General features: G+C 35.9%; 3 protein-coding genes and 1 pseudogene across 5 annotated transcripts; 2 read left to right on the top strand and 2 right to left on the bottom strand.

The window, feature by feature from the left end:
* Positions 1 to 1165: 1165 nt before the first annotated feature.
* Positions 1166 to 11369, bottom strand: LOC113083914 (ralA-binding protein 1-like). 2 transcript variants are annotated; one of them, XM_026254737.1, is made up of 10 exons: positions 11287 to 11369; positions 9678 to 10012; positions 7472 to 7906; positions 6468 to 6817; positions 5490 to 5651; positions 4181 to 4312; positions 3403 to 3513; positions 2957 to 3078; positions 2661 to 2781; positions 1166 to 1939 (listed from the first exon to the last, which is right to left on the bottom strand). In XM_026254737.1, the coding sequence occupies exons 2-10, from the start codon at positions 9922 to 9924 to the stop codon at positions 1634 to 1636; spliced, it is 1986 nt and encodes a 661-aa protein (XP_026110522.1). In that variant the 5' UTR covers positions 9925 to 10012; positions 11287 to 11369; the 3' UTR covers positions 1166 to 1633. The 2 variants fall into 2 exon arrangements, with proteins under 2 accessions (XP_026110522.1, XP_026110523.1); XM_026254738.1 differs by lacking the exons at positions 9678 to 10012; positions 11287 to 11369 and adding an exon at positions 8125 to 8247.
* Positions 11370 to 15056: 3687 nt separating this feature from the next.
* LOC113083916 (cyclic AMP-responsive element-binding protein 3-like protein 3-A) lies at positions 15057 to 39056 on the top strand. Of its 2 annotated transcripts, none has more exons than XM_026254741.1 (10): positions 15057 to 15235; positions 20248 to 20358; positions 21958 to 22240; positions 27957 to 28087; positions 29230 to 29340; positions 30485 to 30591; positions 32033 to 32101; positions 33434 to 33518; positions 35114 to 35210; positions 36789 to 39056. In XM_026254741.1, exons 1-10 carry the CDS (start codon positions 15215 to 15217, stop codon positions 37016 to 37018), a joined length of 1245 nt encoding a protein of 414 aa, XP_026110526.1. In that variant the 5' UTR covers positions 15057 to 15214; the 3' UTR covers positions 37019 to 39056. The 2 variants fall into 2 exon arrangements, with proteins under 2 accessions (XP_026110526.1, XP_026110525.1); XM_026254740.1 differs by having other exon boundaries at positions 15058 to 15235; positions 27954 to 28087.
* A 1846-nt stretch (positions 39057 to 40902) lies between these two features.
* LOC113083917 (relaxin-3 receptor 1-like) lies at positions 40903 to 42822 on the top strand. Its single transcript, XM_026254742.1, has one exon. The coding sequence runs from the start codon at positions 41383 to 41385 to the stop codon at positions 42580 to 42582; it is 1200 nt and encodes a 399-aa protein (XP_026110527.1). The 5' UTR covers positions 40903 to 41382; the 3' UTR covers positions 42583 to 42822.
* Positions 42823 to 61962: 19140 nt separating this feature from the next.
* On the bottom strand, positions 61963 to 70572 carry LOC113083915 (NAD-dependent protein deacetylase sirtuin-6-like; annotated as a pseudogene).
* Positions 70573 to 71415: the final 843 nt, after the last annotated feature.

Genomic DNA, 71415 nt, shown 5'->3' with positions numbered 1-71415 from the left:
TTATTAAATATTGAAATTTATAATAACATTCAAAACCATCTCCTTTGAATATCTTAATAGCTCCAAATACAATCTAGTTGTATGACAATGTCCCAGAGCATCTTCAAAGTAATTCTTCCGTGCGGCTGCACACAGTCACCTATGGCACTTCATTTCACTGATTTTCACTCAGTTTGATCTCGGTTCTAGACCTGGACCCACAACTGGAGAGCTGGCAGCCCGTTAAGAATTCTCTTCTCCTTATTTCTGTATTGGCAACAGACATCCAGGATATTTCTCAATGTATTTACTCCTTCGGGATTTAATTATGAGCAGAACTGCATAAATAAAATGCATTTGTAAACCAAATAAAAGTATAACTGCTTGCCTGAAATGAAATTTTGCACTAAATGTAATGTGAACACAGAAGTTATGGATGTTCGTCACCTGTGGTTTGGTGAATCATAACATCTTATTAGTATTTCATGAAATGCTTGAAGTATTTATTTTAAGAAAAAAATTTCACATTTATATAAAAGCCTGTTCATGCTGTAAATAAATAAAAAGGTAATAGCAACTTTTTATCTTGAAACGTTCTCTGTTGAAATCATCTATCAAAATTAGGAATCTTTCCATCAGAATTATGAGTTAAACTAGCAACTGCAGGAAACAAAGAATTTTGAATTTTGAGTCACAACTAGCTCTTCTTCTTTCTTTTTTTTATGTAGTGGAAAAACTGAATTGTGAAATGTAAACTCAAAATCCTGAAGAAAACAAGTAAAATGCAAGAGAAGACCTTTTTTTGTCAAAATTGGGAGATGCAATTACACTTTATTTTTATTCCATGGAAACAGGCTTTCATATATTTTAACCCAAAAATAGAAAATAAAATATGTTTGCATAAAGAAAATTAAACTTTTTGTTTCTTATGCATTGTGACATTAATTTAATGACTATTAAGAACAATTTGCACTTAAAATAATAAGTTTTCTATTTAAATCTGCATTTAAAGCAGTACAACATAATAGATACAATATGATATATATTTCATAATGTAAATAATATATCAATATTTTTTCTATTTCCGTCATGAGAATGACATTTTATTTAAATTAAGATAATGTCAATTATGCAGAAAAGTGCTTAATAGTAATGTAAATAATGTTAGAATGCCAAAAAAAAAAGCAATATAATATAATATAATATAATACCTATTTTTTTCTCTTGATTTTGGAGTAAAAATCAACCTGGACGTTTTAACAAACTTGGGATTTTTAAACACAAACCCCTAATACTCTTAACTATTTAGAAAAAAGAGAAGTAGCCTATCTTTTTAGATGGGGGTCAAAGGGCAGATCAAATCTGAGCACTCACAAAAGAGCTGATTGTGCTGCTGCAATTTCACATACAAGCTTAAACGTGTCAAAAGAATCCAATTTCACTCCATTGTGACGATGACCAATCAGAAATGTTTCCCCTACTCGCCTCTCTTTAGACCTATTGACCTACACATCACATCTCGCCATCGTCCTCTGCTGTCCAGTTTTCTCCCAGTGTAACGACCGTCTCACTTCACCTTGCTGACCCTTGACCCAAGATGTCACAGTTATGTGATGAGCTAACACAAGCGCAGGTGTAGTGATGGTCAGATGGTTTACTGGTTGGCCTCCCTCTTGTCTTTGCTGGGCGATGGCTTCATGGCATCTTTTCCAGGCTTCCCATTGGCTGGGGCGGCAGCAGCAGTGGGTTCTATGGCGACCGCTGCGGCACGTTTGATTGGCTCGTCCGCTCTAGATCGCTCCTCTGGGCTGGGCTGGGAGGGTGGGGCCTGTTCGGAAGTGGGCGGGGATGTGAGCTCTTGCTGTAGCTTGTGAGTCTGAAGGAGGCGGAGCTGAACACGCAGTTCCAATATGGCCTCCTGTTCCTCGTGAATGGCCTGATTCAGATGAGTGTTTTTATTCTGCAGTGACACAAAACAAAGACAAAGATGAGACTAATGCACAGAATTCAACGAGTAGTTTAGGCCAAATGCTAAGAAGCAAATAATATAATTAAGTAATTAGCCATTTACAGAAGCCAAGCGGCTCAATATATTTCTATAAAACAATATATTTCTTGAGTATAAAAAAAAAAGTAGGATGGCACTTGAATTTGTCCATCGGAAGCTTCTTGAATTCAACATTTCAAATTTTAACTTAGTTGAACTTTATGTATTAGAATACTTATTTTTTGTACAATATTCAACAAAACAATGTTTAATAAAAATGACAAAAACACACAAAAATTTTTTTAAATATATTTTTTAACTAAATTTTATATATAAACATTAAAATTCAAAATATTAATAAAAACGATACTATCTGAATTATATTAAAATAACTGTTATGTTGACTATTTTTCAGCAGTTTTTAAAATGGTTTATCCAGTTAGATTTGAGAGACGATTCTTTTTTTTTGTTTTTTTTTTAAGATTCTAAAACTTCAAGTTTTTTTTTTTAAGGACTCGTTTAATAATAAGAATAATAACAATAATGATTATTATCATTTTTATTATTAACTAATGTAATTCAGACAATGCAACAAAACAAGCACAAATAGGAAAGCTTGAAAAAGTTAACAACATTAACTAAAAAGGTTAGGACTCGGCAATGCTCAAATAAAACATATGAACAAAGCTCTCACCTCTAGCTCTTCGTTCTGTTTCTGCAGGTCTTCTAGAATCATCTGCAGTTCCTCTTCATCTTCACTCTCGCTCTCGCTGTCTGATGAATACTCCTCTGTTTCACTGCGGCCCTGCTGACGGCTGTGTGTGTGTGCGTGTGTGTCATTTCAAGCAGAAAATGAAGCACAAAATGAGCCTTGAAGGGCAGAAGAGACTTTTCAAAAATGTTGCTTGATTATGAAATCCCATGATTATGAACATGTATTATTATAATTAGCAACAAATTTGATCATTTTACCTGTGTGTCAACTCTCACCTCTGTATATCTGCGATCTCCGCACGCAGTCGCTCAATTTCTTCTTTCTCTGTGGCTATCTGGCGACGCAGCACCTGCTCCAGTGATATCAGCTCCTCTTGCTCTGTTAGGATCTCATTCTCCTGCAGGGGGCAGTAGAGAAAACATCACCACTGAAAGAATCATCGGCTGCATCTCAATTCACAAGTGCACAAGTGCAAGTATGCAGCAAAACTGCAGAGCAGAACTGCAAAATGACAGAAAAAAGAGCCCTGTTTCACATGCTGCTTAGGTGTGCATGCATGTATCCGCACATTATGTGTTTCTGTAGGTTAAAGTGTTAAAAAACGGCTCTGGCGAATACTATGCAAAGTACCGTGATGCTTACAATTGACCAGCTGATTTGTTTATCTGTGTAGGCGTTTCAGAGTCGAGCCAGCACCTGAAACACGAGCAGGTGGCCTCACCTGTGCCAGGAGAAGATTAATGACTTCCTCCTCGTTCTCAGACATCTCCTCCTTTGAGACGTCCTCTTTAGACAGGCTGGCGATCTCCTGTGCGATTTTAGTCTCACACTCCTGCAGATTCAGAGGGACAGAAATCAAACAACACGTGAGGAGCTTTCTAGAAGAGAGGCATGATGAACAATGGGAACAATTGTTTTTAGTGGCCAGTTTCTTCCTAACTCTGCTTGTTTATGATTTATAATTATGCTAAATGACATAGCTACTGTGAATAATAAATAAATAAACAACTAATTAAAACAACATCTTTCAAGTTTTTCTTTGATTAAATTTTTTTTTTTTTTAAATCTGATCTCTTTTAATAAAAAAGTTGTGGTTTTTGTTCACTCATTTCTCACTCTTCTTTCTGTTCTTTATTTTTAATATAAAATTTCATCTATTTTTACATAGAAATGCAGGGTAAAAATAAAATAAAAAAAAACAATACAACAAGTGGTTTACATGCTACTTTTGAGGTAAGTATAGGTGTAGATATAGGACATTACAATACTCCATCTATTTCTCGCAATATTTAAGAAACAGAATCAAATGTAAATTCTTCCACATTGTGTATTTCCCATTAATTCTAGCCAGTACCGCTCTCTTTGTATTTGTATTTTGAGTTGATAACATTTCCAACTTCAAATGTCACCATTGTTCTTCCTGTAAGGAAAAGCCCCTTTGTGTATTTGATGGTTCTTTCGCAGACAGACTCATTAGGAGACGTTTGCTGATCTCTTGCCTGTCTCTTGGCCTCGCGGAGCTTGCGTTTGAGTGCGGTGACGATCCTCTGCACCTCCCAGAGTCTCTCCTCCTTGGACAGATCCTTCACACCGGCCTGCAGATCTCGGTGCAGACGGTTCAAGAGGAACTCCTGCAGAAAAACACGTGCAAATCACTAGTGATGCACTGAAATCAACTTTTACTGAAACTGAAATAGAAGAAGTTTCCATTTACATAAAGCTAATATAATGTTTATTTAACAATGAAATAATCTACCAATGCATAATAAACATTTAAAATAAAAACTGGGTGTACAAACATTTAAATTGCATGTAAAACTAGAATACGCTTTCTGTTCCAATACGTCATTGAAATATAAATATTAACAAAATCACGTTTTCAACAGATTTATTTAAACACATATTAAATAAAACATCACTAACAGGTTAAGTTAAACGTATAATAATAGATAAGTATGATATGTGCCATTGGAGAACCGCTATTTAAACGTTACTGTTTTTGGTCAATGATTTCAGTTCTCCAAAACCATTTCGGCTGAAACCAAAAATGCGCTTTTTTTTGCTCTTTCGGTGACAGTTTTTGGTGTCCGAAATTTCACTGACTCACAAACAAGACTTAGCTGTCCTAGAGCAAATGATGCAGTTTTTTTATTGTTGCTTTGACTTTTTTCCTGAGAAAAGGACCCCAGTCTTTACTAAATTAAATCTCAAACGGTGTTCAGCAATCTGCAATCAAAGTCAGAGATTTTCATATGAATGTGTCTTATTCCTTCAACAGGTTTTTATGAGAAACATCTGAGACAAAGCCGATACCTCTAATTAACGAAATTGAGAACGTTTCTCACAAAGAGCCACCTCTGAGTCATTAAATGTAGTGTTACGGTTATCTTGCTGAAGTCATGTGACAGCAGCTACAGATTCGCACACATCAGGACTCTTTTTATTTCCTCTGCTCCAGATCTGTTTTTGTTTCCAGCCTCTCCTCACTCACAAAGTTTGGCTTCATCTCCTGTTTTGAATATCCCACGCATTTCCTTGTTCTAGGGTCACATTTGCCTTTGACACAATAAAACTAATCATATGTAAAACATAAAACTAAACTTTGTCTATCATACAGCTTCCTCTTCCAGGTAAATCATGCGATCTGGATCTCAAAATGACATAAATGGCATGAAGAGATGCATTACTCATTACACAAAAATATAATTCCATCATCTTTTAATCAAGTTTTGGGTTGAACGGTGAACCATTAGCCAGGTTTGTGAGATTGATCGACTTCTTTTATTTTATAGCTGTATTGAGTCCCACCTGTCTGCGGATCTCCTCTTTAATGCTCTCCTGGGTCTCAGGTAGGGTTGGCATGGTGGCCATATTGGACCAACGCAGAGGATGGACGACCGGCTTCAGAACCACATCACCGAACAGCTCACGGACGTGAGTGAAAAACACGTACAGCACACGATTCCCGATCTACAAACCAGAGAGCAAAGATCGGACTCGGTCTCATACAGGAATGGTGAACCACTGTTTATGGGAGGTAAATATATAGTTATTGCCCAATCATATTCTCTGCATTATTTGTGGTCCTCTCTCAAATGAGGGCATGAGGGTACCTCTATCCTCCATGGGTCCTGAGAGACTATAAAGTAGGACAACCTTCAGTCTGAGAGCAGAAATGCATCCAAAACCATACACTGAAACACCATCAGTGATGATTAGACAAGGCTTCATTTCACTCACTTCTTTACCCTCTACTATCTACCATCCAGGGTACAAAATTCACTTTTTGCAAATACTTGAATATTTACAAAATATTGCACATGGAAAAAGGGCCAGTGTTGTTAATGATATTTAAGAAAGATTATGAATACAAGAAACAAATTAGTGATAATAGTATAAAACAATTCTTGCTAATAGTTGGAAAACTAAAAAAAATAATGCTTTGATTTAATTCAAACCCTTTTGATTTTATAAGAGTAAAAATGTAATCAAATCAATCTACATTTATAAAAAAGGGGAATATTTACAAAATATTGTAAATAAGGATTTTTTTTTCTGATTGGAACTATGATGATAAAAAAATATATATTCTTCTATAGAACTAAAACATTTTATAAAAATATTACATCATTTTTTATACAAATTTATTTAAATCCTAAATTATTTCAGCATGATGAAAAAGAAGATTTGATTAATATACATTTTCAGATGGACATGCCACAACGAGTGCTGAACAACCCATATCCCATCAAGCCATGGGTCATCACCTGTAGATCACAGACTCACCTGTACGGTGGGATTGAGCACAATTGAGATGTTCTGGATGTTCATCTTGGTGTCCGTCTCGCGGGCGATGACGTGGTCCATGTGAGTGATGAGCCAGGCCAGGAGGAGTCTGCTCCCCGCAGGAACCTCCCCCAGGAGCCTCTGAAACTCCTGCAGTTTCTCTGCCTCGCTGGGCCGCCCGCAGGCCTCCTCGAAACGCTGCACCAGCTCTTTACCCACCAGGTTATCAGGCAGCTCTCGCAGGAACTGCTTCAACAGGCTGGCCACCGTGTGAGGATCATACTCCTCCAGACACGGACACTCCTCACGGTCGTACGCTGCTTTCAGCTCGTCAACCTTTGACTTCATACCTGCAGGAGCAACATGGGGGCAAGATGATTAACATGGGGGCAATGATTAGGACTTTTCCATGCAGACAAAACTAAATCTGGCAAGCGGCATGTGTTTATTGTCTGTTTAGATATAAGTGAGGTCAGAGCACAAGTGAAGGGAGGTATTAAATGGTTATTGAATTAAACATCATGAATAGAAAGAGGAATAAAATGTTATCAAAAGTGGAACAAAAAGTGATCCAAGCCCACTTTTAAGGTAGGAACAATTAAAAAAAAATTTTTTTTTGAGAATTGAGAAAATAAAAATGGTTGGTAAAAAAAGAAAAGAAAAGGAAATTCATCAGTCACTTTGTCTAATGGTAACAATGCCATCCCTTAAAATAAGATTAAAGGAATATTATCTGTGATTTTTAGCTTAATGTTGAATCACTCATTTGTTATAAAGTATATTATATGTACATTAACAGTCTGTTTTTAATCATTTTGATTAAAATGTATATTAACGTGTCAATAGATTATATATATTGGTCAGCATTTTAATAATTATAAAAATAAATTACATTTTGTGCAAGTTACAATTATTGTGTGCAATAACTGAAAACATCCCAGAATATTCTTTAAATAAACATAAACATGAGATTTGAGTTCACAGGAAGCAGAAGAGGGCCGTACCAGAGACACGATAGATGCCTTCACATTTCATGCCGTAGCTCTCGATGTAGTCCACACACTCTCTGAAGACGGCCGGGAGCTGTATCCCGTCATACAGCGCCGTTCTCCTCACCGCTTCCGCTAAAGGCGCTCCGAAGATGGGCCGGAATGTCACAACTGTCTCTGCGACGACGGGTTCGGGCTCGGTGCTGGGCTTTTTCTTCTTCTTCTTCTCTTTCCACTGTTTCACCACGTCCGCTGCCGTCAGGTCTTTGGACTTCTTGTCTTTAGCCTTCTCTTCTTTAGGCCCCTTCTCCTTCACTTTGAATTCTTTTTCTTTCTTCTTGGAGAAACTGGGCTTCTTGAAGACGTGGATTCCCTTGGAGCGCTTCATCTTAGACGGGCTCTCGGCCTCATCGGCAGAACTGTCCTCCTGGAACGCAGCGTATCCCTCGGCTAAAGGGAGAGGAGATAAAAAAGAAGAAATAAGGTGAAGAGAAGAGAAGAGAGATCTTCCAATACTTGATGCTAAAAAGAAACAGCCCTATTAAAGTCTGTGCAATTTTTACTGTCCCATCGTCTGTGTCTCTCAAGGTTAGGTGAGACTGAAACTAGCAGAATGAAACGAGGGCAAGAGAAAGACACTAAAAACTGCTCTAAAGAGGTCACCTTACATTTTAGCGATATCCCCCTGTGCCAGCTGTTTTTTTTAGTGATCCATTTCCTTGTCCTGACACTGACTCACTAACGCGGCTCTGACCCCAACAGCCAGCGCTCATGACCGGCCCCTCCTATAACACACCTACAGGGATGGACAGGGTGTGTCTTTAAAAGATCCAGCACTTCCTGCTTGTGTGCAATAGGCTGCTGCTGGGAGGCTAAATATAGCGGCAGGAAAATAACAAATTCACTCTGAAGCTGCACAGAAACTGGAACATGTGCACATTGAGGGCAGAAGTCCATACGATCAACTAGAGCAGGGTTTTACAGTTAAAAACAATATCTCACTAGCCCTTTGGTGATATTTCATATTCAAAATACCATTCTAAATTTGGGGGTTGGTAATCATTTTTTTATGTTTTTGGAAGTCTCTTTTAAGTCTCTTCAAGGGTTGCATTTGTTTGATCAAATAGACAGTATAACAATGTTAATATATTTTACAAATAAAAAATGACTTTATTTTAAAATGTAATTTATTTATGTGATACAATGCTGAATTTTCAGCATCATTCCTCCAGTCTTCAGTGTCACACATGATCCTTCAGAAATCATTCTGATATGCTGATTTGCTGTTCAAAAATGCTTGTTAACAATGCTGAAAAAGGCTTCAAATTTCAGTTGAAATCGTGATATATTTTTCAGGATTCTTTAATGAATAGAGAGTTCAAACAGCATTTGTTTGACACATAAAACTTTTGTAACATTATAAATGTCTTTACTGAAATTTTTGTTCAATTTATTGCATCCTTGTTGAATAAAAGTATTAATTTCTTTCAATAAAAGACATACTGACACCAATGTTTGAATGGTAGTTTGGGTCACTCATATTAATATATTGTGAATACTGGCTCTGCCCCATTACAAACTTGCGTCATACAGATTTCTCTACACAAAAGATTCAGGGATATCTTGTGCAAACATCTACAGTGGCTCTAAAAGGAATTTAGACACTCAATGTTTGAATATGATGGCATGAAATAATAAATATTGAAATCAAGAGCAGCTCAAATGCTACACGGGATTCAAACTTTCTTTGTTTAATGTTTTGCATGAAACAGGATTATTATAGTTAAAACTAAAAACAGAAAAAGAAATGGAACAAACTTTATCTGAAATGTAAACCCATTTTATTTCAGCTAATTGCAATATTTCTCATTATCATTTAGCTACTAAATGAACTGTATATTTAAAACGAATATATTGTTACACAGTTATTTATATATAGACATACATACATATACATTATATATATATATATATATATATATATATATATATATATATATATATATATATATATATATATATAGTTAACATATTTCAAAAAAGCAATAAAAAGGACCAAAAAACTATAATAGTATCTCAATGATACCAAAATTACACTAGCATGAAAAGTGTTCCAGTTATTTCTTTATTTACAATAAATGCCACTTGCATCTTTATATAAGTGTCAATATAAGGGCATTGTTGAGTGTAAATACACAGTATGTGAGTGTGTTTATCTTACTGCGTTTCTCCTTCTTCTTAAACTTGTTCTTCTTCTTGTTGTGCTCCTTTTCGTCATCGGACACCGCGTCGGGCGGCTCATGGTGGTGCCCGTCATGAGGGGGTGAAGGGTCACCTGTACGGTACAGACCTGGGAACTTAGTGGGGCTGATCTCTTCAGAGCTCGGGGTACGAGCCACGCCCCCTGGATGCTCCGCCCTCCTCTGCTCCGCAGGGCTGCTACTGGGTGGGAGGAAGCACTCTGTCATCTCTGCGCTGCCCTGCTATTGGCTCCTCGCAGCACGATGACCTGGGATTGGATGTTGGCTCTGATGACACGTCACCTCTCCATATCACCTGAGAGAGAAAAACAGACTTTTTTTCTAATTTTCACACTTTAAATCCCATTTCAGAATGGCAGTTTGTTATGTCGCTTTTGCTGAAGATCATTTTGCAGACATTGTGCCCTCATGGCAGCAGTGTTTTGTAAACAACAGTGTTCTTAACAGATTGTTGTCCGATTAGATCTTACAATAGTTAACCTTTAAATAAATGATCAGGATGTCTCTCAAAACCCATTATGTAAACTCTGTTTGAATTCATGAGTGATGTTTATATCAGATAATATACAGCCTAATCACTGTCCTCTAGTGACCATGAGGATTTTTGCATCTCAAAACCTCGTGAATTTTCTGTCACTGCAGTAAAAATGGTTTTATTGGTGGAGAAGTACAAACTGGAACAAACCAGACAAAGCTTTAAATAAACTTTATTTTATATTTAGACAGTAAATATGGTAATTTATGAGTTCATGATGACTTTAAGCTTAGTTTAATTCCCTAAAAACTTACATCAATAATATTCACGTTGGTACTAGGTGTCAAATAACATGGACATTAGTTTTTTTTTTTTTTTTTCTCACAGTTTTAATAATCTTTGTTATTTTATTCGTTTTATTTTTTTTTCCTATTCTAAACAAATGTAAAATATTAAGATAATTAAAAAGTACATCTAAAAGAATCCTACTTTACAATATACAATAATTTTAGATTTATGTCCCACAACTGACGTTTAATGTCACCTTCACATTTATGTATTATACAAAATGTGGGCCCTCCCCTGCCACAACCAAAAAAAATAAATAAATAAAAATAAAAACCCCTAAAGAAATCAGATTTCATAGAGAACAGAGTTGCACGGTTTTAACTCTCACACTCGAAGCCATTTAACTGTATTTTGACAGACCATGAAGAAACTATGTTCTCGATTTAGGAGCAGAATAAATCTCTCCTGACAGTAGCGGTTTCATTCAATGAAAACACAATCCAGACCATATATGACAGAATACCTTCAAAACGTGTTAAAACAATACATGAACCGCACTTAAAAGATGCTTTAGCAATGAGGAAAAAAAAAACATATGATACCATCAGCGCTAATAACATAACATTTAAATGTAACGCATTCTTAACCTAGCATGCTTGCTAACGAACCTCGGATTTAATGGACAAATACTTCCTTACAAACTATTAAAAGACAAAAACACTACATTAGCGAGAAAATACACCATATTTCCGACCAAATCTTAGAGAACAAGTAGAAATATATTAAAAAAGAATCTGTTCACAAACCCGCTATGATCAATGTAACAGCTGCACTTCCTGTAGCTTGTTTACGTCCCGTCTGACACACGCGCATGCGCAGATGAAACCGCCATGAATTATGGGAGCTCTAGTTTGAGAATTCTGCACTTGCCACCTGTTTACATAGGTTTCATCTTATCAATTTGAGGAATTTCTGAGGATATTAATTTACATGACAAATTAAAATATCCACGAAAGTATTATGTTTTGCATATTCATTTTCTACATTATTTTCAATAGGTTCTATGAGCCAATAAGGCCAGCAGATGAAGCTGTTGAGCCAAAGATCAATAGTGCAGTGTTACAGTTGAAGGAACGTCAGAAGAGTTTATTCATTTTTATGATAGGGGAAAAACGTTGCCTATTAACAAAAGCAGCCCTTCCTGGATGATCTTCATCTGGTTAGGTCATTTCAGGAGATTGCTGTGATATCACTTTCATGAGTCAGCATTATCATTTTGTTTAAGGTTGTGCAATTTATTATCTGATATGCCAGATAAGAATTTGGTCATATTTTATGGCATCCATCATAAAACTGAAGCAGAACATGCTTCAGAACACTCAACTGAGTCAGTGGTTTCTGTTTGTGAACTGATAATTTAATTTAATTGAGATACTATATATATATATATTTATATGTGTGTGTGTGTGTGTGTGTGTGAAGAGTTCATTTGTGATAACAGATAACCCCATTAGTAAAAAAAATTCAAAAATCATGTTTTTTTTTTTTTAATCCTGCATAATATCAATCAAACTGTAGTTGGGTTGTCTGATTAACTACTACTACTACTACTACTACATGTATATATATATATATCATATTTTAATAAGAATTTTTTTTATTTTTAACTATAACATAAATTAAAAATAAAAACATAAAGTTAAATTACAATGAAATGCTGAGTTGGCAGCTAGCTGAAATAAAATAAGTGTAAATTCTATTTATTTTACTGCAGGTACCATTTGTTCTCTTTCTTTCTTTGTTTCTCATGGTTTTGGTTTGACTGGTACAAATCCAATGTCTGCTCATAACAGAATTCTGCCTCGATAAGAAGCATTCAGTTTAAGTATTCATTTGTTGATTGTTTTTTGCTCAAAATTGCTTTCACACTATCTCGACCTTTGAACCTTTTTTCCATCTTGATGAAACCACATGACAATAAAACATGTTAAGAGCATCTGGCAGCAACAATGTTTTTCTTCACTGCATTCGGCCAAACAGTTTTCAAAAATTCATGCCAGCTGTGGTGGGAGATGAGGACTCTGTGTAATATAACAACCCCCCCCCCCACACACACACACACACAACTACACATTTGTTTTTCTTGACTTCTGTTGTTTTCATACTGAGAACCATCTTTGAGGGGAAACCAGCAGCGGTGGTCATGAACATTTACTAAGGCAAAAATACTTTTTAAAACTACAACTAAAGTACAACATAGCATAGCCTCTGATTAGCATGCATTTCTATTGTATGTGTTAGAGCAGCTTTGACATTATCATAACCTATTTTGTGTTGTGAGTTTGAAACGACATGAGGGTAGAAAGACGATAGCAGAATTGACTTAAATGATGGATTTGATGTAAAATAACTTTATTAGTTTTAATAACCTCAATAGTTTTAAATTAGCTGAATAAAAATTAGCCGAAACAGGTCAGAACAGATGAAGAGAAATGTAGCAGTGCATCACTTACTCACCAATGTATGCTCTGCAGTGAATGGGTGCCATCAGAATGAGAGTCCAAACAGCTGATCAAAACATCACAATAATCCACAAGTTATCCACACCACTCCAGTCCATCTATCTTGTGTGAAGTGGAAAAACAGTCCAAAACAATTCTAAACAGATATGGTGGACATATTAATAATTTCAAATATCCTAATACCCTTTGCTTAAAGTTTACAAAAAGCAGAGTCAGTATGACTTTTGCTCTTGAATGTGAGCTTTGTTGAAAGAGTGCCCAGATTCTGTCTGTGGTCATGTTGGGCTTATTAGCAGGCATGTCCTAAAGGCACCATTAAATATATTCTGACCTCGAATGCAGTTTTAGAAGAACTATATGCATATGTATATATATGTACATATATACAGTATTAATAGACTTCATGGGGCAACCGTTTCCCAAAGATTTTCACTGCATATTCATTTCTGTAAATGCTTTTTCTTTTTGCAAAAAAGGAGTTGACATCATTTTCTGTGATAATTTACAGCATGTCATAGATCCTGTGCAAAGAGGTCCAGCTGTATTAAATATGCATTTATGTACACTTAAAAACAATTTCCACTTTAAAAACATGGGTAGTAAATTTCGCAATTATTTAACAAAACATAAAGGAACACTTTGTATGAAGCATGACGTTTTGAAATGGTAGTAGTATTTTCTTGTAAAACATAAGCTAACAATCTGTTCATTTTTATAATATGAATATGAATATTTAACTCTTCAATTGGTAATGTGTTATGTGTTGCTAATAAGTTGCATTTGCTAAGTGTGGTTAAAATTGTTTCTGAGGCTGTCGATATAGAAGTTTGCATAATAATAGTATGCTCATTTTTGCAAGCCGACATACATAATCACTGAAACATGTCTGGAGTTTGTGCATGAGTGGAGTTATGTAACACGTTCCTCGTTTTCTTTTTATGAGCAGAACAATGTGCAGTTCCCAATATTAGCTGTCTTATCCTCTGTGATAACAGCTGGGACAAATGCAGGATAAGCTTGCGCTGATTACACTGTTAAAGACATGTTTCGTTTCAGGTTTGTTTTTATCCGTGTGCCGAACCTCAGGTTAAGATCAGTCATGAATACACAGGTTCATGCAAATGCAGCGTGCTATTACTGCAAGAGGATTGTAAATACACACTCCGAGTCTACACACCATGTAATCTCACTGAGATATAAAAATCACAAGTGAGCTCTCTTTAATATTTCCCAGAAAGCAATACAATGAAATTGACATTAAATACCCTTAGATGTTAAATGTAATAGTAAAAATCTCAACAATATGATTTGCCAAGATACCAAAGCCTTTCAAAAGTCAAGCATCTCAATATGAACTCCACCATTTCTCAAATAATCTATCCACATTTATTTTATGTCAACAATTGACTTACATTCATTTTATCTTTTCAAAGGAATTTTCTGAGAAATTAAAAACATATTCTTAAAGAAGTAATTTTTTCAAATTCGTTTGCTCATCAGAACAGATTTGTAGAAATGTAGCATTATGTGACTTGCTCACTATGCATCCTCGGTAGTGAATGGGTGCCGTCAGAATGAGAGTCCAAACATCACAATAATCCTCAAGTAATCCACACTACTCCAATCCATCAATTAATGTCGTGTGAAGGAAAAAGCTGTGTTTCTAAGAAGCAAATCCATCAAGACATTTTTTTAAGCAACTTCAACCAACTGATAAATATCTGTTCTGATGAACAAACAAACAAATATACTTCTTGGATGGCCAGAAGTTGAGTAAATATTCAGCACATTCTAATTTCAAAGTCTCTTGAGCTGTGAAATAGAAATGTCTAGAAAGAAAATATTCTTGCATACAGTAGTTCCACTTAATTTACATTTAGTCAAACAGTGATTTCATCCTCTTCTTTGATCATGTTTATTATTTATTTTGATGAGATCATCATCATCATCATCATCTCACTGATAAACAGAATGCAGATCCTCACATGTCTGATTTAACCTGTCAGTCAAAGCCCTCTGACCATTAACAACCCAACTGAATCATCGGCTCATTATCAGGAGGTTCAACTTTGTCCTAGAACAGAGGACAGATTCAGGAACACAGCTGAGTGGAGGACGCCTTTCAAACTGACATACTCAGATATTCTCTCTGGATCTTAACCATTTTCTTCTGTACGCTTGTATTTCTGTTTGTGATTCTAGTGCCTGGAACATGGCACTTCTCTCAGACAAGGTGAAGTATTGCTTCCGTTTGCTTTTACTTTGATTTTCATTGTTTGTGTCATATTGCAATAGGGTCATTCTCAGGTAAAGTGCCATTTTTATTTATTTGAAAAATGTTACTGGTGAACCAGCCCAACTCAGGCCCGAAGAATTAACTTCAGGCTCAAAGTAAAAAGGGACCACCCGGGTGCATCCTCAGAAATATTTTTTTTACACATTTAACATATTTTGAGTATATACTTGCAGTGCCTGCCAATTTTTGCTTTGAAATTAAATTAATTTTATGCTAAATATACACACAAAGTTTGTATTAATACAAATTGTTTAATGTGTTTGAAAGAATTATCTTATTCTCACCTAGGCTGCATTTATTTGCTCAAAATACAATAAAAACAGTAATATTGTGAAATATTATTATAATGCAAAATATCTGTTCTGTTACCGAATAAACATTAAGATGTAAATTATTCCTGTGATGCAAAGCTAAGTTTTCGTCAGCAAATCCTGCAGTCTTCAGTGTGACATGACCTTTCCGAAATGTCTAAACAATGAAATACTGTTAGCAATTATGATGTCGAAACACGATACATGGTCTATGCTTAATTTCATGAAGTGTGCGATCGCGATTAATCACAGAAAAAGGGTGTGATTAATTAGATTAAAAATTGTGATCGATTGGCAGCCCTAGTTCATATTGAGGTATCTGATGCATGTTCTTGGCATTTCCCCTCATTCTTATGAAAAAGAAGAGCTATGTGTTTGATTACAGTTACATTTAAACTCATTTCACACATTTTTCACATCTCAGTTATTGAGAAAAAAAGCAGTCTACTAATTTGAGGTGTTAATGAACCAGTGTATTTATCCTACAGTGCTTGTGGAAATGACAATAATGCAATCGCCGGTGATTATTATCTTTTCCTATTTAGCCTAGTAGCCCAGCGCACACATAAACAGGTAAAAAACCCAAGGCTCCTCTCAGAGTTTTTCCATTAACAACAGACGATGCATAAAAAGTTAAACAAATCTACACTATTAGACCAAAATGTCGTAATCACCCATGCACACTCATCCGTGAAAACTGTTGTTGTGTCGGTGGATTACGTCTTTGCCATCTATAATCTTGATTTAGTACAGCAATCAGTTTATGAAAGACCTCCCAAATGGAATTGGAGTTTGGGCATTGCTCTTTGGTTGTGTATATGCCTTTTATGTTTCTTAGATTTGTTTGATGTCAAAGTGCAATTAAACGAGCCTAGCTTTGCTCTCGTTTGAGGAGTCTCACTTTACCAGTTTCCTTCCGTGTCCTCGAAACCGCCAGCTATGAAATTGTCTCGTGCTCTTTAAAGGTTGACTAGTCAAGCGTAGCTTTGTGTGTAACTCTTCTGTGCCATTAGCACAAACCATATAAAACTTTGTTCAGATGAGATAAGCTTATCTTCACTTCAAAAGCACATGACCACGGTGCAAAGTAGGTCACAGGGTGCTGTTGAATCATGTCATGTTTCAGACGCTTTTATCCAAAGTGACGTACAACTGGGGAATACATAAAGCTATTATTTTTCAAACAGGTAAACAGACACAGGAAGTGCTCATAATACCAAATGTAAGGCATTGTTCAAGTAAGTACAAGCTAGAAAGGGAAGGAATAAATAAAGAGAAAATTAAGTAGTGTTGAAAATTTCGGCATTCTGGATGGGGTGGGAAGAACATTCCACCAGCCAGGAACGGTGAATGAGAATGTTGTGGAAATTTACTCTCTGCTGCTCTGAGTTTCGTCCGATGCTCACGAAGAACGTCAGATAACCAGGGGTTAGAAGGGGCAGCACATGAGAGAGGACAAATATTGTCTAGACAAGAGGTTACAGTAGAGCAGAAAGTGTCAGTTGATGCATTCACAATCTAGAGATGAGAAATGTATAGGTAAGGGAAGAAAGGAGGACGCTATCATACTACGGAGGAAAGATGGGAGGGGGAAAGGGAGAGTATTCATCTAAAAGTAACCGGTAAAGGGGTTGATGGCACACAGGTTGCCTGATTTGTGCATGTTTGCAGTGGTAAATTGTTTGAGATCAAATGAAGCAAGGAGTGAATGGAAGTCTGTAGCATAAAGTTTGTCCAGATATATGTTGAAGTCACCAAAGACTAAAGGCCCGTTCACACCAAGCATGATAACTATAAAGATAACGATAAAGATATAGTTCGAAAAATCGTTCTCAATATCAAAGAATAGCGGAGTCCACACCACAGCTATAACGATAAAGGCACAGAGAAATTATATCGTTGGAATCACTTTCAGAACAATTTTTTTCTTCTGATGAATGAAAAAAACATTGCCAACCAATCAGAATCAATCCTGCTGTAATGGGCTCGAGAATGTAAAGTAGCAGACGAGCGTCCGCTTAGAATACACAAACAATATCGTTCGCTGGTGTGGACGCTAATATCGTTATCTTTATAGTCATCGTTCTTGGTGTGAACGGGCCTTAAAAGTGGACTGCCATCCTTCGGGAATGAGGACAGCAGCCCATTCAGCTCCTCTAGGAAGGTGCCTAGAATTTGCCCAGGAGGAGGGTAAATTATCAGAACCTGGAGATTTATAGGAGCTGTGACAGTAATCGCATGAGGTTCAAATGTGTTATAACTGCACATGGGAGAGTGGATTGAGAATTTCCACTTGTTAGAAATGAACAGACCAGTGCCCCCACCCCAGCCAACAACCAAAGGGGGCTGTGAGAGAAAAATAAATGGTTCGATACAGCAGCTGGGGTTGAGGAGTCTTCTGGACGAATCCAGGTCTTAGTCAAGCCTAAAATGCTGAGTGTGGATTTTAAAGAAAAAGCAGAAATGAAGTCTGCTTTGTTTACAGCTGACTGACAATTCCAGAGACCCACAGAGAGAGAAAGAGGTACAGAAGAAGATGTAGAGATGTAGGATGCAGGTTAGCAAGATTGCATTGCCGTCTGTGTGTGATGTTAGAGTGTTGTCAAGAGAAAAGTTGGAAACACATGATAGAGGTCAGAAAGGGGACAGAAAAGGAGAGTGTTTAAAGGGAAGATAAAAGTAATACTTAATAATACTTAAATAAAACTTGAGGTTTCCAGATGTTCCTAAAATCAAAGGAGCAGCTGAGACTAAAGTATTCCATCTTCTTTCAATACTATTGCTGTACTGTAGACAGTTGAGATATTGAAGTAGGGTTATTATGAAGAAATCATAAAAACGTTCTCATTCAGACAAAATAGAAGAACAATACTAACGAACTTGACAAAAAATATTATAACAGAAAGTACAAAATAAATACAAATAAAAATGTATAACAGTGTTTGAATTATACTTAAATAAGTTAGTATTAAATATATCTCTATGCAATTGATATGCATAGAACAAATTTGGTCTTCGTAGAATTTGATGGAGGATATCTCCTGATGAGTTCATATTTATCACACTTTTGACTGCAAACTTTGATATCTTCTGAACACAATTTTGAGGCATGTTTTTCAAAGATTAAATTTAATAGCAGGATATTTACAATGAGAAAACATCTCCATTTTATCTCTGAATAAATATCTTTATATTTAATCTAATTGCTGTCTGCAAAAAGCAATTGCGATCAAAGATAGAAATGATCTCATTTATGATTTTTATTCCTAAAGGCATTAATAAAATGTAGCAAAGACTACCAAGATCTTTATCTACCAAGATAAAAAGAGAAGTTTAGAAGTTTAGAGAAAATGTTGCTATAAACACAACCAATAACTTAATGCAATTCTGCAGAGACAGCTTATCAACCAAAACAAATTTAAACAGAAAAGCAATAAAACAGTGACTTAAAGCTTATCTTTTCGATGTGTGTGCAACGCTGACACAATGCTCTAATTGCACTGGCGTTGAGTTTATTTTCTCTGGCAAAAGGATTTTTCACTCCTGGCTTTCAAATCTAGCACATCAAGATGTTGTTCAGTGCATGATATTCTTTTTCAGTTGTATTTCTCTTCTTTTCTGACTTTGCATGGGTCTTTTAAGTCAGCAGAGCTGATGTGGAGGCTCAAACATCTTCATCATGTCAGATGTAAAGCATGACAGACAAGTTTTTGTGTCATTGTGCTCGTTATATCAGGTGCATGGCCCGGTCACATGGATTCAATCTTTATTTTGTCATTTCCTGACACATCTGATGGCGTCCCACTGCTTTATGCTGTAACCAGGCCTGTGGAGAGATGTTTCTGTCAGCTGTTTCAAATGTCATTTTCTGTGGGTGTTCTCTATGCTACAGTGCTAATAATAACATCGCAGGCTTTCAGATGAATACTTTATGCCAGTACAATAGACCTGGTTGAACTTTAACAGTCGGAGCAGCTTCCTGCCTCATTCTTTATAAATTGTGAAGGGAATTTTTACATTTAGGACCCCAGACGTGCAGAAATAACAAAGATATCACCATATTGTTGCTTAGTGCTCTGGGTGCTCACAAAAAAGTCCTCTACACTCTTAAAAATAAGGTTTCTTTATTATCACTGTTGGTTCCGTGAACTTTTAACATCTATGGAAACTTTCATTGAACAAAAGGCTTTTTATAGTGGACACAGTTTCTTTAGAGCATTAAAATGTTCTTTACACTAAGAAAATAATGGTTATTTTAAGAAATGTTCACTGAAAGGTTCTTTGAGGAACCAAAAAAAGGTTCTGGCATTGGTACAAAAACACTCTTTTGAAAGCTTTACTTTTAAGAAGATTCTGTTCTCCTCAGAAATGACCCCTCAAGCTTTGAGCTCCTTTGCTGTTATTTAATTTAAATATTTTTATTTTACTATATTTGTTCCTTTTAATATTGAATTTTTTGTTTCCTTCTTATTGATTGATTTGGCTTGTATGAACTGCATACTTGTATATTTACCAAGTCAGTCTGGTTACTTTACAGTAATTTACAAGGTTTAATGTGCGAGAGCAACTGAAAATATGGCTTGCCTTTGTTGTTGTTCCCCTCTTCCTCCAACTTCTCATCTTTCCTCTATATCTCAGGCTTATTCTGGGATTGAACTCCTAGACCTGCTCCTCGAGCCTCATAGGATCCCTCATCTGGAGAGCAGTGGTGACCATGGCAACCCCGTGTGGTCAATCACAGATCAAAGCGTGAGTGGACCGACATCTGTTCTCTGTGACCTGAGTTTATGTGATGGATCACAACACAACCTTCCTGCTGAGAGCATGCTAACATTTTATTTTCAGTTATTTTAACTAATTTAATTAATGAGACACCATGGAAGGCTTCCATTAAACACAGTCACAGCATTTTATATGTCTGACCCAAATTCATCTGTCAACTTGTGTGTGTGTGTGTATGTGTTTGTGTCAGATATGAAACCGTGTGTGTGTGTAAATCAAAAACCTATAGGGAGCTGCGTACATGGACAGCATTTTAAGACATCAAAGGCACCATCCAGATGCAAAAGCTTTATGTTAAATATATATTTTTTTGTGTTTTAGAAGTCAATTTAAAATAACTGTTTCTACTTTAATACTTTAATATTTCTTCCTGTGATCAAGCAGAATTTTCTGTGTCATTACTCCAGACTTCAGTGTCACATGATCCTTCAGAAATAATTCTGATATGATGATTGCAAAAAAAAAAAAAAAAGTACTTACCTCAAACTTTCGAATTGTAGTTTGTAACTCTTTAAAATGTATATTTCATTGAATCAGGAGTTTTTATATTTTAATTTCCTATGAAATGTGCTGTTACATCAGGGAAATTGATGAATGTCAAAGTTGGTTGGGTTCATTTGTTAAAGCTGCCCTTACTACATACTAACTAGTGTGACAAGCAATACTGGGGACAGGCAGAAAACTACAGTCTATTTACAAATTTCAGTATTTCTGAATACTTCTGTAATGGTTTCTATTTTAATATCCTTTATAATATAATTTATTTCTGTGACGAAAAGCTGAATTCCCATCATCCATTACTCCAGTATAAAGTGTGACATTATCATTATCAGATATCATTCTAATATGCTGATTTATGATTATAATTATCAATGTTGGCAACAGTTGTGCTGTCAAATATTATTTTTGGAAACAGCAATACTGTTTTCAGGATGCTTTGGTGAATAAAAAAGTTAAAAAGAACATAATTTATTCAAAATCTAAATATTTTCTAACATTACAAATCTTTGCTATCACTTCTTAAAAATTTTACACATCCTTGCTGAAATAAAAGGAAAAAAAAATAATAATAATAATTTTACTGACCCCAAAACATTTGAGCGGAAGTGTACAATGTGAAAAAATTATATATATATATATATATATATATATATATATATATATATATATATATATATATATATATATATATATAAAAATATATATATATTACAAAAATGCTCTTCTTTTTAACTTTTTATTCATCAAAGAAACCTGACAAAAAAAACAAACAAACATTAAAAGTCCTTCTGATCCCAAACTTTTGATATATCTAGATATAAAAAAAAATTCTTGGGAGCAATTTTAGTTCATGTTAAAGTAAATGTAACATAAGATAATTAACTTCAGAGACACAAAAGGCAATGCATACAATTACTAATCTGAAATATTGTCTTGTGTGTGTTTTAGTTTGTGCATTACGACTGTGTATGCATGTTTCTGCTAAGACGCAGTTGTGTGCATTTATCATCTATGAATGAGTCACATTATAGTTTGTGTGATTACTTTCTATTTGTGTTCCTTCAGATTCTGTGTCATGGTGAAGGTGTTGTTGATAACTTCCTGGACTCCCTGTTGCAAGCTTCAGATGGCGTGCCACAGTCCTGCTCTCCTCCCTGGGTCCCCTCACCCTCTGACAGTGGAATCAGCGATGACACCCCCTCTGACCACCTGGACAGCCCTCCGGCGCCCACCAGTCCGCTTTTCGACCCTGTCTTCCTCCCTCAGCATCCTCATCTTCTTCCTCAACATCTTCATCAGCGAGACACACCTGTCACAAACACAGAGCCTGATATCTCCATTGATCTGGGTAAGATTTCACTCTTCAAACAGTTAAACACAGTTACTTCAAACATGAATTGAAAAAAATAATAAAATAAATTATAGAAAACTTACTATATTCCAGCTAGTTCAAAGGCAACATTTCTCAATTAAGTTTATCTTAACTTTAACTGAAATACAAATATATAAAAACTACTTGAGCATAGTTAAAAAAAGAAAAAATAATAAAATGACAATACTCAAGATGACTAAAATTTGTACAAATTAAAATAAAAGAATACAATATGATATAAATGATACTAAAATAACACTGCCACACAAAAGCTACAAAAGATTTATTTTTATTTATTTCTTTGGGGTGTCTTTATGTAAATATGTATAAAAATAGGTTATATTAGGGAAACTATACACTAGAATTTATGCAAAAAATTCAACTTGGTAAGAAAAAAAAAGGTTTTCTGTTCAGGTACATATTGTTTAAGTACTAACCTCTGTAGGCTGTACTGATGCTCACTTCACAAAGACATTTTCTGTAATACACCTGCAGGTACACATAAAAACATTTAGTTGAGATTGGATACTGATAAAATCATTAGTTCACTTGAAGATGTAAATTTGTCTGCCTTTAACTCACCCCCGAGGCAACCTAGGTATGTGACTTTCTTCTTTCAGATGAACCCAGTTATATAAAAAATCTGTTTGATCTTTCAAGCTCTATCATTGCAGTCAGCTAGTGCTGCATTGCTTCAGTCATTGCTCCAGAAATTAAATAAAAAGTGCCCATCCATAAAAAAAAGTGTCTCACGAGACCTCAAGTAGTGAATCGATGCATTTTTGTAAAAAAAAAAATATCGGAAGCAGCTCCAGGAGGATGATGTACAGTATGAGGTCAGCGCTGCGCATGCACTGGTGAGTCTCGTGAAAACCAACGTTTGTTAACAGGAGCAATGGAAGCAGAATTACCTTACTATAGCAAAGGAAACCAGTCTTCTCCTGGCTTATCTTGACATGCTTCGACATCCTTCTTTACAAATCCTTGTGTCAGAGCATGTGCAAAGCTGACCTCCATACGTCATTCTCCCAGAACTGCTAAGTTTACAACAGTGAGCGCAAACTAGATTAAAGTGATTATTACATTTAGAATATGGATATTTCTTTCACAAAAATGCATCGATTTGCTGCAGGAGCACTTTGTTCACCCCCCGGAGCCATGTGAGACACACTTTTTTTTTATGGATGGGCACATTTAATTAGACTTCTTTTGGACTGAAGCAATGCAACACCCGCTGACTGCAATGATAGAGCTTGAAAGATCAAAGACCATTTTTAATATAACTCAGACTGGATTCGCCTGAAAGATGAAAGTCATATACACCTTGGATGCCTCAGGGGTGAGTAAAACGCAGCTTTATTTAAATTTTTGGGTGAACTTACCCTTTAACTGGTATTGACTTTCTTCAAAATTGCTGAAATAAGGCAAAATTGCAAGCTATTTCAAATAATGTGGGAATTTGCTGAATTTCCACTTATTCTTTCAATCATAAAAACCTGTAGGGTCTGCAAAACCACCAGAACATGCATTAGACTTTTAAAGCTTTCAGAGTTCAAAGCCTGAGTAAATGCAATGAAGAATCACTAATCTGAACAGAGTCCAAATGAATACACTTATAATTCTACAGCAGACAGGAGAAGCCTGTGATCTTCCACAGGAAGCAGACTATAATAACTGATCTGAGTTTTACTTACTGCTTCACCACAGCAGATGTTCTGCCTCTCATGCAGGTCTGAGGTCTACAAAGCACCCAGTAATTCACTAATTGTAAAAGCTGAAAATGTGATTTTAAAACCAATTACATATTTCAATATGCAAATGTCACACTGTTCAGTCTTCTGTGTTCAACTGTTGTTTACAAATATCTTTCTATTGTACAAGAATTCTCAAAACAGCCTATCAACCTAATATCAACTAGGAATGAACAGAAACTGTATTTCTCAGCCAGTAGTGATATTTGACTGATACTAAAATAATCTCTCTCAACTACTAATGCTGGAAACTATACAGGGAGATCTCTCTTTAAGTACATAATAAGAGGTTAAAATTAACAACAAAACTATTTTAGTGTGATTTATATAATAATCACACTAAAATGTTTGTACATACAAAAAGGCTATTATTTTTCCTTCATGACAGATTTAATCAGAGGCTAAATTTATGATTTACAGTAAATAAGTTCTTTCTAGTGTTTTTATTGCTAATCAGCGAACTGTGAAAACTTGATAACTTTCCTGTGGTGAAAGCAATGTTAAATGGCGTACTGTTCCCCAGCTGTTTTATTGACATCTTTCTTTTGGTTGAAACACTGATTGATCGATTACACTAAACATGATACATTTCAGTAAGTTGTGCTGTTTCTTGCAACATACCTTCATATGTTCATGTTTGAACACTTGAACTGAAGGACTACTACAGCCATCTGTCACGTCACGTTTCAGAGCACCAAAAAAATTCATTTATTGCTTGAATTTTGTGTCAAAATGAACAAGACTTGAAATCTGACTCAAATGATTCGCGATCCCGCTCCGTACTCCCAAACTGACTCAAATGATTAGCGATCCCCATAACTGACTCAAATGATTCGCTATCCCTCTACGAACTCCCGAACTGATTCAAATGATTTGCGATCCCCAAACTGACTCAAATGATTCGCGAACCCGCTTTGAACTCCTGAACTGACTCAAATGATTCGCGAACCCGTTACGAACTCCCGAACTGATTCAAATGATTCGCGATCCCGCTCCGTACTCCCAAACTGACTCAAATGATTCGCGATCCCCATAACTGACTCAAATGATTCGCTATCCCTCTACGAACTCCCGAACTGATTCAAATGATTTGCGATCCCGCTCCAAACTGCCGAACTGATTTAAATGATTCGCGATCCCGCTCCGTAGTCCCAAACTGACTCAAATGATTCGCGAACCCGCTACGAACTGCCGAACTAATTCAAATGATTCGCGATCCCGCTCTGAACTCTCGAACTGACTCAAATGATTCGCGAACCCGCTCCGAACTCTCGAATTGATTCAAATGATTCGCGATCCCGCTCCGTACTCCCAAACTGACTCAAATGATTCGCGATCCCCATAACTGACTCAAATGATTCGCTATCCCTCTACGAACTCCCGAACTGATTCAAATGATTTGCGATCCCGCTCCAAACTGCCGAACTGATTTAAATGATTCGGGATCCCGCTCCGTACTCCCAAACTGACTCAAATGATTCGCGAACCCGCTACGAACTCCCGAACTAATTCAAATGATTCGCGATCTCGCTCCGAACTGCCGAACTGACTCAGGGCACCAACTCCCAGAGGGGGCACCATCAGTTGCTCCAAAACAAACAAAAAAACTTCCTCCATTCTCCCATCAGCGCTCGCGACCGCTCGCACCTCATGTTTGCGGCTGAATGTTCATAATTGATGGATGAATCCAATCCAGGGAAGAGAAAAGAAGACTAAAAGTAAAAAAAAAAAAAAAAAAAAAAAAAAAAAAAAAAAAAAAACAGACATAAAGTTGGCTTGACGTTGGACGTTGGACGAGTCTCAAATTTAGGGACCATCCCTAAAGTTACATGAGATATTGGTATACACTTTTCTAACGTCAGTAGCATTTGAGGAGAATGACTTATAGTCATAAAAACAACTGTAATTGTTCATGTAGGTATCAGCTATAATGCACAATTGAATTAAATATTTCATATTTATTAACATAATCTGTAAATCATATGTAAATTATGCTACTCTTTCACATGGGCTGAACGCAAATATAAAGCTCAATAGCATTTGAGGAGAAAGACTTGCAGTCATAAAACAATTGTAATGTGTTCATTTAGGTGTCAGCTACAATGCACACCTTATACATTTTTAACATTAAAATAAAGTATAAATCATTTAGGTAAAAATGAGGCCAGTTTATCACTTTCAGGCACATTCCTGTGAAAAATTTTTTAAAGGTTCCCTTGCGAAAATTACCCATTGTTTTATCAATAACACCACAAATCATCATTCTTGTAGCCATGGCAACTGCAAATTTACCATGGTTTTGTTACTTCAAATAATAATTTACAAAGTATTAATATAGGCCTACTGTAATATTTTTTTTGTTTTTGTTTTTTTCGTATCGTATAGACAGACTGACAGAAACGGCAATGTCTTTACGACAACCTGTCAAAATAAAATCTCGGTATAACTTGAAGAAATTCAAACAGAAATATAGTACTATTGCACAGAAGAGTATGCTATACTTCAAGTAGGCCTAATAGCTAATAATAATAGTTAATTAAAAAAACACAGAAACTCTGGTTACAACCCACCAAAATAAAAGTTTGGTCGAACTCGAAGAAATGATGTAAGAAATTGCACAGTAAAATATAGCCTACTTTAAAAATATATATACAAAACATTATTTTAAAGAAATATCACACAAGTTTTCATAGAAGTTTTAATTTAAGCTTGCCAAAACAATAACACCATATTTTTCAAAAACAATTTCTAAAAGTACATTTTTATTTGTGCCTATAATGTTTATTTATTTATTATTATTGTCAGCTAATTAAACCTATGCTTCAGGGACCATATTCATATAACATCTAAATCTAAATCTAGCTCTTGACTGGTTGAGTTAGATGGTGATTAACACTAAACTGTAGAAAATCAGTTGAGTCTCCCCAGCTGGAAATGTTATTGGCTGTTAAAGTCTTGGGTTTCTTATGATAAATTGACATATTGATAACACTGAACCTTTCATAATGCTCTTTATTACATGTCGATGCATACTGTATGCATTAGTGAGTGTGGTGGTACTTATGGGGTATGGTCACTTATTCCTTATATGTTTGTAATGTTTGTTATAACTGTTTCAAATGCAAGACATTGATTGCATGAGATTAAGTTTGTAAATGATAGCCTGTGTCCTTTTGTAGTGTGCACATATATTTATCATCAAACTGTGAAAACTGTGACTAAATTCAGTATATATTCGTCTGCCCTCCAAATTTCCTGCCCCCTTCTCGCCACCCCATCAATATTTTTCTAGATCCGCCCCTGATCAGAAGTAACAAAACACAAAAACTGTTTGTGATTATTGTATGGGAGTCCTATTACAAATAATGTTTGATGAAGGAACACTGTGGATCAACCCTGGCTTGAGCTATATGGGCGATTCATAGGGTCAAACACATTTTTCTGCCCCTTTTTGATTGAGAGCATATAATCGGCCCTGATCATTGGCTGCTTTTAAACAATTGGTGATACTAATTATTAGCAATACATTTGTGCACCCCTACTAACAATCACACAGAACAGCTGCAACCAAATAGTGCTACCAAACACCTTATGCAACTGCATAGCAAAGCCCTGAATCTACCCAGTGGTGCATTTCCCAAAATCAGGATCTATGCGACCATAGTAAGTTAACAAAGCTGTGTGAAAACACACTCTAGAGCAGTAGCACCCAAATAGTAATGTGCTAAAAAATTATAAAAACATCTTAGCTACTACTAGCAACACCCAAGAAAAGTAGCAACCATGTATAAATGTGCTAAGAACACCTTAGCAACACCTTAGAAAGCACCCGAACACCACTCAGCAGTGCGCTAACAAGCACTCAGGAAATGAAAGATCTGTGTTGTCTGTTGGTCTTTAGACATGGTGTGATGTAAATGCATTGTGTGTGTGTGCAGCAGATTGGGAGGCCTGTCTGTTCTCTGAAGGTCTGACAGACTCTCAGTGCACATCAGCAGTGCAGAGAAATGAACCAGCCACCGTTTACCAGCTCACCGTAAAAGACCTGCTGCTTTCCAACATCGCAGAAGCTGTGAGTACTGAGAGAACACAAACAGACATCATGTAGAGTGTGTGACTCAACTGTTCTGCTGTGAAATATACAGCTAGTGTGACATCCACACGGATGCTAATGACAACCGGCTCTATAGAGGAGAGACAGAGAGCAGCGGAGATGTCAGATTTCATACTGGAAAACAGGAGATGTGGAAGAACTCAGGAAGAAATACATGACAGAGAAAAAAAAAGGTCTCTTCCGAAATGTTTGAAAAAAAAATCTGGTGTGGATTTTACCTTATTTTATTCTGAATTGCAAAGAAAAAGCAATTAACACTTTGAATTATACATTACACTTTTAAAGACTTAAGTACAGTAGTATTTTAGAGTGTACTAAATTGTGATTTTAGAAAATCAAGGGCATCACATGCATTCTTCAACAACATTCCCAGAATGCATTGCAACAAGCAGTTGCCACACACACACAAAAAAAGATTCAGTAATTGTAAAAGGAAATATATTTATGCTTTCTATGTAAAGACTTCTGTTTCTGCTGTTCTTTTGAACTTTCTATTTATCAAAATACACATAAATCGTGTGGAGACTGGAGTAATGATGCTGAAAAGTCGGCTTCATAGCAAATTCATAACAAAATAGTTTTTTTAAATTGGAATAATATTTCACAATCACTTTTTTTTACTGTATTTATATTAAATAAACAGCTTCAGTGAGCATAAGAGCCTCTGTCTACACATATTAAAAAATATATAATAATATTAAAAAACTGATGAAAAAAAAATGTAGTGTAAAAATTGTGGCCTTTAAAAGTTGAACTTTTATCTTCACACAAATGCATAATGAAGGACGATGCAACAGCACATGTGTATAGACCACCACCAATTAAACAAAGCATTGTGTTATTGATTTATGTGATGCACGCTGTAAAAAACCAAGTGAACATATGTATTTGTGCAGCACTTTTCTGAATGCCTGAGTCTGAATGGATTTGTTGTCATTATTCAATGCAGTGCACTGATACTTGAGACTGAATATACTGTCCTTGTGTGGCACTTTGCAGCTCTGTCTAGTAATATCCACAGCTGCTCTCAAAAGAAATAATTATAATACATGCAATACAAATTTGAAAGGACATGAAACGAAATGTGTTTCTATGTCTAGTCGAAACCCTCCACCCAGCAATCCCAGCAAGAACTGCTTCTCAATGAAGATGAGAAAAAGCTTTTAGCCAAGGAAGGAGTCAGTCTTCCCAGCCAGCTGCCACTTAACAAGGTTTGTTGAACACTTAGACCATGTCCTCTATCTGAAACTCTGCCATAACTAGCTAACCAGCCAAACCTTTTAAGAAAAGTCAAATTTGCAATCCAAAGCAAATTAAAGCTAACAGTGTTAAAAGAAGAGTTCACAGAAAAACGATAGGAAAATTAGCTAAAACTATTTACTCACCATTATTGTAGACTAGTTTGTTTCTTCATCACAACAGATTTGGAAAAATGTAGCAGTCCATCACTTGCTCACTAATGGATGCACTGCAGTGAATGGGTGCCGTCAGAATGAGAGTCCAAACAGCTGCTAAAAACATTGCAATATTTCACAAGTAATCTACACCACTCCAGTCCATCCATTAATTTATTATGAAGCAAAAAGCATGTTTGAAAAAAAAAACACAAATCTATCATTAAGATTTTTCTCCAGTCAAAAAGTAATCTCATCTGAATCAGGAGAGAAATATAAAGAAATCAAGCACTATTTACAAGTCAAAACAGGTTTAAACAAATATGTGAATCTAAAATTGAAAATGCCTTAATGATGGTTTTGTTATTTTATGAACATGCAGCTTGTCACTTAAGATATTAATTGATGGACTGGAGTCATGTGAAGCACTTGTGGATTTCTGTGATGTTTTTGATCTGATGATCGTGACTGGTCTATTTAAAGGATGAGACTTATTCTGTCATATTTTGCATCGCATTTTCTCGAAATTCATAAGAGTGGACCATCTTGATATATATAAAATCTTTGAGGTATAATGCATCTTTCATACTCATGGTGATGGTGTCATAACATCACATGACCACTTGCAGTTTCATCACAGTAACAAGCATATATTTACTGCTGGAAGCCTGATCAGACATCAGCAGAAAGGAAAGAGGCTTTTACAGAGGCTGAGATGAATGAAGTCAGTGATGAAAGGCACCTCTCATCGAAATAACACTCCTCTTTCAGCCTCAGAGTGCTAGGATAATGGATAATGACAAGATTACGCTGATTTGATTTGATTCACGTGCTGCCTGAGGTTTCAGACCTAATCAAATCTGTATCAGAATAAATGTCTGAAATGTTAGCCCTCTCATTTCAAGATGAATTCATGTTAATATTCCGTCTATTCTGGCCTGTTCTCTCGTGACTTTCTTAGTATGAAGAAAAGGTTTTGAAGAAGATTCGGAGGAAAATCCGCAACAAGCAGTCGGCGCAGGAGAGCCGCAAGAAAAAGAAGGAATATGTAGATGGACTGGAGGGCAGGTGATTATATACATGCATAAATACATACATCAAATTACACGTACTGTACACGTAAGAAATATGAAGCAGCACTAATGTTTTCAACATTGAAAATAATCAGATATGGGTCTTGAAAAGCAAAAAACTGAAGACTGGAGTAGTGATGCTGAAAATACTGTACAGCTGTGCATCACAGGAATAAATAACATTTTCATATAGAAAAGAGTTATTTTAAACAATCCGAATATTTCACAATTTTACTGTTTTACTGCCTCAAGTACCGGCTCCCAAGTCTGAATGGTGATTTCTGTTGTGAACGGCTTTACAGTATGTACCTGACTTGTGTACAATAAAATTCACCTCAGATGGCCTGTCTGTTGTACAAGTAAACAGTCTGACTGAATTAATGAATATGACATCAAAGAAAAACTCATTAGTAAACTTGCAGTAAAGTTGAAATTGAGGTCGAAAGTCATTAAAAAAATCCAGGCTCGAACTTATCTCAACTTAGGATCAAAGGAATCCAATATCCTCCGAGAGGCTGGAGAAATTATTTAGAACACACTACTGCACAAATTTCGGGCATGAAATTGCCCTTTAAGGAATGGCCCGTGGGTTTATCTATCCAAAGGACAAACTCATTTCACAGCCGGCGCTGCAGTCACTAAAAGCACCCCAGGCATCTTGCTGTTTTTATTCACATATTCACAAATCAGTCGTCTGAACGTCACCGTCTGATGCCAACAAACACCTGTGGGATTGTACTGACCTCAAAGAAAACGTCTAGTTTTGAATTTGACAATAAATCCTGCTAATCAGGACACCAACAGAAAGACAAAATAACTTTTTTAAGCTAGAAAGTTAGGAAGCGGATGAGATTTATCCTCCATTTTAATACAACTTGTAATGTTAAAAGGTTAGTTCACCCAAAAATGAAAATGATGTCATTAATGAGACCTCTGTTCATCTTCTGAACACAGTTTAAGATTTTTTAGATTTAGTTCGAGAGCTCTCAGTCCCTCCATTGAAGCTGTGTGTATGGTCTACTTTCCATGTCCAGAAAGGTAAGAAAAACATCATCAAAGTAGTCCATGTGACATCAGAGGGTCCGTTAGAATTTTTTGAAGCATCGAAAATACATTTTGGTCCAAAAATAGCAAAAACTACGACTTTATTCAGCATTGTCTTCTCTTCCGTGTCTGTTGAGAGAGTTTTTAATTAAAATTTTTCAGCGAACAAACCCTTTAATGTAGAACTACTTTCATTTATTCAGTCCTGTGGATTGCTGCTTCATGAGAACAACTGTTCCAACAATTATTACTGAATTATCATCTAATGTTATTGATGCATCCAGCACCACATACAGTACACTATTTAGGGAGTGTTTGTGTGCATGTGAACGCCTGCTGTTTGTAGGTCAGATTTATCACTGTGAGTAATTGGCCAATATACTCTGGTCTAGGATGGCTGCCTGTAGCACTCAGAATCAGGAATTACAGAGGAAAGTCTTCCAGCTGGAGAAAACCAACACGTAAGTCTCACTTCACAACAATATCAGATCGGCTCCTCTCTGACAGGGCTATAAATCAATGGTTCGCTTCAGGATCTGGATTCACATTGGACATCAAGTGGCCCAACACAGTACTGAAACTGCTTATTGTACAAAAAGAAAGTACATTTTTTTTACAGTCTGACAGTACAATGAATGCATGTCACAATTTTCATGCCATCTTTGGCTAGCTTCTACCAATTCCTGATTTATAATATGACATACAACCTGTTTGATCTCCTCCATTGATAAAACTATTTATTTTGATATTTGAACAATGCAAGATCACACAGTGAGATGCTTATTATCATTCGCATTTGACACTGCTTTCCCTCCTGCTGTTTGTAAATACTATTATCACATTTTTACATTTCTATTTATCTCATTAACATTTTGAATGACTTTCTATCCATATAAATATGTACAGCCTATATGAAGTATGCAGATTCCCATGAAATCCGTCCTGACAAGATTAAAATATGAATAATTATTGTAGGAGTGTTTATATCATATCTGTAAATAAATTTACTGCATTGGTCTATTTGCCTTTAAATAGCCTTACAAAGTAATAGTTTAAACCATTATTTGATATGAATAGAAATGTATGTCTGAAGTAAGCATTGGTAAACTTTTGTAATGCAAAATAACTGTGAAAGCAGCAATGGCATATCAGCTACTTACATGCTCATAAGACATATATCTTTCCGTCTTTCTTTTGTTATTGGGAGAGTTTTGATGTCATTAGTGACATCCGAAGTGATAACGCGATCATCCACCTCAAACATCGCGGAGCCGAAGCACAACTCACGTAATGATCAGAACAATGTTCCTCTGCGAATAAAAGGGAGTTTTATGCTTCAGAGAGCTAAAAGTACCATTTTTCACCTAAAATATCTTCAGTCTCATGTCAAAAAATTCTCAATGAATCATAATTTTCAAATGAAATGACAATCCTTTAATGATTTTTGGGATAAGTGGGTGTTTTTATGTTTATGTATCAAAATGTATATAATCAGAATTTATTCTGAATTTCCGTGTATGATCTTTTTTTACACTTTGAAGATTCTTGATTAATCCTTTTGGCTCCAAACAGCATTCTGAAGAAGATATTGACGAGCTACAGAAACATCTGGGTTGATGGACTGAACTTCAAAACTTATTTTAACCTTGCTGACATTTTCCAAACACTCATCCTCCCACATGCTGCATATTTGTTCTTAGATGAAGCAGTTCCCTTTTACACTTTTAAAGTTCACATCAAATGGAAGTTCCATTACCTCTTCCTCTAACTCTCTCCATCCGTCTGTCCGTCAGGTCTCTGATGGAGCAGTTACGCCGGCTGCAGTCTCTGGTGATGAACGGCTCCTGTAAACCGGCTCAGACGGGAACATGCATCCTGGTAAGATGACAGCACAGGAGGAGGAGCCTAAGAAAGGAAAAGAAATTAAGGAAGGAAGGAAGTTCCAAGCTTAGAAGGAATCGGCACCAAGTGTTTTTATAACTAAAGCACAATCAAAGTCAAACTTCAAAGTGAGCATTTGCAGAAAAGGTAGAAAAAAAAGAGGAAAGTAAATGTTGGGTGACACATAGGCCTTAACTCACTCTTCTTCTTCATTACAACTGATTACATCAGTGACTGATCTCACTGCCACCTTCCAGAAGAGCTCAACAATGTCTCAAAACTTTGCACAGAATTTACAAAATAAAATTAGCAACAAGTCAGAAATCTCAAACAGTTATAAGGGTTTTAAAGGGTCAGTCGAAAATGTGACTAAAAAAAATGACAAAATAACTGGAAATTAACTACTTTAGTTAGTCAGTATAGTCTTATATTTAGCATTAGCATAGTTTTAATTATATTTTAATTATATATATATATATATACTGTATCATGATCTGAGCTTCGCTCTTCACATACTCCTTTGTATACTCCTGACAGTCAAAGGAAACAACCAGAAGAAAGATAATCATTGTTTTGTGTTTCATAAACTGTCTCTTTCTGCTCTGCAGGACATTTCGTACTCGTTGCTGTCCGCTCTCTGTCGAGATGCATCATTCGATACAATTACATTCTCCTTTAATAATAAATCCTTGCCTGAATAGATGAATGAATCATTTCAAAAGTGAGGCATCGAGAGGCTGTTTGAATTAAAATGAACACTGATGCCATGAAGATAAATGAAGTGTCTGGATATTACAATATTGCTGACGTGTATAGAGCAGACTTCATGATTTACAGCATCTCAAAAACATGTTTAGAATGAAAGAGCTGAAAAGGAAAGAAGTTAGGGGAAAAAATGTCCAGAGGAAACAAGTAAACAAAAGAAGGACTGAATATATTATAATTTACTAATGTACGCTACTGTTGTTGTTTTGTTTTTGTAAGGATGCATTCAATTGATCAAAAGTGAAGGTAAAGACATTTGTCATAAAAAAGATTTCTGTTTAAATGAATGCAGTTCGCTTGAACTTTTTATTTATCAAAGAATCATGAAAAATAAAATGTATCATGATTTCCACAAAAATATGAAGCAGCACAACTGTTTTAAACATTGACAATAATCCGAAATATTTATCGCGCAGCAAATCAGCATATTAGAATGATTTCTGAATGATTGCTGAAAACTGATGCTGAAAATTCAGCTTTGCATCACAGGAATAAATTATTTTAAAATATATTAACATAGAACAAAGTTATTTTACGATTTAAAAATATTTTTTTACTTTTTACTGCAAAAAAAAAAAAAATTGGACTTAAGTGAGAAATAGAGTATGCAATGTTTCAAAAACATCTGAACAGTATATATAATAATTCTCAAGTATATGAGAAAATATATTGCAATATTGCTGTTTTAAGTAAATAACATCCTTGTTTTTCTGCATCTTTTTATCTTTCCTGGAGCAAGCCGTTTAAAGGATGTAGGTCATCAGCTGACCAATATAGCAGGACTTGCTTATTTACTTCCTCTCGTTTAATATTCCTTCTTTTCCTAGGTGCTGGTCCTTTCCTTCTCTCTCATTCTCATCCCGAGCCTCCAGCCCATCTCACACAGGAGGGCCGCTGACCCCGGGGACTTCAGCCCCGTGAAAGGTCAGTCAACATTGACTTTGATAGCAGGCCACATGAAAGAGTGCATTTACATCACATTATACTTCTGAATGCATTCCAGAAAACAGTGTAACTACCAGACATCTCTGTTTACCATCTGAGGCATACAGTGATTATTACACATATATAAGCTGCTGATTTTCATCTGTTTAATACAGACACTCCATATCAAGGTGTAACCTGATTTATATTCAGGTTTTCTCTAACAGGTCAAAGTCTTATGGAAGATGGCAGCACTGAAGTGAACAGACATTTTATGTGGCACAACTTTTCTTCTTATCTCCTCATGTTTGACCTTTCTCGTAATCCGCTTGGTTTCATTTCTGACAGCGTTCGTTTCAGGATACAGTCAGCTTGATAAGATGTGAACCTATTTTAAACTTTTAATAAAATACTACTTTAATTTTTATTAATTTTAAATTCAGTAAAATAGGTGAAAACAGTGAAAGACAAAGAAATATACTGTACATACTAAAAAAATCACACAATATAATGTACAAAATGTCCCAATTTTCATTGCTCCCTCGGCCATTGTATTAGAAATACAAACTTGTTAACTTTTTTTTATGTACACCATTATAAATGTGCATTCAGTATTTAAAAAACAAATTATAGTATAAAAAAAAAACTTTCTAGATTAACAATGTCAATAACATCCCAGTTTGTGAAAAGGGTCTAAGTAGAATATATAGTTAAATTTTATAATAAATATATTTGATATTATTACCTGTATAATTAAATTGTGTACAGACACACATATATATTTAAATAGTTTAAACATGAAAATATTCAGTTGCTTTTATATTTTGCCTTTAAATAGTACTGCATATAAAGTACATAGAAAAAAATATATAATAATAAAAATATTATTATTTATATTATTTAATTTAGTAAAATAATATATTTATCTTTTAAGCATATTTATTATTAAATATGCTTAAAATATCATATTATTAATTTATTAATAGCATATTTTTCTCATGCATGGGTGTTTAAAAATTAAAATATATAGTCTGTTATATATTTTAGCAAGAGGATCACCATATTTGGAGTCGGTGTCATCCAAAAGTTTGAAACCTCTGCTTTAAAGAACCCAGAAACCAAAAAATAAATAAAAAAATAAATAATCTGAAGAACCTATGATGTCACATAGCTTAACTCAAGAACAATATTCAACCAAAAATGGGGTTTGATAAGAAAATTATACTTAAAAATGTATTTTCACTCAAATCATTTACTCATCCTCATGTTGCTTGGACCCTGAAGGTTATGTGAATGATGACAGAAATAACCCTGAAGAGTGCTGCATGTATGACGGTACATAATGTTCTTTTTCATGAAGCTAATATGGCAAGGTCCTGTTTTTATACTCATGTACAGTATAATGGAGCCACTCTTGGGCAAGCGTTTAATGCTATGTACATACAAAGGAAAAGATTTACTACTGACATGTGCATGTTTGACTGTGAAAAACCCCGGAGCCTGGAGACAGAACGCACTGAACATGCAGCAGTGAGTCACTGTGTCGAGGCCTGATTTACTCTTCCCTCTCTCCTGCAGTTCAGTCCAGGTCACTGCGCTCGGTGATGGAGGTGTACTCAGTCAACAGGGACGTGGACGTGTCGTCTTCCACCCACGGCAAGCTTCGGCTCAGGCCCGAGTACGCCGACATGGACCCTCTACATCACAACCACAGCTACAGAGATGGCGAGCATCATCACAGAGATCCCATCACGGGCCACGCTGCCACACTGAGGTGGATGACACATCCTGAGAAAGACAGGAAGTGATGTCATGGATTGGCGAACATTTTATCAGACATTTGACCAAGGCGCCGCCACTCATTCCATCCACAGACAGGAAGTTACTGTCTGACAGACATGCAAAGCAGCAAACTGCTGTTTGTTTTGCTTGTGTGTGCCATTTAGCTGCAGATTTATCTGAAGAGATTACACTGCGATTACAGAATGGAACTTTAAAAAAGTAAAATGTTTCGAAAATGTACATATTTTATAGATGCTTCAGTTTACTTGAAAATAATGCACCTTAAACTGTATTGTACAAATGTCATGTAAATACAGTAATCTGGCAAATCTAGAGCCTGTTTCATCCTCAAGCGTTCATTGCATGAACATTTGTTAACATAAATTGATTCAAGTACTATGGCTAATCTAGTAGCTATTTAATCTCAAGTGTTCATTGCAGCAGCATTTGTAAATATTTGACCACTTCATCGCAGATCCTTCCGGCCAAAAACACCCACAGACAGGAAGTGACCATCTGATTGACATGCAAAGCAGCCAACCACAGTATGTTTTGCTATTAACATTTAGGTATGAGTTTATCTAACCGCAGCAATATATTGAAACTGGAAAGCATGCAAAAGTTGTACAGAAAACTAAACAAATTGGGTAAAATACAAATCACAGATGCACAAATGCACACAGAATATCGTACAAAGAGTTGCAACTAACCTGGCAAACTTTGGCAAATCTAGTTATTATTTCATCCTCAAGCATTCATTTCATCAACATCTGTAAACATCTTAATTTACTTGCCATTTCATTGTGGCTTTATCTAAATAGATTACACCACTATAACGAACAAGAATTGGAAAAATAATGCAAATAATAATGCAGCAGCATACAAAAAGTTATGGAAATAACACACACAAATAGTACAGAAAACATACACACAAAAATAATATAGTGTAAAGTTTTGCAGGTTTGTCTTTAAAGCCTGTAATGGAAAAATAATACAAATAATGATTATGTATATACATATTGCATGGATGCTTAAGTTTACTTGCAAAAACATACCTTAAACAAGCTACAGTATATGGTACAAAGATCTAATGCAAATAACCTGGCAATTCAAGCACAAAATGACTATTGCAAGCGTTCATTGCATAAACTGCATGAAACCAACAAGAAAGATGTTTTCTGTGCAATATGCATCAGTGAGTGAGCATAGTCATTCCTCTGCATCTATTGCCCTAAATATTTATCTCAAGGGTTGTTTCTTTTTTTAATTTGGTTCTGCACAGAACTCCCTTGAGTGTTTTGACTCGGCTTTTGAATACTAAACAACTTTAACCTTTGTTGCTCCATGAACCACACACACAAACCATGTAGTGTTACATGCAACATGCAGCAGATATGAACCCTAAAATGGCTATGAATGTGAACATTTGTTCAATCAGGTATTTGCTCTTTCTCGCTCCACCTCTTCCTCCAGGCAGCTGCTGCCTGACTATCACAATATGTGTATAATTGGACCCGTGGAGTATTGCACATCTCCAGACCTCAGTGTTCATCAGCGCATCAGGAGTGGTCAAGGGCACATGCTGCTTTCCATTCATTAAAAACCAGCGTTCACTCCAACATGCACCAGAGTTTCAGGTGCAGCTACTGATGTGGTGCACATTAGAGGTAAAGGAGAGGTGGCGAGGAATAACAATTACTGGTTTCACACGGTGTCAGTGCTTTTGCATCAAAACTGCACCGCAGGCGGCCGCTGGCACAAAGTGTGGAGCTCCAGGAAATACAGAACAATCTTGGACAGAATAAGCAGCTTTGTTTTTCTTCTGCCTTAAGGCTTATACATTTTTGTTTTACTTGGTGTATTATTAGTTTTACATTACAAACTACATATTTGAGAATAGTACTGATCAACTGGTAAAAGATAAATGAGTTTGTGGAATTGTATTTTCCAAAGATAAAGGTTTTAAAATTTTACAACATTATGGTAAAACTTTGACTAAATTTAACTGTATTTATTTCCTATTTCTTTATATTTGTATGATGTTTGCAGGTGTAATTAAATAACCTCCGGTGTCATTGCATGATGTTTCCTTGACATTGATATTAAACGCTCATGATCGACACAAGACGAGTGGATCACATAAACAATCATTTTTTAATTTCGCAAAAGCTCAATTTATTTTATTTATCCAAGCCTGGGCTTTTAGCAAGAAGTTTATAGAGATCTACTTATTATTTTGTTAAAAGGTGTCCATCTTTAGAGGTTATTCGTTCATCTTTTCATTCTCATTTCATAACCAGATTTCACATTCAATCCTCAAATTAATGTAGAAACAACATTAAGAACATAAAGTATTTTTTTGAAGGCAAGTATCATTGATTCCAGTTCTACTGATGAACAGACATCACAGCAGATTTGGCTGCTATTTCTTTAAGAGCTGCCGCTGCTGAACGTGACACAGATCTGACATGCATGCTCGTAGTTTTATTCACACTTTAATATGAAATGATACAAGCCACAGTGTGCACCACCGTATTTGTGTGTGCAATTGAGAATCATGTGCTACAAGTACAGTATAACGGCCGTCAAGACAGGAAAGTACATTTTTACTGTCATATCGCCTGACAACATCACATCTGGCCACAGTTCTACTAAAGTTTACTAAAGTTCCTCCTTAACCTGCAGTATTTCTGCGCTCGTTTGACTCACACCTAGCGCTGAGGCAAAGTGAAGTGTGCGTCTGAAAAGTCTCCGGTTTGATGTGGTCGTAAAGATGTTCTCTGCCTGTGTTAACATGCTCATTTTGACAGCACTGATTTGTATCGTACAAACACACAGTGGTGTGGATCACTTGTGGATTATTGTGATGTTTTTGTCAGCTTTTTGGACTCTTATTCTGACGGCACCCATTCACTGCAGAGGATCCATTGGTGAACAAGTGATGGAATGCTACATTTCTCCATATCTGTTCCCATGAAGAAATAAGCTCATCTACATCAGGGAGGTGTCAGCTCATTTGTGTACCATAAAACAAATATATTTTCAATTATTGTAATTTGGGACTGTAAAAATGGCAACTGACTATAGTAAGTAGTAATTACACACTTCTAATTCGATACTTGGAGGATTCTTGTTTGATCCCGGATCCTTCAGATTGATTATTTAATAGGATCCTGTCCACATTCTTCAGAATATGCTCATCAGGGTTCATCTGGATTAAATGTTCAAGAAGCCAATCCTGACTGAATATCTCAGAATCGGTACAGTGGGAGCCAGTTGTCCTGGAATGAACTCAGTTAACGCATCACTCACCTTGAGGGAAGTTGATTGGTCCTCCACCTCTACCATGATCCATCACTGTCTCTCAGAGCCCAGGGCGAGTGCTGTGTTCTGGATTACAGACTCGTCCTCAAAGAGTCATGTTGAGCAGGAGAACGGACAGAAGAGCTGAAAGCGTGCAAATATTCACTGCCTCCTCTGATCTCCCTCTCTAACGCTGTGAAGTCTGAATAAATACTGACCCATTTTTTACATGAAGATATTGATGGCCAGCAAGCTCAGGCGAAGTCAGATGCCATCTCACTGACGAGTCTGAAATTTTCTCATGGGAATACAATGTTAGATGGAAATCATGCATATTAGTTTGCTTTTTAGTTTTTTTTTGTTTGTTTTTTTACAATTAAGTGGATTTGAAACTATTTGTTTTTAACCAGAATATTATTTTTTTTTCTACTGTATACAATATTTGGAATACGCATTCTTATTGTTTTATTAAACTGCAAACAGTAATGACAATAAAATGACAATTAAACAATTCTAAAAGACAATCAATTTTGTTCTTCTCCTTGCATGTACAAAGTATCTATATATATGTGTGTGTGTGTGTGTATGTATGTATATATATAATTTATCTCGCTATATAATTTAACTCAAAAAGTAAAATAAAGCTAATTAATAGACGTGTTTTATGCCAGCTACACTGTACATTTTCTATGTATTTGTGGAATTTTAGTTTTGTGGAATATAAATGCATTCATTTGGAAGATGTTTTTATCCAAAACCAATTATAAGTCTACAGCCTTTTCAGGTTACATAAAAATAAACTACTCTTTTTTTCCCCCAATGGCAAGTGAAAACGTCCCGATCTGCCAGCAGCCAGTCTCCTCTATATAAAGCCCGGTGATGCTCCATGAGCTCATTCAGGTGCGGAGAGTCAGAGGAGAGAGAAGCGGCTGCGGCTCAGATACACGTAAGAACCGTACATAAAAATAGGAATAAAGAGTTTACGCGCATGAGGATCACATGCTGCATCTGTAGGATGCCTTTCAGGTACACATTTGCGTAGCACATGGAATCTTCTTGAAATCGTATGGGTGCGTAAAGCCGTGCCATGCAAGGGAACAGCAGCGCGTTGGAGCCGGGTTTAGCCGCGTGTGGACCGTCTCTGGACGAGGGCGATGCTCTGTCGAACCGGACCGCTCTCCACAACCTGTCTCTCCGCTGCTGGCTGCAGCTGCTCTCCAGAGAGTCTGCGCCGGAGCTCTACGGCGACAGCTCGAACGTGGCCATGCGCGTCGTGATTGCGCTCGTCTACCTGATCGTGTGCGCTCTGGGGCTCGTCGGGAACCTGCTGGCGCTTTACCTGCTCCAGTCGCGCCACAGACTCAAGCAGTCGTCCATCAACTGCTTCGTCATGAGTTTAGCCGTGACGGACCTGCAGTTCGTCCTGACTCTTCCGTTCTGGGCCGTGGACACCGCTTTGGACTTCAGATGGCCGTTTGGAAAGGTGATGTGTAAGATCATCAGCTCGGTCACCACTATGAACATGTACGCGAGCGTGTTCTTCTTGACAGCCATGAGCGTTGCGCGCTACTGCTCCTTGTCCTCTTCCCTGCGGATGCAAAGTCCCAAAACGGCCTCGGCTGAGGTCAAGTGGGCCAGTTTGGGAATCTGGATCGTGTCCGTGGTGGCCACCATCCCTCACGCGGTTTACTCCACCACGGCGCAGGTGTCCGACGACGAGCTGTGCCTCGTCCGCTTCTCGGATTCCGGAAGCTGGGACCCGCAGCTGCTTCTAGGTCTCTATCAAACCCAGAAGGTCCTCCTGGGCTTCGTGATTCCGCTGGTCATCATCTGCGTTTGTTACCTCCTCCTGCTGCGCTTCGTTCTGCGGCGGCGCGTCAGTGGAATCCCCGGCTCGGACAGCGAGAGAGGGCGGCACAAGCGCCGTTCCAAAGTCACCAAATCGGTCACCATCGTGGTTCTGTCGTTCTTTCTGTGCTGGTTGCCCAACCAGGCTTTGACCCTTTGGGGGGTGCTCATCAAATTCGATCTGGTGCCGTTCAGCAACGCGTTTTACAACGCGCAGGCCTACGCGTTCCCCATCACCGTGTGCCTTGCGCACACCAACAGCTGCCTGAACCCGGTGCTGTACTGCCTGATCCGCCAGGAGTACCGCACTGGCCTCAAGAAACTGCTGTTTAGAGCCACTCCGTCCATCCGGAACCTGGCCAAGCTGGTGTACCGGAGGAAGAAGGTGGCGGAGGCTCCGCCCGCAGTGTCCGTGGTGCAGATGGAGATCGGGATGTGACTTTACCAACGAGGGAAAAAAAACAAACAAACAAAAAAAAAAACACTGAGACTAGTTTGAACTTTTGAATACATCTTCGTATACTTAAGCAACGTGGATTTGCAAATATCAGACATTGCTGACTTGAAATAGAATTGCATTGGCGTATATGATAGTTACATCTACATTACCAGACAAACGTTTGGACGCACTTGTGTTTCTCACGGTCTCCAAAACTTTTTTTTTTCTTAATACCCCCACTCCCTACAAGTTTATTTATTTTCAGCACTATTTCATAGTTTTTTTTTTTTTTTCAATTCAAGTTTAAGGAAATATTTCTTAATAAGCAAACTAGCTAAACAAAAAAATATTAAGAAAATTAGTAGATATTGACAAAAATTAAATGTATTTATTTAAAATTATTTAAATGCATTTTTATTTTTAACATTTTGTAATTAAAATGATTAAAAATTTAATAAATTTATTTATTTGAATGTATTTTTATTGAATGGGTGAACTGAAGGAGATATTGATGTGTTCATCTTACACTTTCGTCCTTCATTACATAATTCACACATTTGTGTTTCATGGTTTTGATGACTTCTCTATGGACTCTTTTTCACTGTGTGATTGCACCAGAATTGTTATAATTAGTTTATATTTTCTATTTAAAATAATGTACATTTATGACAATGCACTTTGTGCCACATTATTTTCAGAGCAGCTGTGATGACTCCTTCTTCTGTGAGCAACATGTGGGGTTCATTATTGCAAAATACTGATATTAGTGATCATAAGAAACGAGAAGGTGTGTCCAAACTCCTGACTGCTAGTGTGATATGAGACCGTGATACTGCATGGAACTGCATTTGTTGTTCAGACCTTCCCAAACATCTCAAGAAACCGACGTCTCCATGGATATGCAGTGTTTCCAAAAGCTGAGCTTCAGGTCTGCATCTCACTCAATGTGACCGAGTTTATTCTCTCTTTCTGTGAAAAAAAGCTAAGAAAAATATTGAATGAACTTTGTGGACCTTCAGAGGATAAAGCAATGAGGAGAGAAAGTGTTTTCTAGGCTGTCCTTGATCCATTTGTACAGTTCTATGTAGTTCAATGCTGCTGAATGCAGATGCTGAATACAGTAACTCTTTTTGATGGAGATTGAAAGCAATGTGTCCTTTTCAAGAAAAAAAAAAGGGTTTCTCTCACATATGAATCCACTTCTGACACATCATCTGAGTCAAGTGCAATGGTTCACTTTGTTGAATTGTATATGGCTCAGATTAAATAATAAAATAAAATAAAAAAATTTTAAGGCAAATGTTCTGATTATTTTCTTTGGATGCATATGCATACACAAAATATTTGCAAAAAACATTTAGTGTACACTAAACAAGGAATTGACTTTGCATTCCACAATCGGTTTTTTAACTGATAAACATTTAACAACATGAATATGTATAAATTATTTTATATATTTTTTAAATAAGTGGACAGCAGACAAACAAATAAACAAATAAATGAATACATAAATAAATGAAAATGGTAATAGTTCACTACGCAGCTTGCAAAAAAAAAAAACATTGATACACGAACCTATGATACACGAAGAATGCTGCTTTTTAATTAAAAATGATAAAATATAATAAATAAATAATAATTACCAATTGTTCTACTGGTCCATTACAATAGAAGGTGACTGTAAAGACAAGAACGTAATGCGTGAAGCTGTTAAAACTGTGCTTTTTATTCAAGATGTCACAGTGACATATAAAGAGCCCAGTCACACATAATTATGTCTAAAATGGAACTGCAAGGCATTTTTACTGTACATTAGCTGTGCTGCTTTCTAGTTTAACTGGAATCAACCCAAAGCCTGTGCGTTTGCTATGCTGCTTTATTCTGAAGTTCATCAAATGTAGGTTAAGCTTCCAACACAGAGTGTTCAGCAATCTCGACCAGAGCTCCAGGTAACATGCAAGTACATTTAAGATTCACCACAGAATCAAATCAGCTGCAAGCTCTGCTGTGAAGCAATGCCATGCCACCTGTTTTAAATGTACCGGCACAATCACAATCTGAATATTTAAATTAAAAAGAAACTAAAATATATACAAGATCCAGTTCACTGGAGTCTCAGGGGTTAGATGTGCGTATTATTCTCCAGTCACAGCTGTAAAACCTGAAACTGATTTAAATGCAACCTAGATGACTGAAAATGGATGCAAGGATGAAGAAACGTATTTTCAGTTGACACACATAATTAATAAAGAGCCCTCCATGAACCGAATTTGTGCTTCTCACATGAAATCTATTTGTGCACATGCCAAGACTTAATCAAGACTGACAGCTCACAGTGATGAAGGTGAGTCAAAAGGGCATGCTTGTGCATAGAGCAGTGAACATTTTCTCCAAAAGGACACCATTGAACAGAATCGTGTTATTATGCTGTGTGCATGAAGCTTTATGGCTTTCATCAAGCGAGAAACGTGTGACAGAAACTACATCATCACATTCCCATTCCTGCAGCAGACCTGACACAAGCCAAGCTAATGTAAATACATCAATAATAACAATAATAACTCCTTGGCAGAACTTAAATTGGATGTGGGCATCGGAAATGGAATAGTCTTCGTTTATTGGCCTTCCTGTCATTCCAAACATGTATGAGTTACTTTGATCTGTGTAACACAAAAGAAGATATTTTGAAGAAATATTTTCTCATGAAATTACAATGACAACATTATAAGATTTATTCTCCCTGTGCTTGCTGGGAACTGGAAATTACTGGCCTCGTTTCAGCAAAGAAAATGATTTGATTTAAAAGAAGCCAAAACAAGTAAGTCAAAGGTTTAGCAGAATAAACCGGAAACTTGAAGCCAGTTTCTGCAAACAAGTGAAGAAGTTTTGTGTGAAAGAATGAGCCTGGCTGTAACAGCTCTCTGATTTACAGAACAGACAGAGAGCTAAACGATTAAACCTAATGCGGATTGTTTTGGACGGTTCTTGGCAGGTCAGGTTAATCATGTCACTGAATCAGCAGATGAAGCGAGTTCACATTGATTTGTCTTTCAGAGGAGTCAGAGCTTGAGAGAGAAAACACTCTCTAATTCCATTCAGAGACAAATTATTTCCATTTTAAGAATAGCATTAGAGGAATAGCATATCAACATAAACTGACAAACTTCATGACATTTAAAGAAAAACCACAGCGGGTTTGGTAAAATTCATATAATGAACTTTGGTTGCTTCTTATTCCAGACGGACACTGAAGAAATTGTGTTCGTGGATGAAGAGCAGAAGGTAGCTTCCATTAGGGCAATTGAATTTGAAAACCAATTTCTATTTGATTTATACTTTACTATATGATTTATGGTTTTACTTTAGTTTGAGCAGATGTTGTCATCTGCTTAGCATTAAGCAATATTCCAGGTGTTTCTTAATTGTCTCCCATCTTTCACTGACATGTTGGGATTTGAATTGTTTCTCCTAGACATCAGTGAGATAAATAATAATCAAATGGAGAATTTTTATTCAAATATCTTGGTTTTTTGGATTGTCTTACTGAGAAAACTGCCATAATAATCTCATACTTATTTCTACCAAAGTATCTCAACATTTCAAACTCAGGATAACCAGGATTTCCAAGGATGCAGTCAAAAGTGAAAGATCAAATGATCTGAGCTGCTTCACATTCATTTCATAGCTCCGTACTCTTGCTGTATGACAGCTAATGCCTCATTTGTGTCTATCAAACGAATTTCAGGAGGAACACAAATCTGGCACTGAAATAACAGATTATTAAATCCTCCCTCCATAAATCCTCCTGAGCTTTGAAACATCAGCATAGCAACAAACTTTCCAATAATCCAGAAATGTATAATTGATAGGTCTAGAGACTCTGGACAAATTGATGGATGAATGGATGCACATGATGAATTTATTTGAAAGGAATTAGTATAGCATTCAATTGGTCAAAAGTGACAGTAAAAATCACTGTTTCCACAAAAATAACGAGCAACTCAACAGTTTCAACATTGATTATAATATTTATAGAGCAGCAAATCCGCATATTAGGATGATTTCGGAAGGATCATGTGACACTGACGACTGGAGTAATGATACTGAATTTCTTCTGTATTTTTGTATTGTATATAATCAAATAAATGCAACATTGGTGAGCTTAAGAGACTTCTTTCTATGGCTGATTTAGTGGAGAATAAAATCTGGAAGTAGATTCAGTAGACATTTATAACCCAAAATAACAGAAGAGAAAACAAAATACTGTCAGTGTCTGATGAATTGAATGCAAAAGGCTGGTCTCTGTTCGTCTGTTGTTCTGTGATCAGTTGAATGTTTTATCATAGCAAACAACAATCTCGATATATATACAAGTTAAACCCTATTCATCAGTAGCGGTGCTCAGTGAACTCTCAGAACGCAGGTGTTTCACTGTCAGAAAAATGAAAGAGATTGTCCTTTGTGTTTTCCAGCAGACAGGCAGTGTTTTGCGTGACTGCAGGTGTGTTGATCAGATCTGACGTCTGCGGGGAAACAAGAGCCATGTCCAGAGCTGTGGAAGACTGAGCTAAACCAGCCGCTCTGACCAGATCACTATCATCCAGCCAGGCCAGACGGAAAGGTCACGGCCTGACCTGTGTGACGGGGCACACGAAGCAATTACGATAAGCCTTTAAATGCAATTATTTGTGTATTTCATGTGTCAGTTTCAGAGAGAGGGCAGAGGCGTGTGACGTCACCTGACCTGTGTGAAACTCACAACACGAGTTCAGGAGACGTCCTGTGTGATGTGCAGAAACGTGACCGCTTTATGGAATTTGCGGGAATTGGAACAAGCAGCAAATATGTACAGTCTGTACAAGTGTAATTATGATTGATAAAGATAATAATAATTTGGTGTAAAAATTTAATTTTTTATGCATATTCAAGTTATAGTCACAGATGTTTCGGTAACACTTTATAATAACTGCATACTATTTATCATTAGTTAAGCATTAGGAAACAGTTAATTCATCATTTATAAAGCATTAATAGACATTCATAATCAGTTTATAAATACAGATATAAATGCTTTATACTTGATTTAAAAAAGCATATCTATAATGTATTTAATAATTGTTTTTTCATACTTTATTAATGATCAATTTATCATTTTTAAATTAAGCGTAGCATTATTTACACACCAGTTATTAAGGAGTTGTCAGTGGTCCATAAGATCACTTAGAAATTGTAAGTAAATGATTAATAAACTATTTATATACTTCATTGAGAAATCATAAGTTGATCATGAATAAAGTATGAAATTACACATTATAGATATGCTTTTAAATCAAGAATAAAGCATTTATATCTGCATTTATAAACTGATTATTACTGTCTATTAATGCTTTATAAATTATGAAATATCTGGTTACTAATGCTTAACTAATGATTAATAGTGTGCAGTTATTATAAAGTGTTACCGATGTTTCCTGTAGTAAGTGCATGTGTTGCAAAGCCAGTGGCAGGATCTACTCCATGCTTCTTCATAATGTTAAAGGTTAGACCTCACTTTAATTAGCAGCAGAGAGATAGATCATGTCTCACGTTCAGTTCTGCCTAATTATGAGAGACGCTTTTTTTTTTTAGGTCATTTGTTTTTATCGTGTTTGTTGTTTGTTGTGTTGCATATTACAGGTGCTACTGAACTGACAGTGCTGTGATATTGATCCCTCTTCAAATTAAAGCCCAAAAAATAAAAATAAAAATGTAAAGAAAATTAAATAAATACATTTAAACTGAATGTATAAAATAAAATATTTTTTCAATAATATTTATATATTGGTAAATAATAAATATACTAAACTATAACCCTGGTTTTGTATTAATAGTTTATTAATGTCTGTCTTTTTAGTTTTAGTTAAGTTAAGTTAAATGAAAATAAGAAATGTTGTGAAATAAATGTAATTTTGGTTTATTTTTTATTACAGCTAATTTTATTCCAAATAACAAAAAGTTTTTTTTTTTTAGTTAACTATACCTATATATTTAATACCTATATAACTATATTTAGTTAAAACATTCTGGCTGCTAATTGGAAATGTGATAATTTACTTGATTATTTTTTTAATATTATTTTTGTTATTATACTTGAACAGTACTTCACCATCTTGTCGAATCATACCACAGAATAATAGTTATATTTCTATGTCCTGAGGATATTCTGAGCTCCTGATTAAACCGACAGCAGAGCATCAATGACCTTTACAAAAAAGAAAAAAAAGAAAACACAAAGACAACAGCTTCATTTAATCAAACAGCTGCTGCATTCTTCAGATTTGCAAGAGCGTCACTTTTAAATGGCAAATCCACTTCAGAATGGAAAAGCGGATCATCTCTGCTCTCTTGCTCTTCTGCTGTAAACACATCAGTTCATTTTCATTTAACCTTTCTTCAAGCAGGACAGTCGCATGAGATTTCATTCTCTTTGGCAACTCAGCCGTGACAAAGAAAGCGGCTATATTTGTCTCATGATTCAGCTAAAATTAAAAAACAATGATGGCAGTAACATGCCAAGCAAATTACACTGTCCTGAGTCAGCTTTAGTTTTAGTTATTTAGAACCCTACTAAAAAGTTTAGACTCATGTGAATGTTTATTTCAAGTAACATTAGCATTTATGGTTTTACTTTTAATTAAACACTTTCCTCTAACTGACATTTTGTCCAAGATAACATGATCTAATCTTTTAAGACCACTGCTTCCACATCCACACACATCGTCAGTTATCGCTCATAACACCACTCCCAAGTTAGCGACGCTTTCTGTTCCCAAACACAATTTCAGAAGTTACAAACCTACACGTTTTCTACCTTGCTTTATCCGTTATGTCCTTTTAAAGAAAAAAATTAAAAGCCACGTTGCCATCATATCAAAAGCAACAGAAACCCTTTTTATATGCTTCCCACTCAATACACTTCAGTACCCCCAAAAGTTAATTCAATTACAGGTTGGAGCCATAGACGAGGAATCCATAGAAACACCAAGCAGCCCAGCACTTTTCATACATCGCACCTACAGTGACTAAAAAAATATTTAGAGTGAAATGTAAACTGCTAATTCTCAGATAAAATATCAGAATGGCCAGATTCCAACTCAGACTTCTGAAAATAGTAAAAATAGTGAGATTTAAACTCACAATTGCAGGTCAGATTTGTGAGATGTAAATATATCTCTAAGTGAAAAAAGACAAAGCAGCGAGATACAAACAGAATTGCAAGAATCTAAACTCAGAATTGCTACAGATAACTATTTGCAGTTCATTTGTGTTAAAAAAGTTAAAATTTTCTGTCTTATTTTAATCTCACAAGTTTTCTGTTTTATTCTGTGCTGCAACAAGAGAAAGATAGAGAGAGAGAGAGAGAGAGAGAGAGAGAGAGAGAGAGGCAAGATGTAAATGGCCAGATGAGAACTCAGACTATCAGAAATAGTAAAAATAGTGAGATTTAAACTCACAATTGCAAGTTTAAAAAATTTAAACAGCCAGTATTGTCGTGAGATGTAAATTTAGATCTTAAAAAAATGGTAAAATTCCGAGATTTAAACTCTGTTGTGGGGAAAAAAAGAAAAAGAAAAACTGCAAGACATAAATGTAGATTTCCAAGAACAAAAAAAAAAAGTAGAAATTGTGAGATTTAAATGCACAACTGCAGGTTTATAAGAGGAACAATGTCAGATTTGTAAGATGGGTATGTAATTGCAATTGTAATATATAAACTTTTATTCTATAAAAAGTTGAAAAGTTTGAGATAATTCCTTATTTTATTTTCTAAATATGAATATGGCTGACACTTTTGACCTGGTTCACATTCTGGACAAGCAACAATATTTGCTGCTACACATTTTGTCTCGATGCAAGTGTGTTTGTGTGAGTTTGTAGGGTTCTGAACAACTTTAAAGGCTGGTAGTGTAGAAATGAAGTTTTCCTCTGTAATCATTTCTGAAGTCTGCAATAGTGTTTTAAAAACTGTTCAGTCCAGTCTTCATATAAATGAACCTCAACCACCTGACTTTTCTCTAAACACACTGAAGCCATTGAATATAAGCAGTGGATGGACTAAAAAAGAGCTATAATTTAAGGGGAAATCAAAACCACCATCCTTTCAGACAAGTGTTTGAAGAACATGAGCTTTCATCACAACAAAGCTCCAAAATCACTTGATTTCCTCAGATGAGAGGCAGAAAAGTCCTGTGGTTTCACACTACCTGTTTTTCTCTGATGACTGTCGGTGTTTCTGCCCAGCAGCAGTCGCTCTTTTGTCTATTCAGGCCCAGTCACACAGTAAATGTCTCTTTTTTTGTGGCTCCCAACTGTCAGGAAGATAGTTCATTGATCAAGACAGGAAAATGTGAACACACACAATCGTGAAAAATACAGAGGACATGACATTACTGCTTTTTATCCTCTAAACAATATTTAAAAGTATAGAAACAAGCCGGCAAGAAACAGAATCAGCAGAGGTTATTATAGCTTCCAGTTAATTTGTAAGAAAAGCATCACCACCTCAAAATCTGTCAACTTCTGAGAATGAAAAACAGAAGCACGTTTTATTCAATGGCTGCTCTCTTACATTCATCATTACAAAAAGCTTCAAAAACATTCAAAGCTTCAATTGTGTAATCATGGTGGTGGCCCATATTTACAGACCTCCACATGTATGGAGTAACTGTGGTGTATTTTTAGAAAGCACATCCACATTATTTAAGGAAAAAAGGGAGTTTTTAGGTGTGTCTAAATTTAGTATTGACTTTGTCTCAGTTTTTTCTCTGTGTACAAATGGACACAAAATTTGGACATTTGATAGTGTAAAACATTGTCCTATCCACGAGCACAACGACATGTGATGAAAGGTATCTTTCCATGTTAATCTGAGTTTTTGTCCTAACCAGCCGCAGTGGCCACACGCAAAGTTTCTATTTTAGAAACATTTTTTATTTTTTGCGATGGAACAACAATATGCAAATTATGGCAATAATAATCTCAGTATTTATAATGTGCTTTATTCAATGTTAAAAGTGTCTAATGTGAGTTTGAATATCATTTTGAGCGGCATTTATAACCATACTAAAAGCAAGATATAAAAAGGAAATCAAATAAATGTACATACGTGTATGTTAAAACTGTCAACTCGATGCGTGTATTCCATGACAAAGATGGTATCAGTCACTCAGAAAGTACTTTTAATAATATTTATTAATCAGATTATAAACTTGACTATCATTGATTATAGTCATTATAATCCCAGCAAAGTCTGAGCAGCTGAGTCCTTAGCCATCTTCAAGACTCAGCTAAAAACACATCTCTTCCATCTTTATTTGACCCTCTAACTCTAGCGCTCTCTATTCTAATTCTATTCTTAAAAAAAAAAGGTGTTAGAATTTGATGAGAAATATTTGAGTTCATTCTGATGACTTGTGCATTTAGCATCTTGTCAAATCTGTTATATGGTTGACATCTTCTGGATCTCTAGAAGAGATACATTTGAAATTGATTGGATAGTTTTCACAGGAGAAATATCTGAGAAGCGGGAAACATCATCATAATTTGCATTTCATATAATCTCATAATGTTGCTGGAGAAATACTCGAGGAATGAAGCAAAACAGACCATATTTTTCTTACAGATTCCCAATGAATATGAACTCATACTTCATTAAATAGGGGTGAATTCTGGTTAACTGGGAGATTTATTGGGAGTCCCAGTTTACCTGAATTCACCATATATGTAATTTCAATGGAAAATGCATCCATGTTACAGAAATTGAAATAGGCTTCCATTTGATTTTGAGTGAACTTACACAGGTAGACAAACTGTTTTGTCGTTCCTCTTGTTGCTGACGTTCTGTGGCGGTGACCTAGAGAAGCTGGCCAAATATTGATTCTTCATCTGGGCCTTCAAGGTTCACACTTCAGGGAGAAAAGATCAAGAAAACATTTACAGACACAATCCAGACCATCGGAGCAGAGCCAAGGGTGACGCACACACCAACACCAGACGACACCACACTAACGCTAGTCATGTCGCAAGGAAAAATAACTAATTCAGCTGATTTTGCATAACCTGTTGATAGCACAGCCCTGCATCTACAAAAAAAAAAAAAAAAAAATATTATTATGCTGAATTCTAATCAATTATACACACCAAAAGGCCTAATATTACCTAATTTGGTGATGCTGAGTTCAAAATGATCAATAAAACATTCCATAATGTACTGTTTCACAAATAAGAAATAACAAAAGCAGTCAAAAATGTATCAGAGTAGACAAATCTGATTAAATATTGCATTTAATAATTGTTTTCCCTCTATAAAATCTGTAATTATCTCTGGCAGTTTGGATGTAGTAAAATACTCACAGAAGGAGCAGAAAATATCTATTCTGTATTCTGACCACAGTTTTAACCCTGAAATCTGGATTAGGCATGAAATAACATCTTCAGAATCATTCATACATGTAAAGATGAACACCCAACAAATAGTTGTAATCTTGCTCAGATTTAGACAGGAATGTCTTTGCGGCAATTTTTCTGGTGATTAAGGAATAATACTAGACTTCTTCACCTTACAAATGATTGTCAAAAGCAAAGGTGCTACAAAAGGCATCATATTTTGTGAGAAAGCGTGACGTGCTTGAGCAAAACAGATACTGTTTTTTAAATCAGCACGCTAAAATAAATATGGAACAAGTATTGGATTTCATTCACTAAATATGATGCATGGCACCGTAATTATTTTATACAATATTCCATTGTATTTTAAGGACACATTTTACAATTACTCACCCTCATGTCATTTATAACCCATATAGATTCATTTTCATGCAACTCACCACAGAAATAGTCCATATAACTTGTGCTATACAGTATGTGCTATATTCAGAGTCATATGACAGCTGTAAAGCACTATTCATTTACAATCTTCCCCTCCAGTGAGCTGTTAACTGGAAGAGCCCACGACAGGATCACACAGTTGGCCAGTTGCTCTAAGTAGCAATTCAGTTTTGTGCCTGACTGACAGGTGGCTGCTTCGGAATGTAATGTGTGGATATAAACACGCTCCTGTGCACTATAGGCCAGATGCAAAGTATCTGGTAAGTGGTCATTGGAATGTGCAATATTAACGCAAACCAAGCTAGTTCATCTTAAGTAAATGTAAAAGTGAGATTAAAAATTACATTATAGGATCTGAAAGCTAGCCTGTATGACTTTGTTGTAACGGAACTTATTAATTGTTATGATGTTTAACACTTGTGCATGTTCATATCTGAATTCCTGTAGAAATGGATTTTGAAATCATGATTTTACTGGTTTGGTATCGACTAAGGATAATATGGCGTTGTAAAAACTCTTGTGTATGGCACACCGGCTCCTTTATGTTCATCTGGTGATGCCTATGAGTCTTTATGCACATTTTCATTAAATGTCTGCAGAGAGATTTGTATGACCTTGTCAAACACAACCTATATCTGTTAAATAGTAAAAAAAAAGCCATAGATACACATTTCATTCCTGCACTATAATTTTAAATAAAGGCTTCTCGTTATTCATTGAAAGTCAGTGAGACCTGCTTGTTTACACAATAAATATATATTTAAATGTGAAGAAGATGGTTGTTTTTATCCAGAATGCTTTGTGTTTTTGTTTTGTGTTCTGCAAAGGATGCACTGGTGAGCAAGTGATGTAATGCTAAACAAAGTGATAAAATTCAATTTTTTGTAAACTATTAATTTAAATAGATTTCAATAGCAAACGCTTCTGTGCACATGCAAGCAATATCTATTTATTTTTTGTGAATAAATGTGAATAATTTACTTGTTGATATGGCCACAAGAAAAAAGAAGAAAAAAAAGAAGGCATGCATCTTTGAATATGCCAAAAGCATTTTCATTAGTTCCAGCCAAAGTTAGTCCCACATCTGTAAGTATTGTGGCTTTGTTCATGATATAGCAACATGAAATCATGACAATGCCCCCGAGTCTTACCGTCTAATATTATGCACTGGAAGAAAAACTAATCACAGTTTATGTAGAATTACAGAGAGCAAAGCAGATGAACAGATCAAGACACTAACAAAAGACAGAGAGTGAGAGATGGATAGATAGAGAATGATTTTAAAAGAGCAGGATATGGACTGACAGATGAGAAGAAACGAGAAGAAAAAGAAGCAGAGGTGAGATCAGCCGACTGTGAGAAAGAACTGAGGAAATGAAAGACGGGAAAGAGAAAAAGACAGAAAATACACACACTGAGAGAGAGGTTTAAAATCAGATTGTATCTTACCTTATACCAATTTTACAATCTGTAAATGGAAAAGCATAAGAAGAAGCTGTCTATGTCATTATCATGTTCCCAACAGATACATCTTAATATAAAACATTTAAACCTTGGAAACCAAAAAGGTTTTCTTTTATCACATTTATGCAACATAAGAGTGAATGTGAAAAAGATTTTGACTCTGATTTGAGCAGATGTGTCAGATTCACAAAACGGTTTTGTGTCACTAGTACATGAAGTCCTGCTTGATTCACTGATAGATGGTGTTATATTAAATTTCAAAAGAAGATTAAAAACATGAAAACATGTACTTCAAGTTGACCTCCTCGAGTAAACTGGAAATTCTTGCCAGTGTACATAATGAAACTTACAGAGTCTCGCTCCAGTATTTCAGAGAGTCTGATGTAGTTTGTGTTTTTTCATTTTTTTTCTTCATTTTTCACAAGTTGATATGAATCTTTAGGTTCTTAAGGAAAAGTCTATAACATATTTTGGCTAAAATTTCTCAATGGTAGTGTAAAAAAAAAATGTTCCTTGTCAAAATCAGCTCTGTTTACAGCAACCCGTTCTGTTGCATGTTGCTTTAAATGGTAATGAGCTCTGCTGACCCCGCCCCCTCTCTTCCATGAAATGATTAGCAGACTGTAAACTTTAGCAGCGAAACATACTAACTAGCACACGATTAGTGAAGGCGATTTGCAAAGATTCATAAAAAACTTTATACTCACTTCTTCTGTAGATGAAGCAGCTCGCAGCTCACAGCTCACTCAAGGCGGGTCTAAGGTAAGACGGCCTTGTCAATCAACTATTGTGGGAGGGGCCTGTGCAGAACTACGTCATTCTGCCAGGAATCTCAGAACAGCCTGATTTGAGAAAGGAAATTTTAAAATAGGGATTAAAAAAAAAACACTTGTTGGATTTGTATCATTATGGTGTGGATGTGTACACATACTTACACACATTTATGTTCAAACAAAATGTAAAGTGTATTTTACATCCGATGACCCCTTTAAAAGTTAAACATGACTGTGACAATGTTTTGTTATATGTGCTGTTCAATACTGAGTACTTAGTTCCACCTAAACCTAATTAAAGGTGTTAGAAAAAGTGAGATAAAAATCTATTTCCTAAAGCAACCTTGCTGTTGTATCTTTTTCACAGCATCTAGGTCATTTGTTTAATCATGTTTCTAGGGACTTATATCAGAACACTGCACATTTCAATCGCAATGCTGTACCAGCCTTATCCCCTCTCTACAGAACGCCTGCCAGACTGAGTTTCTAGAACATCCCATCCTCTCCACAGATGTCAAGAGAGCCGCTGTCCACGTCAAGGCCATCATCTGTTAATGGGGCCGTTAGCTTGCTGTTTTGGGACAGAACGGGTTGAGCTAATCGTCCTAGCGGTGGCAAAACTGGCATATCATGTCTGTAAAAGAGCTTGCAACGTGTGCCACTGAGACGTTTGCTGATCTTGTGGACACCACTTACAGTCTCATCTCTGCTCAGTTACTCAGATTTGACTGGCCTGATTCTAACATGATCCTCCAAGTGTGGCTTTTTAAAGCTGCCCGTGCTCTTTTGGGACTTGTCAGTAAAACCACCTCCAACTAACCACTTTAAATATGAACCTTGGACAACACATGAATATTCAGCCGAGCTAAACACCTCCACAGTATCAGCTCTCGCAGCTTGATGAGTGCCTGACATTTCTCACCTTCAATCTTCTATTTTAACCGCTTTAAGCTTTTTTGCATAATTACAGGTGATAATGCATGTGCAGCTTTGAAAGGAAGGAGTCTGGGTTAATTGTTGTTGCCTTCGATTGTCATAAAGAATTACGCCTCAAAGTGAGCAATTTTAAATCCACATCACGGCATGATAAAATCATAATTGGGCATAAAGTACAAGATTATCAGGCATAAAGATTCACTTTAGAAACTCAAGTGAATATTAAACGTGAATGAATCAAATGGATGATAATGAATCCTGTACCTTTCGAATACTGATTATAACATGATTATATATATGAAAGTTAGTGAATTTATAAGTTAGTGCTTACTAGAGAAACTAAAACATTTTCTGCTATTTGGCTTCGACAGGTTAGAATTGATAGCAAAAAAATTATGCAGATGTAACAAATGAGCAAAGTCATATCGTGGCAAGATTTGCAATAGTTAAACTGACTCTAAACTCCAAAACTGCATTTGGAAAAGTCGTCAACATAAAAATCAATCTGTTTCCCATTTACTTAGTCCAGATTGTTCATTTTATCTTGATTGATTTATACAGAAACTCTCAGCAAATTTCATCAAAAGACATCCCGTGTAAAGATTGCCTAAAAAAATGGTAGCACCATAATCAATGTTCCTATGTATTTTGCAACCAGCATTGCACTGTAAGCATTTGCACAAACAGCTTCCAAACAGGAAAGCAGAAAGTCCCAACAGAGACCCCTTCTGCTGAAGAGGTCATTCATTTTAAAGAAGCACAAGACTTCTATTTTTACCAGTTGCTTTGTTTGTCAGATTTTTTGTGCTCTGCCATCTGTTTGCAAATTGCAGTGAACCTTTTCAGTGAAGTTTGAATTGTCTGGGGGCCGCGTGCCACAGGTAGAGGGTCCCGCTGTCACAGAGGAAGGGTTTTCACTGTGAGATATGGCCACACTTATGGCTCACGGCATCTTGGAGACAACAAAAGTGATGTGGTTTCCAAATTGGTTTAAGGGATTCTGAGTCTTACTGTTGCTGAGAGCGAATGACTGTGACTGCATCCGTGCCAAGGATCATGGGATATGCCAGGGAGGCGTCTGATGTGCTTTGCTGAAGCCTGTGTTGTTGTTATATTTCCAGATGATTTATTTTGTAGTGTGCTACAGTGTTTCTGGTGCCACTTTTATGCACATGATGTGTTTCTCTAATCTAATCAGCTCTTTAGCAGAATGCTATGCTTTGACTCAGAGACTGCATTGCATTTGTTCTAAAGTGAATGTTTATCACTTCAGTGCACATCTCCACAAGTGCTGCAGTGTGATCGTGACGTCACACACCTTCCTACACACTCAGCAGGGGTGCAACATCATAAGAGACAACACTTCAGTCATGCAAATCTGAGGATTTGAGTATAAATGGGCACATTGGGTACATTACATATATTTGTATAAATGAATATAAATAGAGAATATTATATGAAATAAATAATATAAAATGCATTGTGTTAGTTAACCCCCTAGTTTTGTTGGGGTCAGCTCAATTTTCAAATTGCTCAAAATAATGGTCATATTATTTTTCTTTGAACATTTCTCATTTACGGTTATAAATAGGCCTACGTCTCAACACATAAATGTGTTTTGGAAAGGTTGTACAAGTTCTTTTTATGTTATGCTCAAATTGGCCCCTCCATTGGCCCTTATTGGTTTCCATGCAAATTGAAATGAAATTTAAATAAAGGTCAAAGAAAGGTTGTTTTTAGTACCTCAATTAGTCTGCTGCACTTCTGAAAAGAAGCGAGAAACCCATTTATCCCTCACAAAGGTTGGAGAGGCAGACACACACACACACACACACACACACACACACACACACACACAAAGGCAGAGGAAGATAGCAATAAATTGGTGTACAAATGGTCACAACAAGTAGTAATGCAGTCAGTTCTTGGTCTCTGACTGACAGGTATGATAGAGGTTTTCTGTTTGGTTTTTACATGAATCTTAAGGGGATTTTGTTGTTGATGTTCATAGTAATGATTTTTGACCAATTGTATGGAAGCAATCAGTTTGACCCCAACAAAAAACTAGTACCGTGCTAAAAAAAAAAAAAAACACAACAGGAGGGTTAGCTAAATTATTGAATTTTTATTATATTTTTACATTTAAAATAACACATTCACAGACAATAGACTTTATACTGTTAATAATTTAAACCAAGTTTTCACGAACCTACTGAGCCATACCTAGTAATATATGTTTTTAACGTTTTCTATTAGTATATGGCATTTTATATAGATACATATATAAATGAAATAATATAGCTAATTAAACTGAATTAAATAAAAATAGATTAATTAACCTATTATCTTTACTATTATAAATTAGTAATATTTATATATACTAATATAAGTATATAAAATAATAATACTAACAACAATAAAACCTTACAATATGTAATTTTAGTAATAGCTTGTTATGTAAATCAATGCGATCTTTATACCAGTAAAACAAACATTAAATGCTTTTTTTTCAGCAAAGTTTACATCATCTATAATTAAGAAGTCTTCATGTATCAAATATGACTTCTTTATTTAAAGACTCTACTGTGTCAGTTAAGATAAATGCATGTATGAGATTAGGTGTTAATTTGGGATATAATAAGGAGATTCATATAAAACTGCAAAACAACATAAATGAATAAAAGCTAGCAAAGTCTTGTGTTAAGAACAAATGTTGCAATCAACTGAAGTACATATTTCACAAGAATAGAGACTTGAATTTCCATCCCACTTTGAGGGAGCAGGTTTGAGAGGCAGAAGTCATACAGTTTTCTGCTGATGGCCATGAGAGCTCTTGACGAGGTTGTTGGATGAGAAAGCAGGAAGGTGTTAGTATGCTGCGGAGGCACCAGGATGCTCGAACAGTCCGGAGGGGAGCGCAGATGTCCATACTGAGATGTGCTGGAGGAGGGGGTCAGGATTGATTGGAAAATCACCCAAGCTCTCCGACCGTTCAACAGCAGGCAGTCTGATCTGAAACATGGCAATTCAGGGCTCTGCCAACAGAGAACAGTTCCAGCAATTTCTACAGCGTCATTTTCTGGCACACTGTACAGGTTTCTGCAAAAGAGATTTGTAATGGTTTGAAGTTAAAAACGTTTTAATGATGTATTAGTTTCTTAAAAACATGCAGCTTTTGCCTTCACAAGAACATTAACTGATTGACTGATGTGCATGATTTACTTGTGGATTATTGTGATGTTTTATCAGCTGTTTGGACTCTGACGGCACCCATTCACTGCAGAGGATCAGTTGGTGAGCAACTGATGTAATGATACATATCTCCAAATCTGTTCCGATGAAGAAACTTTCCTATGTTTCCTTATTCCTTTCATTTGAGTGAACTTTTCCTTTAAGAATGTTTTAGACAAAAAATACAGAGGGAAAAAGTTTTGCAGTGCATTTCTTATCATCCAGATCAAGCAGCCTTTTCTGAGCCTCAAGCATTAAACCACTTCACCATCCACGTTCAAAACTAATTTGTGCTTCAGTATGAAATACAATAACTCGGTATGAACTATAATAATTTGCTTCCTACAGCACAGCAGAAACCGACCGACATACACGATATGGATCTGTTGATAATCACTAGTCGATTGTGATGTCTGCTCATTTAGACGACACTGGATAAACTAGACAAGGCTTCTTCTAAGACAGCATATCCCCCCTTTCATGGTCTCTGTAGGGAATTTGTCAGAACTATTGTTGACTAAAGGCTCGGTGCTGTCGAAAGAATCTCTGCAGACTTTCAAGGGTTCATGCAGTGAACGAGAGAGTTCTGGAAGGAATCCAGTCCATACCAGGACTTTGTTCTAGTAGTTCTCAGTTCAGCTTTCAGTCATCTTTGATCATAAGAGAAGCGTCTGCTGACTTCCCCGGAACAGCTCTGGTCCCCGGAGCGATCAGAACACGAGCTCTGTGTTTATCCAGCTTTCGTTTCATTCGGCCTTTCTGCATGAGTGGCTTTTGAACAGCCAGAGACACGAGAGGGTTACAGAGAGAGCTTTCAGTTGTTGTCTCAGAAGTAGCTGGAGTCTTGATGGCACCTCAGGGACGTGTTAATAGTCTCTGCGGCAGCTGATGTATGCTGGACTTGTACTGTCCTCCACTCATCAGCCGTGGCGGTCACTGTCCGACTCCAAAACCCTCCTCGGTAATTTAATGCAGCTCTTTCAAAGGCTCGTCAGGAGAATTCATTGCTTTGCTGCGGTGATATTTTCTGCATTGCTCCGTTCAGTGAGATGATAGACGAGGCTGTGTGCATATAGCTGCCTTCTAAGGGAGCAAAATGAAACCCCTTTAGTTATTTGTGCATAAAAGCATCTACCAAATGTAAAATGTATTTGGAATGCTCTGAATAGGTAGCAAGTCTACAAGTTATACGAATTACTAATAATTTATTGCACACACACAGGCCTATATTTAAGTCTCCCTATAATTTTTCAGAAATTACATTTTCAGATTTGTGACCCTGGTCTTGAGTCGCTGGGGTATATTTGTAGCAATTTTTCTTTTATGCATAAAATCTACTCAAAATAAAAAATGTTCTAAATCTCCTACTGTAAATGTATCAAAACTTCATTTTTGATCAGTAATATGCATTGCTAAGAATTCTTTTTGACAATCTTTTTGGCAATTTTCTCAGTATTTACATTTTTTTTGCACCCTCAGATTCCAGATTTTCAAATCTCTGCCAGATATTGTCTGATCCTAATAAACCATATATCAATGAAAAGATTATTTATTCAGCTTTCAGATGATGTATACATTTAAATGTAAAAGAATTGTCACTTAAGACTGGTTTTGAGGTCCAGGGTCACATTTGTTTTTCTAATTTGGATAAGAGGTACTTTGGAAATGGAGTGTGCCTTCAGTACCTTAAGATGATGTCTATGTAAGCATAATACAAGGACAGAAAACATATTTTACATCTTAAAATAAAATAAGAGTCAGGTTACAGTTTCAGCATCTTGTTTATACAATGGTTGTTCTTTACAAAAAAAAAGTAGAAAAACAGAAAAAAAAAACAGTGGCTAAAGAAGTGGACATTACCAAGCATTACATGTTACACAGTTAATATGAATAGCTCAAGCTAATTCCACATTCTTTCCTTAAAAGTTGAACCTCACAAAGCTTGCCTGGATCCTATTTCACCCCCAAATAAAACAAAACATTGAAAAAAATAAAATAAAATTCTGCATAAATGCTTTTTCTTCAATGTGGCATGACAATAAAGCAACCCCCCACCCCCCAAAATAAAAAAAATAGTAGTATTTGTTATACAGCCTATTATAAAAAAGAATATAATGTTTTGATTTTAGGGCGAATTAAGATGGACATGTTTTGTGCAGTGCAGATCATATATCTATTTTACAGTACAAAACCATGATTCTCCAAAACCTCCATCCAGAAAAACTCCACACACTAGCTGACAAACAGAGAAACATCGACCTAATTTATCCACTAACTAGCTGTAATGGTACACATGACATGGCTTCATCACCTCACTTCATCTAACAGGCCTGAGTCCAGGTTTCCTCGTGATGATGTAAACACAGGGTACGTGGTGGTGAGCACACTTCCTGAGATTTGTGATTCAGTTTCTGTCTGACTGTGATAGGGCTCTAGGAAGAGGGCTGCTCAGTGTTTTTCGTGTGGTTCTGCGCCCGTTTCATTCACAGCAGGAGAACTTGTAGGATTGTGGGAGGAGCCGTTTAAAGGATGCGCCTCACAGGACGACTTCTGCGTTTTGATTGGTTGAGAGTCACTAAACGCTGCCTCCTTTCCCTCTTCTTTGGTCTCTTCTTCTACTTTAACATCGGTCTTGCAGTTTATTTCACCAGCCTGCTCTTTCTTCTTTCTTTTTTTTGGAATGGCGTGTTTATTCTCCTCTATTTTCAGCTCCTTCACTTCCTTTTTCCAGGCTCCGAATGGGAGGATGTCCAGGTCTCCGCCTGAGCTTTCACACACCGTTGGCCCCGCCCACTCTGGAACCTCCAATCCCAGCAGCTTCATCAGCTGACCCACGACCTCGTCTACATAGCCGTGGATACGCAGGTGGGCGTGTTTGTCCTACAAAAACAACACGAGAGATCTGAACTAATACAAGAGTTTTCAAGCTGTCATTCGCTGAAATCCATCACACAGCTATCGTGTGACTTCAGATGTACCACTGCTACTTGACTATTGTTTATCATGCTTTTTTTAATTACTTTCTGCGTTTTACAGGAGAAAAAAAAAAAAAAAATCACAGGGGAAAAAAAGTGAATGTTTACATTTTTTTTTTTTTTTTTAAGAATGAATGGATCAAAAGTAACAGTAAAAGACATTTTTAATTTTACAAAGATTTCCATTTCAAATAAATACTGTGCTTTTCAACTGTCTAATCAGCAACGAATCCTGGAAAATGAAATACATCACACTTTCCACAAAAATATGAAGCAGCACAACTGTTTTTAAATCAACTGGAGTAATGGTGCTGACAAATCAGCGTTCAATAACATTTTACACCATATTCACATTGAAAACAGCTATTTTAAATTGTAATTGAAATTGTTTTCACTATATTTTTAATCAAAGCAATGCAGCCTTTGTGAGCAGAAAAGACTTCTTTCAAAAACATTAAAAATCTTACTAACCCCAAACTTTTTCTTGAAAATTACATCTTTTTTCTTTTTTTCCCGTCTGAGTGAAATACTAATTTACTTTGAATAAATGCACACTTTAATCAATCACAGCAGAGTCAGATTACCGACAGACATAACGAAACAACACAAGAAATGTCAAATTCTATTTCTCTACAAATTAAGCTGCTTATAATACCATAAACTCTCCCTCCAAAAATCTGACACGTGGAAGAAATCACATTGCATGCATGTCGGGCTTTGAATTTGAAACTAGATTTATAAAAAAAATTAATCCAATTTGAGAACTGAGAAGTTGACAGGAAGTAGAAGCAATGAGGTAAAAGCGGCAAAAATAACCTTCAGAAGAAAATGAATCAAACATGGGCATATATCAAAACGTCTACAAATTAATAGGATGAATCCATTAAAACACATTCCAGCCACACGATGAGATCAGAAAGGAAACGACAGACGAGTTTAAGAGAAAATCCAGCCGACTCTTTGATGAAGCTGCAAAGCTTCTTAATCAAAATTGTTTTAATACTAAGCACGAATGGTCAGACGGGGTTTAGCGCTGCTGTGCTTTTGAGTAACACTAATCTGAGCTTGTGTTCATAGATTTCAAACTGCTAATTGTGTTTGCATGTGGGTCAGGACTAAGAGAAAGACACTAGTAGTCCCCATCGACTTCCATTGTATTTCCATACTGTAGAAGTCAATGGGGACCAGCAACTGCTTGGTTAATTCCTTTGTTTGTAACTTAATTTGTTCCTTGGTTTTAGTAAATTGTTACCATGTTGTGCTAATTTGTTCCCTCATTTTAGTAAATGATGGCCACGTTGTACTAATTTGTTCCTTTGCTTTAATTAAATCAATAGGGAACAAATTAGAACAATGTGGCCAGAAACATTTTAGTTGCTTACATTATTCAAAACATCATCTTGTGTTAAACTGAAGAAAGAAATTAATGCGGGTTTGGAACAACTGTAAATGGTTGAGGAAATGTTGATAGAATGTTATGGTGCAAATTCCTAATTTCTGGTTATAAATATGTTTTTATCTGCATGTCATTTGTGATGCTCTGGAAGGCTCTTATGTTAACCGAAGCTACATTTATTATTTACTAATACAGTAAAAAAAAAAGTTAAATGTTAATACAATTTAAAATAATTGTTTTATATTGCAAAAGATTTTAAAATGTAATTTATTTCTGTGATCAAAGCTGAATTTCCAGTATTATTACGCCAGTCTTAAGTGTCACATGATCCTTCAGAAATCATTCTAATATACCGATGAAGTTTATCATGTTGTGTTGTAATGTTAATGGAATGTTGAAAACGGTTGTGCTGCTTCAATGTCACATCTGAGCAATTTTTAATGCTGAAAAAAAAAAAGATTTGAAATGAATTTGAAGGAAGCGTTTCATGAAAGGCGTGCGTGTTGGTGAGACGTACATGTTTGGTTGGCTGAAGGTTGACTATAACCAGCTTCCCTCCTGAGCGTTTGGTAAGAAGAGGCAGATCTCCGCTAGGTTTAATCTGAAGAGATGTTCCCAGCGTCAAGGCCAAGTCAGCTCGCCTGTGAAAAGAGACGTGGAGCATCAGCTTCTGGATCTGTTGTTCTTTTCTCAGAATCAGTGAATAGGTGCCGCTCACACGAGTCTTGGTCTCAGTTTGTTCACATACAGTCATAATGCACACATTAATGTCAGCTTCTGCATTCAAGCTCTTTTTAACGCTCTGTTCCTGCTTCATTAGGACCAATAAAAGGCTTTATTCATGACTCCATAACCTTAACATTATACAGCTAATAAACCATTCATCACAAATATCCTGTTGTACTGATCAGGTTCATTGTGATTGCAATCATCATCACATGGTTCCTTTGTTGATGCAAATCAGTATCATTATTATGCAAAAACCTGTCAAGAACATGTCTCAGTTACACCTCACAAGAAATTCCACACAAAATAATTAATTAAATTTAATATCTGTAACAATTCAGAACAATGTATCTCATGTAATATTTTTTTTTACAGCCTTCCAGTGTTATTTTACCATTATCTACTAACATATAATTTGTTAATATATTAAATTAGCTTTTATTTTGTATTGTCGTTATAGCAAAATTTTTTGTAAATGTTTAATGTGGTTTTTTAGTTTTTATACAGCCTCTATCCAGCTCTATTTTTGCTCAGTTTTAGCAATTAAATCAATATTAAACTAATATTTATATGTCAGATAAACATTTCTAATAGTTAAAAAAACAACACTACACCTTTTATGGCATTTTACATAAATATATACACACACACAAAACATATTATCTTAAATTAGTGCTTTTAAATGGTGAATCACAATTAATCACATCCAAAATATTGTTTATAAATTTACATAGATCCTGTGTGTTTTGTGTATATTTATTATGTATATATAAATGCACAGACATTCATTATATATTTTGAAAACATTTTCATGTATATATTTATATAAATGGATATTATATATAAATATTAATTGATGTTATATTTAAATATTTTAAATGTATAAACTTATTTTCTTGAAAAAAACATATTTTCTTAAATATATACACGCATATGTGTGTATTTATATATACATAAATATACACAGGACACACATCATGTAAACAAAACTTATTTTGGACGCATTTAATCGCGATTGATCTTTAAATAAAAAAATTCTGAACACAATTACACAAATAAAATACACACATTGCGATACTCTTTAATTAATAAAAGGATGCACTTTTGTTTTGTATAATATTACTACTAATAATAAATTAATACATTTAATTAATGGCCTGGTCACTGGAATTAAATATATATAGACACGTCTGAAATAAGCAGAATGGGTCACAATGGTTGACTAATCAATTGTTGGATGGCTAGTTGATTTTATTATTATTATTTAATTTTTCATTCACAAGTGTTGAACTGTTTGCTATCCTGACATTGCAGAAAACAACACAGAATAGCAACAGCGGTGGAGAAAAGACTGTAAGACATTCACAGACCTGAAATGAACTGTAATAGCCTCAAAGCTCTGCATTTTGCCATCACCGTTTCTAAGCCTGTCTGAAGTCGCTTTATAGCTGAACATCATTAACTTTAAAGTATACTCTTCAAAAGAACAATACTTATGTTTAATTGATTATACGTGAGGAGATAATTATCCTGTACACAACATAATGAAAATTGTTACTCTAAAAGCTCCATTAATTCCTCATGAACTGCTAAGACCTAAGAACAGCTTCCTAAATGCATGACTAAAAGGGATTGACCACAGCATCCAAAATTCAGAAGAAGTGAATGATTGCAGCAGGCAAGAGACATCTACAAAAAGAAACCACCAGTGACCTCAGACTGTGAGAGAAAATTGAAAGAGTGAAACAGCAAAAGTGAGAAACAGAAATCTTCTTTAAGTCTGAACTGGAGCTTGTAGGTGCTTCATTGGTTTTCGAATGTCATGTGGTCGTGGGAAACTCATCGGTGTCACGCTATCAATCTCCGTGTGCTGTGCCTCCACTGTGAAACCTATAGACCAACTTTTACCTAAAACGATTTCAAAAGATATATCTGTAAAGCTGTGGTCACCTTTCAATTAATTTATTAGCCAATGAAAAAAAAAGTAGTATTATGTCACTTGCTCACCAATGGACCCTTTGCAGTAAATGGGTGCCGTCAGCATCAGAGACCAAACAGCCGGTTATAACATCACAATAATCTACAAGTTATCCAGTCGATCAACTAATGTCTTGTGAAGTGAAAAGCAGCATGTTTGTAAGAAACAAAACTGCTCCATCATTAAATGAGCAGGAAGCGATTTTTATTCTGAAACACTGTTGCAAGTGGATCGAACTGAGCACCAAAATACACTTGTATCCAATCAGCAATTCGTGGTGGGGGAGGTGCCTGTGTTGCACAGCATGTTTGTGAATTTGGGGGCGGAGCTTTCACAATAGGGGTGTGACCTTTAAAATAGAGGTGTGTTTGTTTTGGTGATTTCAAATATGAACAGTGTTTCTGAGAAATTACTTACTGCACTTTAAATTCAAACTCTTGCTTCTATTCAAAATATTGCTTTCTCTGATTTTCTGAATCAGGAGAGCAATATGCACAGATCAAACACTGTTTACAAGTCAAAGCGGTTCTAAATAAATACATATTTCTTGCTGAAGCATTATTGTGGACTTGATTATGTTTTTATCAGCTGTTTGGACTCTGACGGCACCCATTCATTCTGACGGCACCCATTCACTGTAGTGGATCCATTGGTGAACAAGTGATGGAATGCTAGATTTCTCCAAATCTGTTCCGATGAAGAAACAAACTCCTTGCCATATTGGATGGCCAGAGGGGAGTACATTTCACTTTCTGAGTGAACTACTCCTTTAATAACACACATTCCAATGTTCAATGTAAACTAGGAAACAGTTATAGTAATGAAAGAGAAACAAGCAGCTTTGTAGTACTGTGTCCTAAACTGAACTCCTGACAGACTAAAACAAAAGATCAAACATATTATATTCAATAAAATCACTGGAGGGACTCAAATTGTCACTGTTGTGCATTACAATAAAGAGCGCTTTCTACTTCCAAGGTCACATTTCTCTTCTTTCAAGCTCCAGTGGGTTTCGAGAGCATGTGGAAGCCCAGAGGACAGAGGCAGGTCAGATGTGCAGCAGGTGTTGTGAGATGTTTTGTATGCGTGTGAGTCTTGTGAGACTGCAGTAGGTTCGCTGTAATATGATTAAGATGGATCTGGTGCTGTTGATACAATGATCAAGACTGAGCACTCCTATCTATTTATTAGCCCTGAAACTGAAGCAGTTTGAAGTCATTAAAAGTTTTGATTTTGTTTAACTAAACCATCTGCATGCAACACATCAACAAGCTTGATGGTCAACAGCGTTGTACAGGAAGTGAGATTAATCTGATGTACTGATATAAAGTCCATAATCTATCATTTGTATAAATTATGTCAATAATTCATGGTAGTTTTGCAATTTCTTAACTCATGATTTACTGCTCTGTACTTCCCCAGGGACTTGATCGGCATGGAACTGAAATCGCAATCATCGTTTCTTTCCTTCTGTGACGTTATCAGAGTAAAACTATGATTTTTCTTGAATGACAATTTGTTTTTAGATGTGTCAGGAACTAAATTTTGTTTGCTAAAATGAATAATGATGGATGGATAAATAATTTATAATAAACACAGTAAAAAAAAGAATTATCCATTTTGATATCAATGTACTTTTTTTATATTTTAAGTTTTGAACCTTTCTTTTTTTTTTTTTTTACAAATATTTCTATACATGTTATTGTATTTTAGTCTAGTTGATGTGCATTTTATTTCAAGTAATCAAAAACAAACAAAACAAACAAACAAAACAAACAAACAAAAAAACATTCCCCCCCCCCGGCAATCAACTAGTCAAAAGTTATACATAAAAAACAGTAAAGTTAGTAATAGCCCTTGATTTGCATTTCCTTAATTCACCTGTCAATCACGAATCTTATTTTAAACCTGTAACTGCTACTTGTCTTGTTTTTAACAAGCACCTATATCTTGATTTGCTATATAATGGCTGTCTCGCTGTATTGCTGAGCACACTTCTCTTCCTTACCGACATGCTTCATCAGCTCTATTCAGGTCTCTGTCAGGCAGTGAATCCTCCAGTCCAATACCGTGCTGATCAGTTTCCCTCTGCAGAAACACACACACACAGAACAGCTCAGGACAGGCACAGAAATCTGAAGGGGCATAAGCGCAGGGTGCGTGCTTCCTACTATTAATAATAATGTTTTAAGTACAGATACATCAGACAGAGGTCTTTGTGAGTTTCATCTTGTTGTACGGTTTTCATCAGTTCATGAACATTGTGTTTTTAAGGCAGCATGTGAACTTTAGAAACCAGCGCATCAGTGTCAATATCAATTACCTGTTTGGACTAGTGACTTGCAGTCTTTTGTAAATACCAGGGCTATTATAAATAATATAAATAAATGATAAATTCCCTAATACATTGTGTGCGCATGGCATGAATTTCTGGCTCCCACAATTATCTAAAATCATGATGGACGTGTTATGATCCATTGCTCTAAAATGGCACAATCACCTGCAAGATCGGAGTCCTCTTGAGCGCGTGACATCGCAGTAGCGTCCGGTTGGCTTCAGACCCATCACTCCAATCACAGTGTCCCGAACATATTGCCTGAAACAGCCCAGGGCACAAGTGCTTATCGCGGTGACATTGGAAGTACCTGCACACTACCCCTTGCCTCCTTCAATAGAGATTTGTGCGAGTGATCAATACTGATAAATAACTTTATCTGTTAGACACAATGCTATGATGCTCATATACAATCAATAATGCACACGTTCAATGTAAAACATGTAGTGTGCACTAGAAAAATAAACCTGAATCAATGTTTTTGGAGACTGTAAATTCAAAGACTTTTCTGTAAACAGATTTAGTTTTCTTCATTTACCTGTTTCTGCTCAAAACTGGTGGGATTATATTTTGTGATTCGATTTTAAATCAGAATTTGACAAATAAACAGCAATGTTTTGAAAGTGTTCAAACAGCACCAAGTCAAAATGTTTACAGTTGATAAAAACTTTGAAAGATATTTCAGCCAACACAATCCAAGATCTAGATGAGTATGTTTCTTCATGGAACAGATTTGGAGAAATCAGCAATTGATCCACTGGAGTGAATGGGTGCCGTCAGAAAGAGAGTCTATAAACAGCTGATAAAAACATCACAAACACAAGTGGTGTGGATAACTTGTGGATTATCAAGTCTTTTTCAGGTGATTGGACCTCTGACGGCACCCATTCACTGCAGAGGATCCATGCTGAGCTGATGGAACAGAACAGTACATTTCTCCAAATCTGCTTTGATGAGGAAACAAAGCATTTTTATCTTTCAGACTAGCCCCATTTATGTCCACTGGAAGTCAGATTTGTCTTCTAATTAATATTATTAATTAATTGATCTTTTTTTTTTAAGCAGGGACAAATGGAAATAATGTTGTGGTAATGAACCACAAATGCTTTGACTGAGCTTAATCTGTAATGAACCCTTGGCAACCAGTAACACAGGAACAAGTTTAAAACAGTCCTGAAAGTCGTGTACTGGTTAAACTGCATCAGGTGACTGTGGTTATTCTTGCTCTTGACGTGTGCACCACGACTTCACGAACACGTTCAGAGACAATTACATACTTTGCCACACTTCTCACATTCTTCAACAAACATGTTCCCGTGCAGCTCTGACAATCGATCCCTAAGCAGATACAGAGAGAAGTAAACAAACCCAATCAGAGCAGAAGATGAGAGAAAAAGAAGCAATTGATGAGAAAATGATCACAAATGACTGAGGGTTGTTTCTATCTATTCAAATCAATATTTAGTATAAAATATATATTATAAGAATTTATTCATATTTTTAATTAGTTTTTATTTTTATAAATTTTTATATATTTTCTTTTTAAAGTTTTAGTAATAAGTTTGTTCGGTCTTTTCTTATTTTATTCATTCTTACCAAGTTATCATTTTAGTACTTTATTTTTAGTGAAAAATATAAAAGAACTGAACTAGTTCTTTTTATATTTTCATTTACATTTTTGTGCACTCATTTCTTTTAGTTATGACATTTCGATCAGTTTATATACAAATCCGTGTTATTTTATTATTCATATAACCTTAAAGTTTTTATTATTATTATTGGATTAGTTTTTAAGTGTTCTTTAAGATTTTTTTTTTTTTTATGTGTGATTTGTGTTTTTGTAATTTCTATTAGTTTTTGTCATTTCCATTAAGCCTAGTTTATTTCGAAATCACTGTTAAGTATTTTTCATATACTGTTTTATTAATATTAATTAGTCATTTCTGTTTACGTCATTTCTGTTAATTTAATAAAGTTTTAAAATATGAAAGTTTTAGTTATTTTTAAACATCAACTAGAATAAAAAAAAATAAATTTCCTTCCTTTCCTTTTTTCAGTTACTGTGAATTCTTATTAATTAATGTTTAAGTAATTTAAAGTTTTCTCTTAAGATAGTTTTATTTAACAATAATAAGCCTGACAAATAACAAAAA

The sequence above is a fragment of the Carassius auratus genome, unplaced genomic scaffold (genome assembly GCF_003368295.1).
Source record: "Carassius auratus strain Wakin unplaced genomic scaffold, ASM336829v1 scaf_tig00039423, whole genome shotgun sequence".
NCBI lineage: Eukaryota > Metazoa > Chordata > Actinopteri > Cypriniformes > Cyprinidae > Carassius > Carassius auratus.
This window is presented reverse-complemented; position numbering and strand designations above follow the sequence as displayed.

Coding starts and splice junctions, on each gene's coding strand:
- LOC113083916 (XM_026254740.1), top strand. CDS start 15,215: ATGGCACTTCTCTCAGACAAG. Junction 22,241..27,953: donor TGATATCTCCATTGATCTGG/GTAAGATTTCAC, acceptor GTGTGTGTGCAG/CAGATTGGGAGGCCTGTCTG. Junction 33,519..35,113: donor AGACGGGAACATGCATCCTG/GTAAGATGACAG, acceptor TTCTTTTCCTAG/GTGCTGGTCCTTTCCTTCTC.
- LOC113083914 (XM_026254737.1), bottom strand. CDS start 9,924: ATGACAGAGTGCTTCCTCCCACCCAGTAGCAGCCCTGCGGAGCAGAGG. Junction 7,907..9,677: donor TAAGAAGAAGGAGAAACGCA/GTAAGATAAACA, acceptor CTCTCCCTTTAG/CCGAGGGATACGCTGCGTTC. Junction 5,652..6,467: donor TGCTCAATCCCACCGTACAG/GTGAGTCTGTGA, acceptor TCTGGTTTGTAG/ATCGGGAATCGTGTGCTGTA.
- LOC113083917 (XM_026254742.1), top strand. CDS start 41,383: ATGCAAGGGAACAGCAGCGCGTTGGAGCCGGGTTTAGCCGCGTGTGGA.